At 42.0% G+C, this 72,089-nt stretch overlaps 1 protein-coding gene across 4 annotated transcripts; it reads left to right on the top strand.

Annotated features, from left to right (window-relative positions):
- Positions 1–418: 418 nt before the first annotated feature.
- BICRAL (BICRA like chromatin remodeling complex associated protein) lies at positions 419–25,553 on the top strand. Of its 4 annotated transcripts, none has more exons than XM_081000008.1 (12): positions 419–1,225; positions 9,929–9,977; positions 11,659–11,707; positions 11,796–11,864; positions 12,429–14,126; positions 15,698–15,788; positions 17,265–17,365; positions 18,056–18,117; positions 18,251–18,396; positions 18,564–18,658; positions 20,305–20,407; positions 21,512–25,553. In XM_081000008.1, exons 2-12 carry the CDS (start codon positions 9,934–9,936, stop codon positions 22,312–22,314), a joined length of 3,261 nt encoding a protein of 1,086 aa, XP_080856134.1. In that variant the 5' UTR covers positions 419–1,225; positions 9,929–9,933; the 3' UTR covers positions 22,315–25,553. The 4 variants fall into 4 exon arrangements, with proteins under 4 accessions (XP_080856134.1, XP_080856136.1, XP_080856135.1 ...); XM_081000010.1 differs by lacking the exon at positions 419–1,225 and adding an exon at positions 1,610–2,964; XM_081000009.1 differs by lacking the exon at positions 419–1,225 and adding an exon at positions 6,604–9,522.
- The last annotated feature ends 46,536 nt before the right edge of the window (positions 25,554–72,089 follow it).

Consider the following 72,089-nt stretch of genomic DNA (forward strand, 5'->3'; position numbering starts at 1 on the left):
AACATACATGAAGAACAAGATACTGTATATGAGTTTGCCCATTGTAATGTACTCTATCTATCTCCCAATAAGAAATAATCTGTAAGCCATTTTTTTCCTCACCAGGAAAGGTTTTGTGCATGTTTTCAAAGGCAGTTAACAAAAGGTTTTGTAATGTTAAAACAAGGTGGAATGGTTATGTTTCTCAACAGGAAATCAAGTATTTCTTAATTCTTTGAAAAGTTTTTAGCATGGTTGTTGTTTTTTTTAGAAGATGAAAGGTGGGTATTGCTGAACAATAGCATTTTTTTGCACAAATAGAACAGTGAATATGGACAGTGTTAAGAATTCTGGGCTACTTTAAACGAACTTTAAAATAATTTTCCCGCTCCCAGAACAGAAAACATGAAATATCATGGCCACTAATTTAATCTTTTATGAACTTATAATAGGCTCTTGTCAATAGCATATCAAAGTATGGTAACAACCATCACAAAGTGACAATACTCAGGTTAATCCCTAAGAAAGTTAGGTACTGTGTACGGACAGATATATATATTTTTAATAAAAATCTTATCATTCAGTTCCTTTGAAATATTTCAAACCTCAGTTTCCTTTGTGTGCGTCATTTTGGGTGTGCATGTAAAAAAGAATGAAAAATTAAAAGCGGCGTTTTGCTCTTTCCAAAACGCGCAACTGTGTCACACACTGAACTGGTTGGGGCGGACTGCAAAACGTTCTATTAAGACCGGGCGACTTAGTCACTCGCTGCACCATTAACTAAGAGCAAAACTTAAGTTTTGCAAAGGGTCAGCAGATGACAGCTCGGAAGCGATCAAGGGGGCTTGATTTTCTTTGCGACCAAGAAACAAACAAACAAGCGAGCGAGCTCTTTTAAAGGGGACCCTCCTTTCACGCCGCGCTTTGCAAAAGGCAAAAGGCAGCTCGCTCAAGTTCGCCGAAGCGCCGTTCCTTAATAATGCTCTGTGAATGCGGCTCGAGCTGCGGTGTTTCATTTTCTTCCCCCAGCCTGGTGCGCCGATCGCCTCTCCTTGTGGCTGGCTGGGTACTCCCGCACTGTGTGCTTGTTGTACTCTCTCTCTCTCTCTCTCTCTCTCTCTCTCTCTTCCTTTCTCTCTCTCTCTCTCTCCCCCCTCCCTTTCTCTCTCTCTCTCTCTCTTACACTGCCAGCCCCTGATGTGATGGCGAAGAAACCCCGTTGACAAGGCACTGCTTTTTCATGACGGTGAGTTTCCCTTTGAGTGTATTATAATTTTGTGATAAAAATTTCAAGGAAGAAAAAAAAAAACACACAACCTCCTTCCTCCCTTCCTTCGGGGAGGGAAAAGAGAGAGAGCGAGCGAGCGGGGGTGGTGGTGGTGGTGGTGGGGGGAAGAAGAAGAGAAAGAGAGAGAGAGAGAGAAATCTATCTCCAGACCAGACAGAAAAGAAAAAAAGAGGAGCAAATTAACAACCAGGAGTTGCCAAAACCAGGATATTAGGTTTCAGCCCAGAGAGCTATTGGCTCCGGGGCTATGTATATAAATATATATCTAGAGAGAGAGGAGAGCGTGAGGGGGGACGCGGGGAGGAAGATGAAGGAGGAGAAGGCGATTTGGCGCGGGTGGGCAGGCTGCTAATTCGCAGGGAAATGAAATATTTATTTCTTTTTTGCAGCTAGAGGCCGCGGCGGCGGCGGCGGCTACTGAGGGCACTTCCAAAAAATGTTGTTTCTTAAAGGGGGAGAGACAGGCAAGGAGGGAGAGAGAGAGAGAGAGAGAGAGGAAGAGGGAGAGGACAGATAAGGTTTCAGGTCTAGGCTGATAGCTGAGAGAGAGAGAGAGAGAGAGAGAGAGAGAGAGACGGGGGGGCTGGGAGAGAGAGAGAGAGAGAGGACTGGGGTGGGTTTTTCTCTCTCCCCCCCCTTCTCTCTCTCGCTGATGCCATGCAAATTTAGGAGAGGAGGGAGAGAGGGGAAGGCGAAAGAAGAAGGAGGAAAAAAAACAACCTCGTTTTAATGACTCATTGATTGAGCCGGTTTAAAATTAGTTGTTGTTGTGTTTGGGGTGGGTTTTGTGTGCTTTTTCCTGGCCGCCCCCTTGGTGGCCATCAAGAGGGAGGAAGAGGGGTGTGTGTGTCTCTCTCTCTCTCTCTGTCTCTCTCTCTCTCTCTCTGTGTGTGTGTGTGTGTGTGTGGTGTGTGTGTGTGTGTGTGTGTGTGAGGAAGAGGGGGATCGAGAGTGTGTGTGTGCGAGGGAGAAAGAAAAATAATCTTTTCAAATCTCCTCCCTCTTTTCTTCCCCCCTCGTTTCTTTGCTTTTCTCTAAAGCTCTCTGGTCTGTGAAGCACTTTTTCCCTTTCCTCCTCCTCGGGAAAATGGAGACGCTCCGTCTTCTCTCTCTCCTGGGCGTGAGGCTGCCAAGGATTTTTCTTTTTCTTTTGCGTTCCTCGTTGGATTTGCTCTCATCGACCACCTCTTATCATCTTGTCATAATTTTCCGCTATATCTTTTTAGCATGGGCTGTGCTTTTTTGGTTTTTTTACGGGGATTCCCAATTCGTTTCGTTTATATGGTTTCCCCCCCTTCTTTTGTTATTCGGTGCTTTTCTTTTTCTTGTCTCCTCCGGTATCGCGTTTAAAGGAATGGAAATGGTGATTGTTTCTGTGTATGTGATTCTACGTCGGTAGGATTAAAGAGGGTGGGGAGGGGGAAGAAAAAAGAAACCTTAATAGTAGGCTGTAATATACGTTTTTTAAAACGGCAAGAATAATAAATATTCTACATCTGTAATAACGCCTTCGTTTTTGTCTTTCGATGAACGTGAGCTTGTTAACTGCCGCCGGATTAGTCTTCCAACAAAGTACTTTTTTGTGGTTAATTGATTTTCAGTTATGGTTACATTATAATAGGGGGGGATGGGGGAAGAGAAAGCCTTAGTTAAAAGACTGGCTTGAAAAATCTCTGAAATGTTGGATCATTTTTGAGGTGGGTCGCCGATTTTCTTCCCTCCCTTTAAAACCGAAATGGGTTTCCCGAGGGTTGGGGTGTAAACGTCGGTAAGGTTAAAACAGCTTGTTATATGTATCTTGTTCTGAGAGTGGAAACAGGTTTAGCATTCGTAAAAATAAATAAATCGCCTATTGCTGGGCGAAGGAAGGACAATGAGGCCTTTACTTTCCCCGGGGTTAGGATGTTGTTGTTTTTTAAAACCCTTAAACATGCATGGCTTTTGAATATCTTAAGCACTGATCGTGCTTTTCCAAAGCTCAGTCGAGGAGGCTGTTTTTTTCCTCTCCGTATCTGCGTTTACATGGCGGGGTTCGGTCTGGTTTGTGCCCCGCTTCGGAGGGACCAGGAGGAGAGAAGATGGCGCTGCCTGGCTACCGGCCAGGATTTGTGGCGCAGTTTCTCTCCGTTCTCTCTCGTCCCCTTCAAGCCGCCATTTTGAGAGACTCCTGACATTTCTTCCCGGGCCGGGGCGTTGCCCTCCGTTGCTTCCCGCGGTCTGGTCTCGTTACCTCAGAACAGACTCCAAAATGCTCCCTCACGAGCAAAATAATAACTCCTTACCCCACGCACTGAGGAAATTTATTTTTTATTTTTTATTATTATTTCCTAGAGTAATTGCTTTCCTAACACCCCACCTCAAAATTTATGTGGAATGCGAATCGAAAGGTGTGTGTGTGAGAGAGTATATATATATTTTAAAAATGGCTACTCTTATTTTAAATTATCCAGTCCTAAGCACGCAGTTTACCCATTCAGTGCAATGGGTAGCTGTTAAAACGCTGCTGCTCGCTTTTGCCAGATTCTCCAACACTATAGTATAGTGGATATGGAAATCACTTAATCCCATGTTATGTCTGCCAAACAACAAAGGGGCTGCTGGAAAATAAGCGATGTGTAAAATTTAAAAATGGAGGAGCAGCACTTTCTGAATTGGCCTAGATTTCATTCGTCGCTGTAGGTGGGCATTTTTACACGGTGTACCAAGGAGGTCCTGTTTGCTAAAAATCGAATAAGTGAGCAAAATACGCCTTCTTGGGCACAGGCATCCCTGTTGCTAAAGTAATAAGGGAGTAAAGTATGTGGAAAGCAATAGTCTGTGTTGATTGGATTGAATTAACTAAAAATGCTTCCAAAGTTTAGAAATGGTTTGGCTTAGAAAGCCCAGTAATGTGGCTTTAAGGCAACACATCATAGCATTGTGCTTTCCTGTGAGATTTAAATCCTGGGCATTTAAATATCATTTTTTGCCAGTCATATCTTGCCAGCAACAGACTGTTATAAGACATACCTTTCTTTAAGCATTTTAGAATTAAGACCTTTTATGGTGTGGGGGGGGATTAGGTTTGAGATTCCCCACTCTCCCCTCCCCCAAATATACTCCCCTTGATCAGATACAAATTTATGTTTCACTGCTTACTGCAGTAATGTTTATCTCATGATTTTACAAAATGGCCTGGATGTTGTCTATTTTAGTTTCTAATGAGTAGATAAGATATGCAGGAAAAAAAGATGGAAGAATGTTGCTTTATAGTGGAATATCAAGTTCTCACATGAACTGTTATATGGACTTTCTGCAGTTTAAGCTGAACTGAACTCTTGCAGCCACTGGGGTTGCCTTATTTCAAAAAGTAAAAACCAGGACACCCCAAAAATTGTTAACCAAACCGGAAAGTTTTTTAGACAAACCCCCAAAGTTGTTGAGCCAAAAAAGCATGATTTTTCACTTGACTTGCCTAAGATCCAGAACAAAGGACCGCCTTTCGGACAGCCCCCCTCCCTGATGTCAATTCCGCATTTGAAATCCCGGTAATGTCTGGGAAAATCCGGACATATGGCAGCCCTACCATTAACACCAAGGCAACTGAGAAGTTCCTGATCACATAAGCAAAGTCATTTTCTTAATGTTTCTAGTGTACAGTACTCCAGGACCAAGGATGTAGCTTATAGAACAGTTTCTGACAAATAATACTCTTTGGTGAATGACAGTTAGAACTGACATACTACTGTATTAATTACTTAATAGGATTATAGTGTTCCTTTCAATAGATACGTAGGCAAAAATTAATTTAAAACAGTTACTTTATAGCATAGTGAATTAAATAAAATTGCTTTCTTCACCTTGTTATCATGAGAGAGAGAAAGCAGAAAGTTCACTGGGAACAGGATTGAGTGGATCCAAAACAAGTCAAGTTTCAAATTGAAGCCAAAAATAGTGTTCTCGTATGGGGAAGGGACTTTCCTGAAACAGAGGCATTTCTAGTTTCACATAACATTCCTATTCCTCTCCACCCACCCAAATTAAAATGCCAGGCTGCTGAATGTGTTCATTCCCACCCCCCCAGACAGGAATGGGTTCTGTGTAAATTTCTTCAGGCGCAGAGAGATAACCTAAAATACTAACTAGATTGTACCTCAGATACATGGAACAGGGCAGATGTTCCAGAAAACAGATTGCCCTGTGGTATATAATATATGTGAAATGAGGATAGAAATCTAGCTGGTAGATTAATGGGAGGAACACTCAAAAGATTTCTTGGCCAAAATAAATAAATAAAATTAGTAATTCTTTTCCAAGTTAAGAAGAAAACATGATAGGGTTTGCCTTTGTACTTAAGCTCTTCCTTCTGAGGGTACACATACAGGCCAAATTTTGCCAATCTGGGAGGTTCATCCTTGATTACAAGTATTGCTTGCACTTTCAACCATATGCTCTTAGCATGCTGTGATTCATATAAGCGCTGGTAGACTATAAAGTCAATTCCATATTTTTCTGCCATTTTTATAGAATTGAAACAAGGCAGAAGAAAGAGCCATTCATAGTGATTGAGACAGAGATTCTAATTTCAGGTTTATTCAGATCTTTGCTTTAACAGAGAGTATATATTACCTATTTTTGTTGAACTGAACATTTGCAATCAGGACCAGTTTATACATAGCTAACTTGTAGCAATGTGCTAACTGCCCCCAAATTAAACAAATTTGCAAATCAGATTTGCTAGGATTTTAAATAGGCCAAATTGCAAGCCTGTGTATAAACTGCTATGATGTCATGATTTCCTGCACACCCATTTTGAGTATTTAACTGGAATTGAAAGCATAATTCCTTTCTTAACTTGAACTGTGCGGCTCCGGACAGGCTTTCATTAGTTCCGTTACTGTGGCCTTTCAGATGAGTGCTAGAGTAAAGTGCTATGTAGTGGGCGGTTGCCAGTCTACACTGGTATGAAGATAATTAGGAAACATGAACTGACCTTAAAATCATAATTTGAGGCCCTTTGTGTGCCTCTTCCACAGGAGGTTTGGAGGGTGACAACACAAGATGGGACTACTTCTGTGGTGTCCCCTGGCTTGTGGAATGCTCTCCCCAGGAAGGGCTGCCTGGTGCCATCTTTTTAGGATTCAGGCGAAGACTTGCCTTTTTATCTAGGATTTTTGGTACTGAATCGAAGGGTGGCATCTAGCCAGGATGGGAACTTTTAAGTCCCGTCTTTTATCAATATGGCTGTATAACCTTTATCTGTATTTTTAGAATTTTAGAATTTTATTGAATATTCTTAAATGGTTTTAATATAAGCTGCTTTGGGTCACTGAGAAAAGTGACTAAGGAATATAATTAATAGCAATAATAACAAAAATAAATCAAAAGGATTTAAACAGCATTTTAAGTATATAAAGGGTGTGATCCTTTCCTACATGGGCAGAGTGTCAATGTATGGAGGCACCCTGCATTTGGTCAATGAATGTGAATTCAGAGCTCTGTTGGAGGGATCACATGGGGACATTGGAACTGTTCGCAGGCTTTCATTCCCCATAATGCGCTGACTGCATATGTATCTGTTTGCACGGACACTGTATACCCAGATTGTCATGGATGGGACATAAAGTGTTTTGTAATGCTTCTTCCTACAATACCACTGTGTAGTAGGTACTGACTTGCCCATAGCTACCTGGAGGTTCCAAGTATAATATGTTCTTGAATGGCTTTTAGTGTCATTCTGTAAAAATATTATATTTGAAACTGATCATTTTACTTTATATAAAATAATAACCTTGTGAAATGGTATCCATTATATGAAAGTATGACAGATACATTACATGGTACTGTACTGTGGCCTGTGCGGAAGAGTCACACAGAAAGAGAAGTTCACTTCTTGATATGTGCAGAAAATCTTCACATAGGCCTATGGACAATGCAATTTTATATTGAAAGGATTGCACACAGGGTGACAAACAAGTGCTGGAGTCCAGCAAAGGAATTTGACTGGAAGCCATATGGAATGAGGAAATCGGAGTAAAACAAGAATGTGAGGCATGGAGTTCAAGAAAGGGTGGGAGAATATACCTTCTTCCTGGGGCGAACTTCATGCAGAGATAGAGTTTCCATGTGTTTTTTTTCTTGACAGGGTTTTTTACTTTTAAAGGTTGCTTGATGAGAAAACAATATCAGCAATAAAAAACAGCAGATGCAGATTTCCCTAAAACTACATTTGGGGGAAAACTGTAACAGTTAAGTTCCTACCAGTCATGCAGCTTTTAAAGGCATAGAAGTGGTTCCTGAACAAGATGTCAGTCCTCTTAGTATCTTTATCTGACTATCCTCAATATGGCACACAAAAACTAGCAGGTCAAGTGTGGGAAAAGCTTCATCTGCTTGTATTCTTCATATTAAAAGCCGATTAATGCTGCTAGGAAAATGAGGTGCCAGATTTATAGATGAGATCTGTGGAAACTAGGATGTCAAGGGTGTGTAAGTCATACCCAAATCTCAGGGCTGTAGATCATTTGTAGAGCATCTGTTCAGCATGTAGACAGTCACAGATTCAATCACTGGCATCTCCAGGTTGGACCAAAAAAGACCCCTACCTGAAATCCTAGAGAGCTGCTGCCGTTAGTGTACATGATGCTAAGCTAGAAGGACCAGTTGTGTGACTTGGAAAAAGACAGCTTCCTTTGTTCCTAAGGCTTTTGTACTGTTAAGAAATGGATCTTTGGGTGAGCTCCCATCAGGTGTAGCTGTCGCCATTACTGCAACTCTTATGATGAGAAAAGTATTGCCTGGAGAAATTCTTGATTCTGTTCTAATCCAAATACAGGACACTATTATTGTTTAGAAATCTTAATGATGTGGGGCCCAAGAAGCAATACAAATAAAAATTTCATAAACTGATATGAATTAACTAGCCATTTGTACTGTACGAATTAAATAGCCATTTGCACTTGGGCCAGGCTAGGCCTGGGTATGTTTCTCAATCGGGGATAGATTTAGGGGCAGGTGATTTAAGCAACTACCCAGGGTGTCAGGTTTGGGGATGCCTCCCTTGGACGATCTTCTCAGCTATTAATGGTTGAAACAAATAGTATAATTCGTTCATCTTCACATGAAAAGCTGGCAATGGTGCCCTACATGGCTAAATCATGCAATACGAAGTTGTGAACTGGACTGGAAATGCAATTAAAAAAAAAGGATTCCAAAGCTGAACAAATGAAAGGGAGTGCCAAAAACTCTATGCCTGAGTGTTAATTGGTCTGGGGGTACATCTGCAGGGTGCTGGGCTGCAGCATGTTAGAGACCCACACTGTACTTTGGCTGCCTCCCTTTGTCCATTGCAGGAACTCAGAGACAGAAGTGTCACCCATTGCTGAGGGACATGGCAATGTGGGGCCCAGCCTGATCCCAGCCTTCCTTTACCCCCTTCCCCCTTCTAAGCTACAGTCTAGAGTGGGCCACTAGTTTTCTGTGGTAATGTATGCATATAGTTGTAGATCATTTATATATTTAACAGATTTCTATACCGCTTTCTGCAAAATGTATCAAAGCAGTGTGTAGCAATTTAAAACAATAAAACTACATAAGAAATATACAGCTGGCCAAGAATAAATAGCAAAACATAACTAAGGGGGTCTATAAACGCTTTGGCAAGAAATAATGTTTCCAGTTGCTTGTGGAAGCACATCACGGAAGGTGCCTACCAGATCTCTTAGGGGAGACTTCCCTAATGAGGGAAACAGACTTCAACTTGACAGCTGTGGCACTACCAAGAGGGCTCCTCTAAAGACACCAAACAAGCAGGTTCAGATGGGAAAATATATTTTCTCAGATATCCATTTTTCAAGTTGTTCAGGGTCTTGTAAGTAAATAGTAAAACCTTAAAACTGGGGTCCTTTAGGATAGGTGTTATATGCATGCAGTAGAGAGCAGCAGTGAGCAGCTTAGCTGCAGCATTCTGTACCTGTTACAGCTTTTGAACCCCACAAAGAGGGTGTTACTGTTATCTAATTTCAAGGTTACCAATGTGTGAGTCACTGTTGTCTATATGTGTATGGCTATAACTTGGTGGTATGCAGAATGTTACAGACTGAATGTTCCCTCTGAATCTGAGGGAAAATCCAACTGCAGAAAGACAATACTCAGCTGTCACTGGTTAGAACACTCAGCTGATCAAAAGTTACTGTAAATAGAGGGAAAACAGTGCTGAGTATGAAATGCTGATTTAGAAGACTTTTACAAACAATATTTGCATGGAAGCAATATTGGTAGGCATAATTTTTTACCCACTTATTTCAGTTATGCCACTGGATTTTCCAAATCACAGATCATCAAAGTCAAATCATATCATGTTCCCACTGTTTTCCAGGAACCTCATATATACTTTGCAGAATAAATGCAAAAATGAGCACAGATGTGTAATACAAGTATATACTATGCCTCAAAGTACCATTTTACTCCTATATTAAAAGCAGCATGCAATAATGTGTGCCCTGTTGTAAAAATATGCTGTTGCTAGTCTACATAATTTGCAGGTTAGTGAACAATGGGAACATTTTATAAATAAACAATATATGTTAGGAAGAAACATGTTGAAAAGCATCCTCTATTTTTAATTGTCTTGTTCTGGAAAGAAATAGGAAATCTTTATGATACAATATTATTTTTCCTTAGTTGTCATGGATGATGACGATGATGAATCCTGTCTCTTTGATCTTATTGGGTAAGATTTTTTTAAAAAAAAATTATGCAGAGAAATAATATAAAGTTCACTTTGCAAAAAGAAAATTTGCACAAATAGTCTATTTGTGTCTGTTAGAAAAGGGCATAACTGTCCTAATCCCCAGATCTGCTGGCTGGAGAAGGTTAGAATTTCATGAAGGTTCCTCCCTGCTGGTGGAGAAGACGTCCTACTCTGTGGGTGGGGCAGGCATCTCTGCAGTGAAGTCCCCCACTTTGCCCAAGGAAAGCGCTGCATGTTTAGTTCTACCACTGGTGTTGCTGCTGCTTACAGTAGCAAGTGTTAGGCCACAAAATGGGGTGGGATGGATACAAAGCACCTTCATTCTCAAAGAGGCTCCAGGTTTGGGCCTCCTATTTGTGCTAACATGAAGCTGGCATAAATAATTCACCTCCTTGAAACCAATGGGGAGATTTTGTTTTAAAAGTGCAGAATTTAAACACTGGGTAAGACCATCTCTCTATCTCCCTGCCTGGTTGGCAGAACCCAATCCCTATTAGGATATCACTCTAGGGCTGAAATCAGGTGCACACTTACTTAGGAGTAAATCCCATTAATCTCAGTGGAACAATTCTCAATGAAGTTTTATTGAGTTCTTTTTTTGACAAAAGGTGGTATAAGTTTTTTTAAACAAACAAATATGCTTTGGATGCATGTTATGATATGCTTGAGTAAATGAAAGAAATGTTTATCATTTATTTACAGTTATTTATTCACGAGTATATAAGGCACCTTTGTAAACCACTTCGAGGTTGTTGTTTTTAACAAGCAATGTATAATTTTTAATGAAATTAATAAATAATTCAATAAAAATTATCCCAAAGGGATACAAGATATTTAAAATTTACAGTAAAAGAAGTAATGACAAATATTACCTTAATATATATTAAGGGCCACTTGGACAAACTTGAATTTCCTCATAGGAGGAGTGTCCCTGAAAGTAGTGATTGAATGTAGTTATCTGATGCTCCATTTGGCACCTCCAGCACCAACCTTTTTACTTAAAAGGTCAGTACCAGAGAGTACCAGAGAGTGGCACTTTGCCTCCTTTCTTCCCATCAGCTTGATTGCTGCCTTCTTAGCCTTGGTCATTTTCCCCAGGTGGGATAGGGACTTAACAGTGGTGAGCAGCAGCAGAGGAGTGGGAAATGGCAGCAGGAAATGGCATGAACAATGGTGGCAGTGGTTTGGGAGCTAGTGACAAAGTATGTAGATAGCAAAAAGTGTGCCCACCGTAGATAGGTCTCTTGCCAAAGGCCCCAGCATTTGGAGCTGGTCCTTCACAAAACGATATACAATGATGTAGGGAATAAACAGAGTTATAGCCAGCTAAGTCAGTGGACTAGTCATTAATTTCAGTGGTTCACCTCTGAATATGTCTTATTTGGTTCAGTCCATAGCTGAGAGCTATTTTAAAAACAATGGAACAGTTAAATATATTGCTTTATAAATATATATTTACACTATTGATAGGGTTTGTTGCAAACAAGCCAGGGTTGTTGCTTTGAGATGCATGCTCTAAAATAGTTGGGGATCATAGCCTCAGTATTCAGATGGTGTGATTCAGAAAGATTCTTCCTGCTTGTGCCATTTTAGTATATTTTAAACAAATGCAAGATTCTCAGACTGATCCATCTTACTTTCCTTGTTTGTATTTTTAAAGAGATGCACAGGCACTGAATTATTTCCTCCATGGAGCAGGCAGTAAACCTGTAAGTATCATATATTCTGGTATGTTAAATATACATCTAATTTTGCAAATTGTGCTGCTCTTATTGTAATGCTTTTTCTGTATTACAGAACAGTGAAGACTTGACTAATGCAGGATATTCTGCAGCCAACTCAAATTCCATATTCGCCAATATCAGTGTAAGTTTATAGGAAAAAGTGTAATTTTAGTGCATGTTAGTGTGTGCCTAAGTTCTCCATTCTTATAATACTCCTATCTGGGTGAGGTAAAAGCCAAAAATAACATGCAGGCAATTGCTATTTAAACCAAAGGATTGAATATGGGTGAAGAAGGAGGAGAATTCTGAGCCTGTGCACTTGTGCACTTAGCTTTACACCTGGTTCAAACTTCTTGCTCAGTCTTAATTTGGGTTAATGCTGCATGCCACTCATGGTCATTAATCTAATGATACCTGACTTAGTAGTATTCTTGAGAGATGTTCTGAAAGGGGGGGGAGAGAAACCTATAATGAGCAACACTGTACTACTACTAATAATTTGTTTTAAAATAGTGTTTTATTGTTATTACATTTACATCCCACCTTTCCTCCAACGAACTATATGGTTCTCCCCCTCTCCATTTTATCCTCACAATGCTTTTGTGAGGTAGGTTAGGCTGAGAGACAATGACAGACTCATCCATTGAACTTCATGGTTGAGTGAGGATTTGAACCTTGATGGTGTGTATTACAATTTTTCTTTCAGAGTTCTGATCCTAAGTCATCAATCAAAGGTGTCGGTAGTCAGCTTGGAGAAGGGCCTAGTGATGGACTACAGTTGCCAAGTAGCCTTCAGTTTCTTGATGATGAACTTGAATCTTCTTCCTTGCCTGATCTTAGTGAAGATCAGCCTTTTGATATCCTCCAGAAATCTTTGCAAGAAGCTAATATTACCGAACAGACTTTGGCAGAAGAGGCTTATCTGGATGCCAACATAGGCCCTAACCAACAGTTTGCACAAGCTCAGCTTCATCCTTCCTCATCAGCATCTTTTACTCAGGCTTCTAATGTTTCTAATTACTCAGGTCAGACGCTGCAACCTATAGGAGTTACTCAAGTGGTACAGCAACCAGTTGGAGCATCTTTTGCAAGCAATACAGTTGGTGTGCAACATGGCTTTATGCAACATGTGGGGATCAGTGTTCCTAGCCAGCATTTGTCAAACAGTAGTCAAATTGGTGGCTCAGGACAGATACAATTAATTGGTTCATTTAGTAATCAACCTTCCATGATGACCATCAATAATCTTGAAGGGTCTCATATTATTTTGAAGGGTGGTGGGCAGCAAGCACCTGGAAACATGAGTGGTGGTCTCTTGGTTCATAGACAAACACCTAATGGTAACTCATTGTTTGGCAACTCAAATTCCAGTCCAGTAGCACAACCTGTAACTGTTCCATTTAATAGTACAAATTTTCAGACATCTTTGCCTGTGCATAACATCATTATACAGAGAGGTCTTGCTCCAAATTCTAACAAGGTTCCCATCAATATCCAGCCAAAGCCTATTCAGATGGGCCAGCAAACTACCTACAATGTGAATAGCTTGGGAATACAGCAGCATCATGTACAACAAGGGATTCCTTTTGCTTCGTCAAACTCCCCTCAGAATTCAGTAGTTGGCCCACATATGTCTGTTAATATTGTTAGTCATCAAAATGCAAGAAAAGCAGTTACCTCTCAAGCCGTAAGTAATGCCGGTGGTAGTATTGTGATCCATTCTCCTATGGGACAGCCTCATGCACCTCAGAATCAGTTTCTTATACCCACAAGTCTGTCAGTAAATCCTAATTCGGTTCACCATGTCCAGACCATAAATGGACAACTTCTTCAAAATCAGCCTTCCCAGCTTGTTTCTGGCCAAGTATCCACTGAGCATGTTATGCTAAACAGGAATTCTACGAACATGCTTAGAACTAACCAGTCATATTCAGGACAGATGCTGAATAATCAGAATGCTTCTGTACAGCTAGTTTCTGGTCAGACATTTGCAGCTCCTGGAAGCCAAGTTATAGTGAACCATGGGACTTCTCAAATTGTTAGTGGCCAAGTTCCACTACAACAGGGATCATCTGCTGTGTTGCATTTATCCCCCAGCCAAGGAAACATTTCCCAAGGTAGAACAGGCTTTACCACAATGTCTCCTGGACAGTCAACAGGTTCGAGTATCTCGTCAAGCAACCGGTTTACAGTTGTAAGTTCTTCTGCTACAGTGCATCCCAACATTGGTCCATCAGCCCAGACTGTTGCTTCCGGAGGAAATTTTGCTGGAGATCAACTTACACAGCAAAACAGAACACAATTGTCAGTCACTGTCTCACATCGTCTTCCAGTTTCTTCTTCCAAATCAGTCAACACCTTTAGCCACACATCGGCAACCCAGCCCCAGTTTTCCTTTGGCCAGGTATGGATTGATGCAAGTTCAAAATCTTTAGCAATTTAATTTTTTAAAAAATTGAAATCTCTTTATAATGCTGGGTTGTGAATAAGGCACCCAGCCTTTGCAGCTTCTAAATGTGTGCGTGTATCTATCTATCTATCTATCTATCTATCTATCTATGATTTTATTGTTTTACAGCCAACTATGCAAACAAATAACACCCTAAGAACCTTTAGAATCTGTGTCAATGGGTCAATACTTCTTGGTTGGAACTATTGGGTTGTATTCATTGTTGTGCATGGAGAAGATGGCTCTTTCGCTTCCCCTGTAGCCTCCTGTACCCTCTGAAAAGCTTCTTTAGAAGGTTGAAGGGGAGGCCATGGGCTGTGTCATACGGGGCAGCAGTGAGAGGTTGAAGGATTGCCGAAATTGGGCAGAGGAATCTTGTTTTAGTAGAGTGAAATTCTTGACATTAGAAGACCTGCCCCCTAACTGCACCACCATGTGACAGAACCCACACATAGGAAACTGCTTTATGCTGAATCCATCTAGCTCAGTATTGTGTACACTGACAGGCAGTGGCTCTCCAGGGTTTCAGACAGGCAACATTCCCAGTCCTAACTGGAGATACAAGGGATTAAAGCTGGGATCTTCTGCATGCAGAACAGGTGATCCGTTACTGAGCTACATCTTTTTTCTCCAGGAAGACACCTGGAGAAGCTTTTGGTGTACGGGGAAAACGGGAAGGGAAAGATCCAATGTTTGAACTTGCTTTCTACTCGTGCAGCGTTTTGTACAACCCGTTATTTCTGTTCTTTCAATAAGTCTTGTTTAGTTGCTAAAAATGAGGTTTTCAGAATTCTCAGTAGTGATTTAGATATTCATTTAAAAGTATTGAAGTCACATTGTAGCTGATTCCTGAATACTATTAATTGCAATTTGCACGTTGAGACTGCATGAGAGAGATGGGAAGGAGAGCTCTTGAGGTTGTCAGACCATTCTCAAGTGAGTGAGAAATAATTCCATTTAATATATATTTGTACTACTTGTTCTCTGTATCTTTAAAGATCTGGAACAATTTATAATTTGATGATGGAAGGTATTGATTGAAGGTCCAGCAATGGAAAACCATGGCTTAACAAATTTTAGTTACAATCCAACATGGCTCAAGAAATTCGGAAAGTCTTTAATTCTGGTGTGCAAGCAAAAGGTGTAGGGAAAGTAGAGTCTACTGGCATAGTGCTTCTTGGTCTAATAAACCAGAGATGTTCTATCTGAACTGGACAAGATGCCACAGATGTTTGTACTGATTGCTAAGATCATACGAGCCCTAAAAAAGCCATATCTAGCCTAGCATCCTGTTTTGCACAATGGCCAACCATTGAAAAAGGGCCATGATTTTGTGTGCCAACCTTTCAGATAAACAAATTCAATTTCTCTACCTATCGGAGCTCATTTTCTTTGTAGTACAAGGTAATAAAACTGGAACTACAGATAGAGTTTATATGTTTTCTTTTGTATATAGGATATTGGCTTTTCCTTATCTTTTACCTTTAATAATCTGCATAGTATTTATGTGTGGTGTCTTTTTTCAGAATCAAAAAAAAGTTACAAATTTGGTGTCTTCAGTTTCAACGTCAAAGTCACAGGATAATCTAAGACCACCTCAACTAACAAGTCTTTTAGGTAATAAATTGCTAAGTCAGATAAAGTTTTTGTTTTTTAAATACCTTTATTCAACTCCTTAGCTATGAAGTGGGTTCTTAACTACAGCAAAGGTTTGTCTTGAATATTACTTGAAAATTTGAACTTTCAGGCTGATGTTAAGCTGTGCTACTGAGAGTTAACACATGTGTCAGTTTCTGTTCGTTTATTTATATGCCACTTTTAAAACAGTTTTCTGAAGGCGGCTTCCAATTAATGCAATAAGAGCTTTTAAAATCAATCTCTAGAAAACATTTAGCTTAAAAGGGCAGCATAGAACAGTTTCCGGTCAGACTGGTAAAAAGCTATATTACACTTTTAAACAGAGAGAAAATCCAGTTAAAATATGTATAGATAGAAATTTGGTTTAAGTTCAGTAGGGTGGAAATTTAGGAAATGCACTTTACAAATTGCTAAAAGTCTTCTGCAAATTTAGTTGATTCCTCACATGGCTTTTACAAGTCATAAATGCTTTACAGAGAACCAACAATTTACCGAAATACATGAAAATGTAATGTTAGAAGGATGTTTTCATCGGTTGCAAAGTGAAGATGCATGAGCAACGGAGCTGTTTCCTGAAGTTAGCTTTGCACTAATTTCTCAATGCATGTATGGCCTTCCAGTATTGTCATTGTTCATCTCAGAACATGGGTGAACTTCTGGGACTGTGCCTATGGCCTAAGGCATTTAGGAGTATGTTAGTAGTAAACATAAACTTGGGAGCTGTGATTGGAGCACACATTTATTGTGGAACACACACGTGCCCTTCAGATGTTACAACAAATGTGTAGCTGACCTGTAATGGAAGTGTAGGAAGCTATTTTTTGTTTAACCTTGAAGTGACCCTAAGATTTGAGACAAGCTGCATTAAGCTTGCCTGAGTAATTGAGCACATTAGTTCTTCGGGAACCAAAAAGAGAAAACTCACGTACTCATTGGAACTTGCTCTTGAAAATGTGAACTTGGGAGCACAGCCTAAAGAAGTCTCTACAAATAACAGCAGAAGATATTTCAAACAGAATATATATGTCAATATAGTAAAAAAAGAACATGATGCTTTGATTAATTTGCCTGATTGAAACAAGAGACCGAAGTGTGGGGGTGGGGGGAGACTGGACAGTACTATAGAATGTGTGCTATTTACATTATGAAGACAGGGATTAGCTGGGCTCCTCATGCCTTTTTCATTGATACCTGTATACAGCTTTGGCATTCTGAAGTTCCATGAAATGGCAAGTGGTTAAATGCTGGCTTAAACCTCACAGGCTCATAAGATAGTTTTTATAAATATTTGTGTTTTGTATGGGCTTGCAGTAGTTTTGTGAAAGCATTGCTATTTAAATACGTTTGCCTATGTGCAAAATTAATTTTAAATCATTCAGTGACATAACTAGACAGAAGATTCCAAATATTGTATAGGGGATTGTTAACGGATCTTCATAATATATCTTCTTATAGGACAAGATACCGGGGGCAAAATCATACAGCAGCCTATAGGCACAGCACTGACACACCAGGAAAAAGCAGTAGGATCATCTTCTGCCCAAACAAATGTACAGGTAGGAGGCCCATTAATGTTCCTGAAAAGGCTAATAGTGCACCAGTCATTTCTTGTTTGTACTATTTTCTACATAGAATATAATAACCTTTCCATTGGTTATTTGTGAGAGGAAATCCATGATCGTATATACTAAACATCCCATCACCTTTAAATATTAAATGAATATGTGCTGGCTAAGCTTGACGGTAGCTTGAATCCAAATAAGCTGGAGGGCACAAGGTTGGAGAAGGCTGTGTTAGCATATCTGTTGGCACTGTAAGCTCTAGTCATGTGCTGTCTTTGGATCAGGCTGCAAAATGTGCAGTCCAATCCTGTTCTTATTTCCTTGGAGATAAATGCTTCTGAGTTTAATGGGGCTTATTCATGAAAGTGTGCATTGGATTATTGCCTTTGTATCTGTCAGATGCATATATTCAGGAGTATAGAGCCATGCTGTTGATTTATTTTCTTAGTATCTCAAAAGATTAAAAAATGCCTTTTTGAAAATCCAAAAATCTGGTCATATTGGTAATGCAGTCTATACAAAATGCATTTAAGAGATTTTTTTTAAAACCCCCCCCCATAATTTTATTATCTTAAAGAGATTTTGAGGCCATTTTTATTTCTGTTGGATGATATGCACAACTGTATAATTGATTTTTATAAAAGAAATTTAGCCCAGTGTATTTGATGCATGTTTTGAATCTAGGTCGATGGCCATACAATTGGACAAAAGAGGCCTGCTGCTAAACAGCTAACAAAAGGAGCCTTGTAAGTTGTTTCCTTTTATGCATCCTTTTACTTTAGACATTTCTTCCTCTCTTTCCCTCCCTCAAATTTTGTCAAGTTGTTACACACATGTGGTGCTATTGTAAACAACTGACAATAGCAATCTTCCCATTAGTATTCTACAGCAGCTACAGAAGGACCAGGCACATGCTGTGACTCCTGATAAAACTCAGTTCAGATCTTTAAATGATGCAGTCCAGAGACTCCTCTCATATCATGTGTGCCAGGGATCACTGCCAACAGAAGAGGATTTAAGAAAAGGTACTTTTTTGCTCTCCAAATGGTTGTGAAAATGTTATGCTTCTGGGGTTTTATACCAGTTAAATGTTATATATTGTACTAGGCAAAAAGTAAGAATGAAATGCTTTAAATGACTATTTTAGTTGTTAAGAGCTACTATTCTAAATGTATTTTCTTCACCTTTTCAGTGGATAATGAATTTGAATCTGTAGCTGCACAGCTCCTGAAAAGAACACAGGCAATGTTAAATAAATACAGATGTCTGCTCTTGGAAGATGCTATGGTAAGACTAATAAAAAAAATTCGTGTGCATGTGTGTATATTATGGATTTGTGCATCTTATCCCACATGGATTAATTTATTGTAACACAGCAATGTGCAGCTTTCATCTAATTCCATGGCCCGTATCTCTCAACCTGTGGTACTTAGGAATGTTTAGCACTAACAATAGATTTCACTAAACAGATAATGTTATCATCTTGTGTTGACAAGTTCACTGGGTGAGATCTTTTTGACTTCTACCATGTTCCCCCCTCCCCAGAAGTCTTAATGAATTTCAAAAAATGTGAGCGGGGGTTGGGGTTGGTCTCCCTTCATAAGGTATGCTTGCTCAGAAGAACTCTCCTAGCCCATCAAGCCCATCAGGGATAAATGTATAGGAACAGAAAGGTCTGAGCAAGCATATTTGCATGATAATTTAGTCCTTTCAACTATTTGTTGATAATAGCCTGGCCACAATGATTCATGCATTGGTAAACTCAATATTCTATTATTGCAATACGTTCCATGTGAGGTGGCCAGTGGGTTTGGTCCAGAAGCATCAGCTTCTGCAAAATGCTGCAGCTATAGACAGTTGGTAGGGACAAACTATTGCCATAACCTAAATGATGCTTAAAAGCTTCTATCGGGAGCTCATACACTACTGAGCCAAGTTCAAGGTTCCGGTATTAATTTACAAGGCCTGTAACAACTTGGATCTTGGGTACCTAAAGGACCACTTGATGCCTTTTATCGCTGCTTGATCACTGATGTCTTTGGGGGAGTCACTGTTACTGACACATACAGTGACCCGGAACGCAGCACCCATGCAAACAGAGAGTTGCTTGTAGCAATTACATACACGGACGCTGATGATGTTGCTATCTCATCACAACAGGGAACATTAATCAGTACCAGGAAAAATACACAGTTTGGCCACATCACACTCACTTGCATTTCACAGAAATTGCTTAGAAAGTACCTGCACATTTGCCCCATAACTTCAATTCTAGGAGGGGTAGAGAAGTGCTTCTTTTTTAAAATGAAAGTTATAAGTCTGGGGGACCTTTCCAGAGGCAGCAGTGAAAGCCTTCATGGGGCACCATGGTGCCCATGGATGCTGGGTTAGTAATCCCTGATTTAGTGTTACTTGTGTACCAGCCTACGGTCTTCATTTTTTATAGAGGCCTCTTTTAAAAAAACCACCTCATGGCTTTTGCATCCACCTGTTTTATAAAACATGCACACTCTTTCACATCTGGCATATTTAAGCAAAGTTATTACCTGCAAAGTTAGGGCTGCAATCCTGTGTGCACTTTGAAGTAAAGCCCCACTGAATTCAGAATGAAATCACTTCCAATTAAAAATACATAGAGCTGTGCTGCATAAACACTTTGATATGGAACAATAATATTATAAAAATAGTTTTTTTCCTATGTTCACTAACTTTTCCTAACAAACCAATTTTACAAAACAAATGTGTGTATTCATAATATACAAAAACACCAGTTTTTCTTTAAAAATAACCCCCATAATGAACTTGCAACCTCAGTTTGCCTGTTGAACTTAGCATTCTGTTTTATAGTATTGTTAGGAAACTTCATGCTGCTCCTTGCAAGTAAAAGCTAAAGTTGTTAATTATAGAAATTATTTTGTTTGTTTCTTTTCCAGAGGATAAATCCTTCTGCAGAAATGGTCATGATTGACAGGATGTTTAACCAGGAAGAAAGGCAAACTCTTTCCCGGGATAAACGCCTTGCAATAGTAGATCCTGGTAGGTAACGTAACCATTTTAAATGAAAGCCTCTTCGGCTGCAGTCCTATTAAAATAAACCTGGGCGTAAATTCTATTGAGCTCATTAGCTCTAGTAGACATGTATAGACTAGCACCGTACCATATAGAGAAATGATTTTAATATTTATAACAGTGGGTTTTTTGCCATAAGTAAAATTAGAACGCAGGAAGGATTTATATTTGTGAGTCAGACATAGAGATGCAACATCTGTGGAAACTTGGGTGCTGCAGGAAAAATATAGCTTTTTTTGGATGGGGGGAGGGGAAACCCAATCATTTTGACATCCTTGTCAAACCTAAATTGTATTTATTTATTTATTTATTGCTTTAAGAACTTTAAATACATTCTGTATGTTTAAAGCTGCAATGTTATACCAACCTATCTGAGAGGAAGCCCAATTAAACTCAATAGGACTTGCTTCTAAGTAGATATGGGTAGGACCGCACTGTTAGCAGTTAATATACAAAACAGTGTTAAATTTATAAAGTGAAAATGTATATATTAATTCATTTGCATTCAAATGAACAATTCTGTCCAGAGAGATGGAACTCCAGTCTGTTACACTTTAAGTTGACTACACATACTTTTTTGCGAGTTTGCAAACAGAAATAAATAAAGTTGAAAACAGAACTAATCAACAGTGGGTTGGTGCACATATAATCCTGGTTACCTGTAACCCCATGTGTCAGCGCATGCTTCCTCTCTCTGGAGCAAATTCCCTTTTTCTGGTTTTAATTGTAGTTAAGGGAAACAGTGGCCTAGACCTTAACCATGGTTAACACTAACCTGAATTCCCCTTAGCTTAGGACCTGAAACCCACTAAAACCATATTTTAGTACACATTCTTTAGTTCTTCTATTCAGTGGTCTTCAGCTTGTGGGCTGGGACCACAGCTGGGTCACAGCCAGACCTTGATAAGTGGGTCCCAACAGCAATACCATACAGCTATAGTAACAAAATTCAGAAGGGTCTGAAAATGTGTGGGTCCTAATTCTGAAAAGATTGAAAGCTACTCCATTCTTTGTTTTTCTGTCCATGATATGTCACAATTCTTTACTAAAACCCTTGCTTTCAAATTTCAGATGGTTTTCTAGCAGACTTCTGTTGTCCATCCACACAAATTGACAAGATCGCTGATGAAACACAGCCGACTGAAAGTGATCATCAATCTAACAAATCTTCAACGTCTCAAAACCAGACTGCTAATACCCAAATCAAAGACAGATCAAGTTCAAGCACAGCAGAGTCTTTAAATCACAGCAAACTTCAAGTAGTGCCTAACAATATTATGAGTTCACAAGGAAACAGTTCTGTTAAAAAATCAGAAAGCCTTGCAAAAGCTTTAAAATTTGAGAAAACAAGCTCCTCTCCTGAAAGCCAACATATGGCTGATTCAGAACAAAAAATCGCTGGCAAAAATCCAGGAAAGTCAAATGAAAACTCTTTAGGTTCTGAAGATCATTCGTCAAAAACCTTATCAAGTGTAGATCATGGTACGCATAATAAAACATGTCGGAACACAGTTGATTCTCACTCAGAGACAACATATAATCATTCCCTCCAGGACAAAACTCCTCGGAGTTCTCCAAAGAATGAGGATTTGCATCCAGACAATTTGAAAGGTTCTGGGGAACCCCAAAAGGATTTGCTGCTCAATAAGAGTTTAGAGACTACATTCAAAAACATATTGGAACTGAAAAAGACTGGGAGGCAGCCACAGAGCGAAGCAACCGGCAGTGGCTCCCTAGAATTAGAATATCCAAACTTTTCGCTTATTTCTTCACAAGAAAACTGCCTGGAGAAATTTATTCCAGACCACAGTGAAGGTGTTGTAGAAACAGACTCTCTTTTAGAAGCTGCTGTAAATAGTATCTTAGAGTGTTAATAGTTACAGTACCATGGACATATTTCTCTTAGAAGTAAATGTGAATGACACCACAAGAACAGCCTGACAAATGTCAAAGGTTACCCTTTCTAAAGTAGATTCTGTTTTGTGTTTGAAAGCAATACTCATTGTGGTTACAGTGAGGTGTCCAGTAATGTAAAACCTTGAGAGAAAGCTGTCTGGTAGGGCCTACACATTATGATACAGCTTTGCTGATCGTTTTAACATTGCAGTTTAATGAAACTGCAGTTCACTAGGCCCTAAGTTAACAAGGTAATATACTGACAATCACAGTCTAGTAACAGGTTTCTTAAATAAAATGTTAGGAATGTTGCATTTAATAGGAAAAGATCCATTGCCTCCGCCCACTATCACTTGATTTTGAGATTTAATATTTGGGGCTAAAAAAAATTCCCCAGTACCTCTGTTTAGAAATGCCTATCTCTTGAGGTTTGGAACAGAGAGAGAGGAATTGGAAGGAGAAAAATGGCATCAGTGTTTACAGGGCTTTATACTTTTAAAGTGCTTTTCTATGCTCAGTGAGCAGAAACAAGTATCTTACATAGGAATTTGCTGTATTGAATTACACTGTATAGTTTTTGTCACTTTCAGCACTGCGTAAAACGATACATGCTAGTCTAAGAAGCTAGTAGATGGAAAATTGTATACAAAGAGGCTATAATATAGCCATAAAATTCTGTATAGACGCACACAAATGTATATATATAAACACACACACACACACACACACACACACACACACACACAACACTAGTTTCATCAAGAAGAGCTTTTTCATTTTCTAATTGGATATAGTCAAACTTAATCTTTCTGATGTGGTATAATTTTTTCTAGACCAAGTGTCAAAAGCACTTTTATTTGGAAATCATTGTAGTAGTTTATACTTTAAGGAGATAATAGCCTTAATCTGAACAATTTAAAGGCCAGTGTTTGCTATTTGCTTATTTCTCCTTCTTGCTGTTCAAGAATGTCTGTCATCTGTAGCAGCAGTTATAGTTACCAAAATATGTACAAACCAAAGTTAATTTTCTAGCCCATTAAAAAATTATAGGTTGAATTTAGAATTTGCCATCCGCAAATTTGGACTTTGCCTTCTGTTCATGGAAGGCTTTTAATCCAGTGGAGGAGCCTGATGGCGGAGGAGGCTGCAACTTTTGCAGATTCTTCCTTCCTCCTACAATGCTCAGTACCATTTCCCAAATTGTTCCAAAGGGTTTCCCAACCCACATCTGGAGTGGATTTTCATAGGGCTGCAGGGGAAGGGATAATCAGGAAATGTCACTTCTTCCGCATCAACCAACGGGAGAGTCCCTGAATCCAAGCCTATCTCTAAAGACATTTAATACATAATCTAGAGCCAAAGGAACCCCTTGCATGTTTGCATTTGGCTAGTTGTCATCATGACAATATAATTATTTATTATTTTAACCCATGGCATTTCCCCATTCTTCCTGTGTTTTTTTAGAAATTATTCTACCACCATCACCAGTGCTGCTAGGTAAATTGCTTTTGTGCCATTAGTAAGAGGGATGTGGCATGTATGCCTACTAAAAAACAACAACTCCAAGAGGTGTGTTTTTTGTAAAGCAATCTCTGCAGCTTCCCTTTATAAACATATTCAAAAGCTTTCTTATGGATATCGTCATAGCCTTAGAGCCCTGAGGTGCAGCAGCCTCGACCCAATGATAACTGTGTGCATACAGAGGTTTGGAATTCAAGCATTCTCAGTACTGCTTTTGGGAGCTTCCTCTTCCATGCTTGTGTGGAGCTCCATGGAGCTGTGCGACACAGCAGGAGTAGCTAACTGTGGTTGTCAGTTGGATTGCCAGAGCGCCCAGATAAAGGGCGGAATTTTGCTTTCTTTGCTCCGATTTTATTGTAGCGTTAGAGCCATATTCTGCTCTTTAAGTAAACACAAAACACTACCACCGACCTTGTGTTGAAACAGAATAACTATAGAATAATAAAAGATAAACAAATTCAGCAAAATAGTAATGCAACTTAATGTTCTGTTGACTCTTAATAGGATTAGAAAGACGGGGGGCTTTAAAATTTTGTTTTTATTACCACTTTTTAAAAAAGTGCCAGTTTTAAAATTAAATATTTGTGAAACCCCACATTCCCCAAAGACAGCATTGCCACTTTGGTTCATTTTTGTAGGCATGGGTCCTGTACTTGCTTTCTTATCAATGATAGTGCAGCAGCTACTTTTCCATCAAGATGCTGCAAAGAATAAATTCATTGAACTGTAACCATAATGAGATGTCTAAGAAAGCAGGGTGTATGTTGCACCAGTCACAGAAATCAGTTGATCTAGAATCTGATTGGAAGAATGATAAATTTGACACATACTTGTAAATTTGTCTTCTTTTGGTTTTATCTCACAGAATAAAGTTTCTTATCAGCTGTACAGAATATTCTGAACCTAAATACCAAAACAAAGCTTACACATTTTGAATATTATGTGAGAGTTTACTTTTAGATAAAGGTTTAGTTGAGACATCTGAAATGCACTTCCATCATATGTGGATTAAATTCCACCTATATTGATTCCAACATTTATGCTGGGTACCCACTGAACAAAGTTCAGCTAAATTAACCTACGGTAGCTAATGTATTTTATTTATTGAACTTGGTTTTAGAGCTCTGAATATTTTAATTGGTAATGCAGTAAAAATATTTTTGTTGTAAAAAAAAAAGTGTGAATTTGTTACGCAGCACATGGTCCTGAATCCAGTGAAGACCATTTATTTGTGCACAACTGCTTTGTAGGATTGGTCTCTTTACTTCCTGGATGTCTTTCCATGTTGTCTAAGGTTAAAAGAAAATTTTAGTTGGCAACTATGAAAAAAAAAACCTGATTCAACAATGTCAGCATAATTGAGCTGTTAGATTTGGGAGGCCTTACAGACTGACTTTACTGAAAGAGGATGTGTCACTTGTTGTCAGTGTGGTATGGATTTTATTTGCTTAAATACTTTCATTTGTATAGTATGTCTCACTTGAAATTGCTTTGTATACATTTTGTAAAAATATTTATAAAATGTTTTGTAAAAAAAAGTATAACAAATTGCAGTTTATTTTGTTATGTTGGATAAATACTGTTAAAAGACAACACATTGGTAAAATATATTGTTAACCCATGGATAGGAAATGTTTAGCTGGAGACTACGAATTGAAACAACCATTGCAATACAGCCAAAGATTTGGGAAAAATGTGTTATCTGTGATTGTCTTGATTTACCCAAGATTAATAACTAGGTTTTGAAAAGGATTTCTTTTTTAGTTTCAAGTATCACAGTGGCAGTATATTTTTATTACGTTTATATCCTGGTTTTCTCCCAAAATGGTATTAAAAACAAATCTATACGGATTTCTAAGTGGATTCTCAGCTAGACACTGATCAGACCAAGACCTGCGTAACTTAATTCATAGGCTTTAGCTATTCTCCAACAGAGCTGGAACAAGTTCAGAAAGGGACAGCAAAATTGATCCAAGGGCTGGAGCAGCTCTCCTGTGAAGAAAGGTTACAACATTTTGTACTTCAGGAAAAAGAAGAGATTAGGTGGAGACAAGACAGGTCTATAAGATTATATACACGGTACAGAGAAAGAAAGGTTTTCTTTCTGTCTGTTAATTCAAGCCATCTGATGAAGCCAAATCTTGAAAAATTCAAGACAGAAAAAGTACCTTTTCACGCTGCATAATTTGTTGAATTTGTGGAAGATGCAGTGATGACCACCACGTTGGATGGCATTAAAAGAGGATTAGATAAATTCATAAAATAAGGATATGTTTTGCTTCTAACGTTGGAGGCAGCATATTGCAGTATAGCAGTGGGACTTGTAAGTAAGAACCTAAGAATGCAACCAAAGTTCTGTGTCAGGCTAAAGACCCATCTAGTCCAATGTCCTGCTTTCATGACGCCAACCCAAGGAGGGGAGAGTGCTGTTTCACTTGGTTCTTGCTTGTGGGCTTCTCATTGGCAAGTGGTTAGCCAATGTGATGACTAAGGAGCTCATTGGCAAGTGGTTAGCCAATGTGATGACAGGATGGTGGACTAGAAAGGCCTTTGGCCGCCAGATCCAGTAGGGCTCTTTAGTCTTAGCACTTCTCATAAGCGCTGGGGAAATACATAAGAGTGGCTGGGGAAACCCAGTCGGATGGATGGGATATAAATATGATGATGATGACCCATTCCTATTCTCATACAAAGGATTTCTGTCCACCTTGCAGCATTACATGCTGCTGATTAGACCTTCCTGATCTGCTATATGCTGTATTCATTTATTCTACAGCAGTCATCCCTTCACTGGTCTTAAAAGGTGAGATAATATAGTTCTTTAGGCCAAAGAACTACTTGTCTGACAACATTTCACCAACTGTTTAAAAATTAACCTCACCAGCTGGGGTATGTGGAACGGCAGCTTGTGCAGTGCTCAAGGCCTCATCATTCACCCACCATCACCCAGGTCTTCTTAATTTTAATATTATTAACTTCTTTCTTAGCCGTCCTTCACCAAGAAGCTGCAGGGCTGCAAAACATTGTGTACAAAAACACACCATTTAAAAACTGAAGCAAGCGGCAGTCACTGCGAAGGACCGGGAGGGGCAGAATGGGGGCAGAGTGCTGTTGCGATCAGATCCTCCTTGCAGGTGTGTGCATGTCTGTCTTAAGCATATCCGGCACTGTGGTGCAAAGCTCCCTCCTGTGCCCCTCCTGTTTCCCAGAGTTATTTAGGGAGGACGGCACTGCCGGCGGGGCTGGAGGAGGCAGGCAGCAGCTGGAGGGGGGCTCCTCTGGCGGGGAAGAGGCGGAGGCTGGATGTGTCGCCTCCTGGCTGAGCTGGCCACTTTGTGCCGCGGTGGCCACGGCAGACGGAGGCTCCGGGCGCGGTGCTGCTTCGGCGCGGCATGGCGGAGGCGGTGAGCTGATGCTGGGAGGCACTGCGTCCAGCCTTCCCCTCTTCCCTGGCGCCCTCCAGAACTTGGCACCCTGGCACCTCACACCACTAGCCTCTATGGGTAAGATGACCCTGGGTGTGTGATGGGTCACTGAGAACAGGACGCTGGACTGGACGGGCCATTGACTTGATCCGGCCGGCTCCTCTTATGTCAACAGGAGTTGTTGACAGACAAGACGGGCAGCTTCTCCCTGTGGAGCAGCTGGAGAAGGCAGATAATAAACAGCTGGGAAGAAGCTATTAGACTTGAAATTTCACAACTTATAATTCGGGAGGGAAGGAGGAGAGGGGTTGGCTGGCATACTGTTGGAGGAACAAGAAAGCAGGGGGAAAATGCCTGGGGGAGGTTGGAGCAGCCGGCTGGATGTGGGGAGAGGTGTCCTGCTGCAGGCTATGTGTCACTACTGGGAAGCCAATTGGAAGAAGGACAGAGGAGCTTGGGGGCCTAGTGAGCTACAGGCCAGGCCTCAGTAAGTTAGCCCTTCTCTCTCTTTCTTTTTAATATATATTTTTATTAATTTTTGAACATGTAAATTCCAACCATCATTTGATATAACTTCTTATCTTATACAATATTTTGGACTTCCATCAACAACCTCTGAAGATTTTCCGTTCTTTATCACTTGTTCTGCATTTCTTAATTTCTCTATTACTTTTAATTGTCCTTAACTAATAATTCTTTTCAAAGTCTTCCTTGCAATATTTCACAAAGTCCTCCTTACGGAACTTCTTGCAGTCCTACTAGCGTAATCTGGTTATCATAATTGCTTTTCAAACAGTTCAAATATTTACTCCAGTCCTCTAAGAATCTATGATCCCGCAGGTTTCGAATCCTTCCAGTTAATTTATCTAATTCTGCATAGTCCAGAAGTTAGCCCTTCTCAATCCACGAAGCAGGAAAGCTAGAGTTGCCATATGTCTGGAATTTCCCGTACATATCCAGAATATTGCAGTTGGAAGCAGTGTCCGGGCAAAAATCACTAAGATGTCCGGGAAAATCTGGACATATGGCAACCCATGTCGGCAATGTCGTTTGAGGCAATTTCCCTTAAAAATAGCTGGAAAACGTCTTTTTGAAGATGCCTGCCTAATATCAATAGGCAGGGAGTTCCAGAGAAAAAGTCCTGCCACACTAAAAGATTTATTGTAAGGCTGAATGAACCTCTTGTGGGGCATGCAACTGTTAAAGCTTCAGGGGCTGTCTCTTCTGTTGCAATCCCTGAATGGGGTAACTGTGCCCCTGAAGGACCAGGTGCGCAGCCTGGGAGTCATTTTGAACTCACAGCTGTCCATGGAGGCGCAGGTCAATTCTGTGTCCAGGGCAGCTGTTTACCAGCTCCGTCTGGTATGTAGGCTGAGACCCTATCTGCCTGCAGACTGTCTCGCCAGAGTAGTGCACGCTCTAGTTATCACTCGCTTGGACTACTGCAATGCGTTCTATGTGGGGCTACCTTTGAAGGTGACCTAGAAACTACAACTAATCCAGTTACATGGGTGTAAAGGAATCTTATTATGGGACTCTCTGCCAAGATTTGAACTGGTATCTAGCTCGCGTGCTACCGCATCTTTGGGAAGATCCACTGAACTGCATCTACTGACTGATCAGTATCCTACTTGCAGCAAATTAAGTACAATAATCAAGGAAACAGCCATTCATATGAGGAAGCCTCAGATAAATAAACTGCTTTATAGGGAGAGGTGGGGGAAGGAAATGCCGTACAGGACCTGCAGTTGATGAAGCATTTTCAATGAATTCAGCATCACTCTATTGCCATCTGCTGGCAAGTGGCAGGTTGAACATCGTTCATTCTCTTTAAGAACGTTAAGTCACGTTTCCAGACTGTCAATATTTTGCTGAAGGATTTCAGCACACTTTAATGTTTGCACAAGTCAAGCGGATCAAAGTGCCGTGTTGCCTGCAGCAACCAAGCCACATTAAAAAACAAAAAACCTGACTTTTGTGGGTTTGAAATGTGATGGGGAAATGAGGAAGTGTGGGATGAACGAAGGACTAATGGTAAGGTGTGTAAACAGCACACAGTCAAATCAGGATGAATGCTCCTTGTATAATAAGCAGAAAATCCTTGGAAATTTCACTTTCCCAATTTTTGCAATGCAGTTCTCTAGCCAAATAATGTGTGCAAGAATGTATATGCTAAGGTAAAATGTGCCTATAACTACGTATATTAGTGAAAATACCATAAAAAATGGATTGAATTAGGGGAAATTGCTTTGCAAAAAAAGCACATGTCAACAAAATTGCATACAAACTAATGTATAGTAGGAGAAATCTGACTAAAATTCTGATTAATTTTTAGCAGGAAGATTTTTTTAAAAAAACATTGCAAACCGATGTGGAAATGTGGAGAACTGAACTTAAATTTGGAAAAATGAGAAACGGAGAGAAAGCGAAAAGATAAATGCTACCGGTGGCCAGTTGGATTACTGGTAAATAGGTAAAGGTAAAGGGACCCCTGACCATTAGGTCCAGTCGTGACCGATTCTGGGGTTCCGACGCTCATCTCGCTTTACTGGCCGTGGCAGCTGGCATACAGCTTCCGGGTCATGTGGCCAGCATGACTAAGCCGCTTCTGGCGAACCAGAGCAACGTAGGGAAACACTGTTTACCTTCCCGCCAGAGCAGTACCTATTTATCTACTTGCACTTTGACGTGGTTTCAAACTGTTAGGTTGGCAGGAGCAGGGACCGAGCAACGGGAGCTCACCCTGTCACGGGGATTTGAACTGCTGACCTTCTGATCAGCAAGCCCTAGGCTCTGTGGTTTAACCCACAGCGCCTGGTTGTTTATTTGCACTCTCTGCTGCCTTTCTGAACTAAAAATCAGGAAACAATTTGCTGTGAACTCTATAAAAACTAGGTTAGCCTCGCTATTAGAAATAATGATACATAAGTTTTTTGTCTGTTGAAAAAAGAGAAAATTATCTATCCATCCACCATTGATGCAGGTTTATTTGAGTTTTCAATCCTGCCGCTAGAGGGAGAAACTATATTACCTTTTGACAAGCTGTATACTGTAGATATAAAAATGTTTATACCATAGAATCATAGAATCATAGAGTTGGAAGAGACCACAAGGGCCATCGAGTCCAACCCCCTGCCAAGCAGGAAACACCATCAGAGCACTCCTGACATATGGTTGTCAAGCCTCTGCTTAAAGACCTCCAAAGAAGGAGACTCCACCACACTCCTTGGCAGCAAATTCCACTGTCGAACAGCTCTTACTGTCAGGAAGTTCTTCCTAATGTTTAGGTGGAATCTTCTTTCTTGTAGTTTGGATCCATTGCTCCGTGTCCGCTTCTCTGGAGCAGCAGAAAACAACCTTTCTCCCTCCTCTATGTGACATCCTTTTATATATTTGAACATGGCTATCATATCACCCCTTAACCTCCTCTTCTCCAGGCTAAACATGCCCAGCTCCCTTAGCCATTCCTCATAAGGCATCGTTTCCAGGCCTTTGCCTGTTTTGAATCTTTAGAATCAGAGCCAGTTAATATGCATTATATGTATTTGTTGTTCACTACAAAAAATGTTGCATTCAATACCTAATTGAAATACATCAAAAGATTAAAGAATATATATTAACTGAACGTGCTCAGTCTGCAATAGCATAAAAAGGGCACACCCGACTTCACTCAACTAAAAGATGAACACCAGTTAAGAGCAAAAAAAGAGAATGTTTCCACTGGGCACTAAAGTGATGGTACAGGTGCATCTCTCTGAGAAGAGCATTTCACAGTTGGGGAGCCACCACTGAAAAGGCCCAATCTTGTGTTGCTCGCTTTGGCATCTCTCTCCAAGGGAGCACACAAAGAGGGGCCTCCGATGATGAATGCTGGGTCCAGGCATTGGAGTCCTGATATAAGGCTGTAAGGTTTTATAGGTCAAAACCAGCACTTTGAACTGAGTCACGTTACTAATCTAGACACTCTTGAGCCCTATTCAGGTGTTGGTTTCATGGGGCGCATAAATGCATAGACTTTGGAGCGAGGCGGAGCTTTTAGCCCTCCTTCCCCTGATCTCATATCTTCTTCCTGTGTCAAGTGCCTGTTGGGGATGGTAGCCAATAACGAAAGCTACATGGGTGATTGTGTAGGTTCATTTTTTTTAAAAAAAAATATATTATTAAAATAATTCAACATTAATACATACATATTACGAATATACAAACAAACATACATTTCATACAGTCCTTAAAAATATTCATACATACCCACACTCAATCCCACACATGCTTCATTTCCCACCACCATCCCTCACCCCTCACCCCACCCTTGTGTTAGACTTCCAATCTACACAATTGCAATTTCTTTCCACTTCTATTACTTTCTTTCACACACTTTTAAACGAACCTTTTGCTTCTTTTTCTGTTACACATTGTTATCTATCTTATTTAGTATTTCAGTATTTATAACAGAACTTATTTATTCTAATAGGAGTTCTGATTTTTCAATCTGATTTTGCAAATATCCTTTAAACACCTTCCAGTCCTTGTCTATCTTCTCTTTTGGTATCCTTCCGATTTCTCCCATTGTTTTGGATATATTGTCAGTGGCGTAGCGTTGGTTGTCAGCACCCGGGGCAAGGCAAGTAATTTGCGCCCCCTAACCTGTGGATTTGCGCCCCCTAACCCGTGGATTTGCGCCCCCTAACCCTAACCCCCAGATGTTGCGCCCGGTGCGGCTGGCCCCCCCCTGCACCCCCCACGCTACGCCACTGTATATTGTAATACTTCAGTAATTTGGCAAGCCACTCTATTTTTGTTGGTATTATACCACTTTTCCATTTTTTTGCAATCACTAGCCTTGCGGCTACTGTTGCGTATAAATATAATGTCTTGTCTTCTTCCTTTAGACTTCCTGGCACTATTCCCAATAGAAAACCTTCTGATGTTTTCCTAAATGAATATCGTGTAGGTTCAAACTGTGCTTGTAAATGGAGAACTTCAAAACCACCACCTATCACTGTGATCCCCACTTGCTGAGGAACAACTGGGATCATATAGTAAACTCCCATACAATGTGAGAATAAGTTTTAGCGGTTAGCTAAATACACCCTGGGATGTGGGTGGCATTGTGGGTTAAACCACAGAGCCTAGGACTTGCCGATCAGAAGGTCGGCGGTTCGAATCCCCGCAACAGGGTGAGCTCCCATTGTTCGGTCCCTGCTCCTGCCAACCTAGCAGTTCGAAAGCACGTCAAAGTGCAAGTGGATAAATAGGTACCATTCTGGCAGGAAGGTAAACGGCGTTTCCGTGCGCTGCTCTGGTTTGCCAGAAGCGGCTTAGTCATGCTGGCCACATGACCCGGAAGCTGTATGCCAGCTGCCACGGCCAGTAAAGCAAGATGAGCGCCGCAACCCCAGAGTCGGTCACGACTGGACCTAATGGTCAGGGATCCCTTTACCTTTAAATACACCCTGCCACACCTGGACATGCATTACTGGAGGCTGCATGTCTGAATCTTTTCCTGTAAATATGTTATAAAGGCATGCCACATTTCTATAAAGTCATTTTTCATTTGCTATCCATTCAGTGTTTCTATTGTCCTTACATTTAGTCTCCAAACAGATAACTGCAAATTATCCAAACCCTTCCAATTTTCAGCAATCATTTAACAAGCTGCAACCAGCAGCAATGCAATCTATTCTTTTTGTAGACGGTTCTTCGGCTCAGCCTTGACAATTGTTAACAAAGCGAACTGAGGGATACACTGAACAGTCTGTTTCCTTATCAAGGTTAAGGAAGAAGCACATGGTTCAGTTCAAATAGCCTTGTGAGCACTTTCCCCTGTGATTATCATTTCACTCCTATGTGTAAAAAACATGTTGTGTTTGGAACCCAATTCTTGGCACAGAACTTCTATCATGAGTTCTAATTTTGAATGAAATCAACAATTTTCACATGATTTCCTAGAATGGAATGTGGGACTTCGGTCATATATTTGGAAGCTAGTGCAGAAAGCAATGAATCCAAGTTGCATTTGGAGCGGCTTTGTGAACAAGCTAGGTCAGCCCATTCTTCCTTTCTGTCATAGGTACAGCAAAGTTTTCTTGCTCTTCAAAAACTGTTTGTCCATCCATGTTTTGAAAAATAATGATCAAGTGGCTGTTTTTTTTTTTTTTAAAAACTGGCACACATTGTTTCTAAATACCTCAACACCTATGATGGTTCCAAATGTAAATTTGCTAGCATCTCGCCACATTTCACACACTGAAGTATTTTTTCGGTGCAAGTGAAATTTTCCACGTATTTTTTTACATAATTTACGTTTTTATTAAGAATAACATGAAAGAATACAAACAACAATAAAAGGTGCAGTCATGGTGTCTATAAGGCATAAAATAATAGCAGCATGTTACATTAAATAACCAAGCCGAAAAGACGTATGAGTTACTCGGGGTTGAGGTTCCTCTGGGGGACAGTTAATAAAAGAAATAAACATAAACCAATCAGCAGTGAAAGTATCTTATTTTAATTTTCCATGCAACACTCTACAGTGTTGTGCAAGTTTATCAGCCAAACCCAAGTACCATAGCCTATCTTACAGTTGAATCTTAACTGAGCAGTGGTGGTGCCCACCACTGCAACCAGGGCCGTCTTACCCATAGGCGCTAGGGGTGTGGGGCACCCAGGCGCCAGGCTCTCAGGCCAAGAGTCCGGGGCCCGAGAGTTGAGTCCGGGGAAGAGCCCACCCATCGGTTGGAGCACTGCGATGAGCTTGTCTGCTGTGGGCTGCTCTGCGCCGCAAGTTCGGGGGCAACTGAGCCAGCAAGATGCTGAGGTGGCCAGCTAGCTCTGTCCTCCTGCACGCCTGGTACTGGGCAACCGGGGGGGGGGGGGCGCCAGGCGAATCTTTGCACCCCGGCACCGCATATGCTTAAATGTTTCAAAGGCTTAATTCAGCAAATTAACAAAAGGCAATTACTGATACAAGCTACTAGGGTTATTCTGGATTTATTCTAGAGTTATTTTGGAATGAAAATACATAGGGTCATATTGCATTTTTATGGTCACAAATGTAATTTTTCTGCTTTAATGCATACGTTGCTCAAAAGATTGCTTAGGAAAATCATAAACTAAATGGATAATCATGTAAATCCTGCAAAGTTACTATTTTCTTGTTCTTGTCTATCTAATTTTTTCACAAATACTATGTTGATCAACCAGGCCTTTGGCCAAGGCACAGTCTGACCCCCTCCTTTGGTAATCCTCATAGAACTCTAGCCCAATTTGATTCTGAATTGATTTTAGAATGAATTGATTTTAGAATGTATTTCAATTAATTGATTGTGATTTTATGTAAACTGTGTTACTTTTACTGTTGCTAGCCGCTCTGAGCCTGGCTTCGGATGGGGAGGGTGGGATAAAATAAAATATTATTATTATTATGATTAAGACAGCTCTGACTGCAACCGAGGGCAGCAGACCAGTTTTGGCGGGCGGACACAGGCCAAGTCACATGGCACACAGAATCATGTCCCCTAGCACTCCCAATACCTCTCCACTGCTCGCCAGCAGATGGCTCACTGTCTAATGGCTGGTCCAGCCCACCGTGCTGGGAGATTTGTGATTTTCCTCTCAACTTTGTTTGAAAGTTAAATGCAGCTCATGCTACAGAGAGAGGCCACTAATGTGACTGGGGGAGTTGGGGGTGGGGGGAATGGGAGCATTTAACCCTTTCCCCCTGCATGCTTCCCCAGTCTAAATTGCCCTGCTGAAGCAATTTGCTCCAGAGGGGAAAAAATATACAAGCATATATACTATGCCTGTATTTTCACCCTACAGAGAACATGGTTTGTGTGAGAGAGAGAGAGAGGGCAGGGAAGTTAAATCAGGAAAATGGTGTCCCTGTGACTGTATTTAGTAAACACCCCCCCCCCCTGGAAAATCATCCCTAGCTTTTCCATAATAAGATGTAGTTTGCTCTGAGTATGGAAGTAGGAGCCATGACTCAGTTTCATCTGCTTTCAGCGTGCTCATTTTCGCCCTACGTCTGTATCCAAGCGGCTCGTCAGTAACAGCAAATGTGCAAATAAACAGTAGACTTCAATTATCTGTTGCTAATTATCACTCAAATCTGATTTGCACACACTTCAAAAGAGCCCATATCGTTCCATTTAGTTATTTGCTTCAGTCTGATGGGTCTGTAATTCAAACCAAACCTGGGTCAACTGCCAGCCGGCAATGAAAGGAATGTGTTTATCCATAATCGTATCTTTTGAACATGTATCTGTGGTTCATGAAGTCACTGGGGAGGCAAATTTACGTCGTTTCTCAAATTGACATTGCTTGCTTGGGTCAGTTGTTAAAATGGTTTAAGCAACTTTGCAGAGTGGAAGCTTTTTTTCTTTTTTCTTTTGGACAGGCACCAGGAGAAGCAGTGGAAAGAAAAGCAAGAAAACCAGATCAGCCTTGGGCTTCCCCACAATAGGACTCAGAAGAGGACAAGGGCTAGAGATGGGTGTGTGTGGCAGGTTCCAGTTGGGATGTCGACAGTGATTTCTGGAATGATCAGAGGACTTTCTGCACAGATTTGGATCCCTTCCAGAAACAGCACATGAACTACACTTTGTTATGAAATTTAGGGGGAGGCAGACTCCTCATAATCCTAAATTTAGTAAAGGGTAGAACTTAGCTAACACAGTGGTACCTTGGTTTTTGAACATCTCCGTTGATGAACATTTTGGTTTTCGAACACTGTAAACCCAGAAGAAAATACTTCTGTTTTCAAACACGCCTCGGAAGTTGAACGTGTTTTGCGGCTTCTGCTGAATGTAAGATCCTGAGGCCTAGCTGTTGGCTATTGAGTTTTCGGTTTTCGAACGTTTCAGAACTTGAACGGTCTTCTGGAACGGATTATGTTCAAAAACCGAGGTACCACTGTATTTGGAGTATGGAGGGAAGATATTTTTGACGCTCTTAAAAAAGCAACAGTCTCTGAGTTGTATCTCCTCTGACCTTGGAGTAGAGAACTGCAGGCCACAAACTGCTTGTAGAAAATGCATTCTTCCCCAGTTCTCTGGGAAGGAAGAGATGGCAAACCGCTAAAATGTTGACGAACCTCAAGCAAATCATTTGCAAAATGCAGAATGTTCATTGCAACCTTGGTCTTTTAACATCAGAAAATTATCCAATAGCTGACATACCCTATAATTTGTGGCCATGAATACCATTCCTTAGGAATATTCCTCTCATTTTTGGGTCACTGCCTGATAGCCAAGTGGACTGTTTCTAAAGTCATAACTATTATTGTACACACACACTAACCAGCAATGTAGCTCATGCCTCCCCTTGAATTCTAGTCTGTTGTCAGCGGAATGAGTCGCAAGGGGACAGAAATAAGGATAGCAGGCAAATATGTCAGTTTTCTCAGTTTCTCATTTTTCCTGTGTTAAGTACAGTTCCCCACATTCCCACATCAGTCTGCATTTTTTTTAATTAAGTAAAAAATGCCTCATGAGGATTCATCAACATTTTAGTGTGAATTTCTCTTAATATATATAAATCTGTATGCGATTTTGCCTAATACTCATGTTTATACAAAGCAATTTCCCTTAATATTGTTGCATGCCAACCCAATCTCTGAGCAGTGTGAGATTCCAGGGATTCCAGGCACTTACCCAGAGTTTGGTTTCCTCAGAATGAGGAACAACAGAGGCTGTGGTGTCTTTATGATATATGGTTTATTTACACATATATCCAACTGGAGCCTACAATGGAGGGGCCTCCAGTATTAACACTCCAAGAAAGTCTTACTTAGTCACAACCTTGGATTCCAGAAGAAATCAGGCATGACTCTGCCTCTCCCAGCTGCCCAGCCTGCAGCTTCCAGCTTCCAGTTCACATAACTCAACTCTCAACCCTGGCCTTTGTCTTTCTGTCTTACCAGTGTTGAGGGAGGGAGGCCCACCCATTTTCTGTCTGGCACAGAGCCACTTTCTTTGTTACCTTAATGGCACATACTTAGAGAGCCATTATCTCACCAGGAAGCTAGCCTGGCTATTCCAGGAATCGAATCCATGTTGGATTCAGGAATTAGAAGGGGACTCAGGCATACAGCCTACCCCCTAACTCATAACAGTTAAATGCATTTTTTTGGTATACAGTCATACCTCATGTTACATTTGCTTCATGTTATGTTTTTTCAGGTTGCATCCCGCGGCAACCCGGAAGTACCAGAAAGGGTTACTTCTGGGTTTCGCCGCTCGTGCATGTGCAGAAGCACTAAATTGCGCTTCACGCTTGCGCAGAAGCGCCAAATTGCTCTGCGCACCTGCACAGATATGGTGCTTCACGTTGCAGGCTTTTCATGTTGCGAACGGGCCTCCGGAAAACTAGAGGTACCACTGTATTAGTCACATTAATATATGCATTTATATTCTTTCTTTATCCTAGTGTCTACATTTCTCTGCACATTATTTGGGTGAAGAAGTGTATCACAAATTTCAGAGAAAGGTGAATTTCCAAGGATGGCAATGCTTTAGTTTGCATAATGTAATGTGTGTAATTTATACCCCACCTATCTGACTGGGTTGCCCCAGCCACTCTGGGTGGCTTCCAACATTATCTATCATCTATCTATCTATCTATCTATCTATCTATCTATCTATCTATCTAATCATCTAAACATAATAAAACATTAAACACTAAAAAAAACCCTTCCCTATACAGGGCTGCCTTCAGATGTCTTCAAGGTTGTAATTTACTTATCTCCTTGGCTCAGGGCGGGTTTGATAACTCCATACCGTCCAACATTTCTCCGATGAAAATAGGGACGTCCTAAGCAAAAGTGGGACATTCCATGTTCACATCAGAAACCGGGACAGCTTCTGTAAATCCAGGACTGTTGCTGGGAAATAGGGACACTTGGAGGGTCTGGTACTATAGGTCATATGGCTACCCTAAGAGACACAAGGAGAAAGGGGAAAAGAGCCATGAGATTTACCTTCCTCTCTCCCATTCAAGTGAAATAGGTTCTTAATTATAAACAGTGAGGCCCCAAGCAAGGGACTGAAATGAAGGGCAACTGCAGTGACCTGCAGGCAGAACCAATCAATGTGGACAGATTTAACAGCATAAGCACCAAGGGCGACATGCCAGTCTTCTAGACAAAGAGCAGGGATGGTGGCGGGAGAAGCTGTTACGTACATCTTGGAACACACGATGCATTTAGAATGAAAACATTTGCTTATCAGTGGAGGCACTGTAATGTCAAACATACGGTGGCTGCTTGATATTTTAACCTTACCTCTGAGCGATGAGAAAATTAGATAGCTGGTTTTATTTAGGGCCTTCAGAGTCTGTGAACATGAAAGGTCGGGCTTAGTTAAAGCGGGACATAAGCTGCCTGACAAAGCTGAGGGAGCTGGAGAAACATGTCCGTGTTCTCTGGCTCTCCCGCTATTTATTTAGAGGAGCACCATTGGTGTAAGACGGTGTTTCCCAAATTTGGGTCTTGGACTACAGTTCCCATCATCCCTGATCATGGTGCATTGTGGACGATGGGAGTTGGAGACCCAAGTTTAGGAAACACTGGAACATTTTGTAGTGGTTTTTAAAATATCCAAGGTTAAACACAGAAGAAGGGGAAAGGAAGAACAATGATAATGCTTCTTGCTTGCCTGGACAGAGGGTAGAGAGGGATGTGTGAAGGTGAAGAAGTTGCCCAAATGTACAAAGGTAAAATTCACTTTAGCCTCACCCACCAGTGGAGCCTGGCCTTGGAAAGTTACCTAGAAGGGAATGTGGGCCTCAGGCTTGAAAAGGTTCCCTACCCCTGAGATAGAAGATTGATTCAGATGTAACACCAAAGCATGATTTGGCACCAAGCCAACAAGTCCTGTCCCTGTGCAGTCCCAATCCAATCTTGGATTCCAATCCTGGATTACAGAGTTTGGACAAACCATAGTTTACCACTTCTGGCCTATGGTGTATTGCAAACCAGGAAGCCTGAAAGCTGATTGCTGGAGAAAAGCTGACAGACATTGATGAGTGTCCAAGCTGGAATAAATTATTGCTCAGGGATGAAGGAGAAGATGTCCATGGTTATGTAAATGGGACAGGAGAAGGACTAAGGAACGCGGAAGTAAAGGGAGACATGATAAAATGCACAGAAGCCAAAGACAGCGGTGGAGGGATCCTGCGGCCTCCGTACAGAGCTTGAGCAGCACTGCGCATGTGCCGTCCATACGAGCATCGTATGAGTGGCGGCAGAGGGTGCAGCCGCGAGCCAAGGATCCTCTGCATGAGGTTGGGGCGGCGTGATGGTGGCGGGAAGCCCCCCATGGGGTGCCTTGTCACCCCCTCAAAGATGGCACCTGGGGTGCTCCGCCCCCTTCCTCCGCCACTGGCCAAAGAGTTGTAGGTAAAATGCGCATGCCAGAGACATTGAGACAGAGAAACCACGTAAAGGTGTTTGTGGCCAATGCTAGAAGCCTCCAGGCCAAGGTTGGAGTCCTAAAGGACAGCAAAGCTATCCTAGAGACACTGACTGGAAAATAGGAATTGTTCCCTGCAAAGGGGGGCAATTGGAGAATAGTCATAATATGATCCTAAACAAAGATGAAACTTAAAAGAGGTGCCCCACGACAAAGACCAAGTATATCAGTATAATTGTGTTAGGAGAAAGGCTTGAATGATGTTTAGGAATTTGTGCCTTTGCCATCCTCTTCTATAGAAAATGATCCAGGCTATGCATTACTCTAGCCATGGCACTAGTATCCATTGCTTAATACTCATAATAGAAAATTAATGCTGGAAAACTCCATGTAACAAGCTCTAGCGTTACTAAGCCCTTTCATAAGCTGAAATTCCTCCTGCCTAGGGATGAACTATTGAACTCTTCTAACATTTCTGGAAACCCAGATGTAGAAAAACTGGCTTTGTCCCAAGATGTTTATACCTGCATGCAGATAGGTACGTTAAGATGGTAAGTGATGCATATATTTGGAGGATAAATTCAGTGACAGGTGGTTTTTTTGCATTACGAAGAAGCAAGCAGTTCCCCAGCCGAAGCTTCATAGTATCAAAAAATATTTTTTCCTTGTTACCACTTCCACAGAGATCAAAGGAGAACCATGTTGCTTTGCAGGGATGAGGGATTTCTCCAGCAGGATCCCTTGCTGAAATAAAGCCTCTGGTCTGTTGGGTGCTATAAGCCGAGACTTGCTGGATTCTGTTCTCACAGTGGCCAACCAGATGCCAATGGGAAAACAAGAGAACTTGCTTCACTTGTGATTCCCAGCAACTGGTATTCAGAGGCTTATTAGGGCTGATGAAAATTCTAATTCCTATCAACCCCAGCCAGCATGGGATAATGGGCATTGTAGTCCAACAACAACGGGAGGACTACATCCCTGAGTGAAGATTTGATTTGATTGAATATATTTCTGTGCCGCTTTTCATTTGAACGAATCTCAAAGCAGCTTGCAAATAATAAATAAATATTCTTGGGCCTTCCACCAGTGGTAAGGTGAATATTGACTCTGGTAGCCTGCTCAGGCATTGTTGATGAGGAACTCGCCCACATCCCTCTCCTGATTGTCAAGGTCCATTCCTACTTGAAGAAGTCTGAGATGAGCTTTTCCTTGCAGAGTGGTGAGTCATGGCTACAGTCAGTGCAGAGGCTGACCAGAAGGTCCAGCAGTGTCTCAGGATGCTCTTGCTAAACCATGGCCTGTCCACCAGCAGCTGTTCTGCAGCTGCACCTTGGCTGACATGGTGGCAGAGAAGGCTGATGGGAGTGAGTGGGGAAGGAGAAGCCATGATAAAGATGCTGAGGGAACCTCAGCAGGGCCCCGGCGGCCTAGATGAGCTCGCAGCCAGTTGACTTGTCTCGGTGTCCAGGCTGCGGCCCGTGGAAGTCGTGAAGCAGAGGGCATTGGTCGGCGGGGGGTGGAGGATGAGATGCAAGAAGCAAAAACATACCTGTGTTCCTGGACAGCTCCCTATATTTTCAGAGATTTATCATACAAGAAAAGTTGTTAGTGGATTTCTGCCCCCAAATCTCTGATTTCCTCCCCGCAAAGGTGATGCCTTGTTAAAAGGCCAGGGCTTATTGATTTCAAAGCCAGAAGGTAGAGTTGAATGAATAATGAACAGCAGCTGCTGGAAACACTTTGTGGCAGCCTTGGGACTGTCTTTCCCTATGTTGCAATTACACTTTGACTGACCTCCAAGAATAACGAACAAGAGTACCCAACTGGATCATAAGCTCCGTGTCTGTGTTGTCCAGAGTAGGTGTAGCGTTTCACATCCACGGGGTCCTCTGTGTCAGTTGAACATTATACCACTGTACACCCGTCAGGCTTGCAAAGCTAACTCTCAATCCTTTATTTTTATGTTCTGATTCAGCATTACTTTGCAAGCTGTGCTGAAAGTGCAGATAAGATTTTCCATCTCCGAAGAAGAATGATCTCTCTTATTTTCTGAAGGCAACAGCGTGTGTGTTAGTTGTTTATGGCCTGACTAAGAGCAGGTGCTTTCTAGTTTACAGCAAGCGGGGAAATCACGTTACTTGGGGATTGCAAGGAGATTGTGGATGGTGGTGGATGGTCTCTGTTTTATAAATCATTGTCGTGGAGTGCCAAAGTAAGCTCAAGCACTCAGGATTTCATCCATAACTCCTGTCGATCTGAATGGCAATTTGATCTGTCTGCTTTTAATGGGGCATGAAATGCAATGTCTCCAGGTTTATATGTGGAGCTGAAGCAAACCTAGCAACTTAGACAACCGCTGCTTTGGTGTTTGCATTCCCTCTATCTCTCCCACTTATGTGTATTTGTGCATATCTGCCCATCTGATGAATGGGCTCCAATCTACCAAAGCTTTAAAAAAAAGAAAGGTAAAGGACTCCTGACAGTTAAGTCCAGTCACAGACAACTCTGGGGTTGTGGCACTCATCTCGCTTTACAGGCCAAGGGAGCTGACGTTTGTCTGCAGACAGTTTTTCCGGGTCATGTGGCCAGCATGACTAAGCCGCTTCTGGCGCAACTGAACACCAAAACCAGAGCAGCGCACGGAAATGCCATGCCACAAAGCTTACACCACAAAAAATCTATGAGTTCATGGTGATGCACAGCTCCTTTTTGTCTGGTGCCAGGAAGGCCCATGACTCGAGACCATGAAACTTCTCCAGGGGTCAATGGTAAGCTGGAGCCAGACCTCTTCTACACCTTCCTCTTTTAAAGGGAGGAACTACATAGGAATTAAATCCAGAATGCACCTGCCAGACTGGTGACTGGGAGCGGCTGCCGGGACCATATAACACTGGTTCCAAATGAACTACATAGGCTCCCAGTACGTTTCCAAGCACAATCCAAAGTGTTGGTGTTAAAGCCCTAAACGGCTGCAGCCCTGTATACCTGAAGGAGCGTCTCTACCCCTTTCGTTCAGCCCAGACACTGAGGTCCAACTCTGAGGGCCTTCTGGTGGTTCCCTCACTGTGAGAAGTTGCAGGCAACGAGACAGAGGTTCCCAAGTTTTCCTGAGGGAAGCCATGGCAGCTCAACTGGGATCAAATAGATAAAACTGTACGGCACAAAAACCTGCATGGTTTGAAAACGTTTCCAGATATTGACTCTGATCTTGGAGCTTGGACTCAACAAAGGCTTTGCAGTGAGTGACCGACTTGAGTGGTTTCAGGACTGGAGCGAGAGGGTCTTAAGCGCTGGTATCGGCAAAGGGGAATGAATGACACACTTCATTTCTGCCGTTGCAGCACTTTAAACAGCAAGAGGCAATTTCTCAAATAAGCAGATTTCAAGTCCTTCAGGGCCTTATAAGTTACAGCCAAGTAACAACACAGAGCATTCCATCCAGAAACCTACTGGCAGTCGCAGCAGATCCCCGGGTACTTTTGCAAAATATTCTTTGCACACAGGGTCATTTAATGAGCAGGAGGCTGCCTCTCTTTTTTGCACCAGATCCGATTTCTTCCAGGTTTCGGTTCCTAGCTTCTTGCACAGGCCATTTCATTAATCTAACCGCAAGGTGCCAAAGGCATGGTTAGCTGAAGCTACGCTTCTCCACTAGCAAAGGAAAGGCCTTAATTGCAGATGTCTGGAGCAGCCTGCCTTCCCTTTGAGGCCTTGGAGCTCATTCTCAAAGCCATTCCAGCCCATAGCAGTTGTTCTTCAGTTCATGCTAATATCCTGCTATTGCAAGGGTGGGAAACGTTTTTCGGCCCAAAGGCCACATTCCCACCCAGGCATCCTTCTAGGGACCATGTGCCAGGGTGGGCGGGGCCAGAGGCAAAAGTAGGCAGCGCAATGCATGCAAATTTTACCTTGTACAATAGGCCTACACAAACTCCCACACCCCTTTCCATAGGTGCCAAGTCCCTGGGGCCCTTGGTTCCCCGGGCACCCACAAAATTCTCCATGAAGGGGCTGGGCATCCACAAATTTTGGTGCTAGGGCTATGCACGCTGCATGGCACCCGCAGCCTCGGTCACCCACAGTTGCAGGGCCAAGCTGGCACTCCTGCCTCTTTCTGCGCTCCTTCCAGGGAAGCAGACAGTCATTCAAGGTCATTCAAGGTTACATCGCAGCAAGGCAACTAGGAGGGTACTTAGTATTGTATTTTCACAAACACATGCATTTTAAACACACCACTTTCCCATAACATACACATTTTGGGTTCGAGAACAGCATTACAAAAACCAAACAAGCATGAATTTTGGAGAAAAGCTGCATTTCAGTCCTCGCGCTTTTTCGAGAAGTGCTATCTGTCTTGGTTGTTGTCTGCCTATTTTAGCGTGAACCATGCTTATTTTATTTCAAACTACACCCAAAGCTGCGTTTAAAGAACCCACATTAATTTCCTCTGGAGCCTTATGAAAAAAAAATCAAAATCAAGGGTGAGGCAGAGTTGTGGTGACAGACCTTTTCAACATGTTGGGAGAAAAAACTTCTGGTCACACATGGCAGGCAGATCCTACGTGTACACACAGGGGTGTACAGAGCCGAGCTTGTTCATTAACTTTCCCTTTGCGAATGTGCCGGCCAGATAACGTTGCTGGTCACACTTAATGTACCATCACATGTCTGGTGGGGAGGGTGTGTGTGTCAAATATTAGCAATATCCAGCTGCAGTTCAGGCTGGATTTCAATAAGGCTTCAAACCTGACCATGAAATCCTAATATTTTGGGGTGTTATAAATCTCTGCTGTCTCGCATGCCGCATGAAGCACTCATAAAAAGGAAAGGCTGGTTCTGTTGGCTGGTATACGACGCAGCTAGGAGTTTTGGAGATCATTCCTAGCTTTTCAGTGTTAGCCTTAATAACGCAGTCCTAAAGCAACTGTTTGAGACAAAAACAAGCAAGCCATTTTATGTCAGGGCTAAGATAACATCACAGACAGCTCCTGCTCAGCAAGATCTAAGAAAACTCAGATAGCCAGGAAAAGTCTAGAAAACAGCTCTCAGCTTGAGATGATTATGTAAAGTAAAGGTTCCCTAGGTCAGCAGATGATTCAAGAATATCAGGTGCATGAAATGTTAGGAGCCTAGTTTCCCGAGATTAGTAGATGATTTGAGAATATTGGGTACAAGAAACTGATGAAAAATGAGTAGCATGCACTATGCTATCCCAGAAGGATGGTATTATAGGGCTCTCCCATGCTATGGGGGGGGGGGGGAGAAGGAGTAATAAACAAGAAAGCACCGAGCTCAGTCTATGAAGCTCTCATGCCTTTGTGTCCTCATATTCTATCAAAAACAGTAGCTGTTTTAAGACATTCTCATGAATACATGTCAAGAGAGCAGCTTGCGGGTATAGATAATAGGGCTGGTTCCAAGTTACTGTCTCCCCCTAAAGTGCTCTGTGGGAGATTCCTCCTATGTCAATGGGTTCCCCCATTCACACTAGGGCCACCTTTCATTCATTTGCTTACACATCTGCACTGGGACATTGTGATCACATAATATAGCGGACAGCTGACAGAGGCTGGGTCTGAGAAACCACCCACCATTTAAAGTGCCCATAATGCCCTGGTGCTATACTACATTGGTCACGTTGTGGGAAATTCAAAATGGCGGCAGGTTAGCTGCCACAGTGAGGGAACAAATCAAGTGGGTCTCCCAGGGTATGTGGACCCTGAAGGATGCTTTAAGATGCAAAATATTATTCCTGGCCCAGAATGTTGGTTGTTATTATTATTCTTACTTATTAAATTTGCATACCACCCTTCATCTGTAGCTCTCAGGGCAATTCACAACATTAAAATACAAGATAAAAACGTGAAGTATGTCATGAAAGCAACAAGCAAACAAAAAACCCACAAACCCACTCACTTCCACAAACACATTTAAAAGAGTATAGGATGTTATTCAGTCAAAGGCCTGATTGAAGAGGGACATTTTCACCTGGGGCCTAAAGGTGTATAATGAAGGTGCCAGCTGAACTTCCCTGGAGAGAGCATTCCACAAGCAAGGGGCCACTGCAGTAAAGGCCCATTCTCATGTTGTCACCCTCCAGACATCTTGTGGAGGAGGCACACAAAGGTGTGTGAAGAAAGCCTTCCTTGCACACAGTTGTACATACATAAGAACATAAGAAGAGCCACAGTGGATCAGAGCAATCACCCATGAAACCCATCATCCTGTTCTCCCATTGGCCAACTGGATGCCTATGGGAAGCCAACAAGCAGGAACCGAGCACAACAACACTGTCTTGAGATTCTCAGTAGCTGACATACAGCTTCTGGCTGTGGAAGCAGAACCAGGGGATCTCTTTACACACTAATAGTAAACACAGCTAGGTTGAGGGTAGAGACTAACTTCTGCAATGTTGTCCTGCATTGTTCATTATCCTCAGTGAATACCTGAATAGGGTTAGGGCAAAGCAAGAAGAGGAATGTTTGGGTTGATCCAGGGATGTGTGGGTTTTGTGTGACAAAATTCAAAAATCGCTCTCAGATTATTTAGCAGCTTTAAAACTAGGCGTGCTCAATCCACCCAATGTGTTAGTTAGCATAATGATCCTGTTCTCGGAAGCACTGAGGAATCATAACAGGCCAAACTCCACTGCTTTCTAAACATTTTAGAAGATTACATCTGGCTTTGCTGCCAGCTGAAAGACGGATTCGGTTTTCAGCCAATTAGAAGAATGGATCGGTTGACCAATTAAATCATTAATTTTATTTTGTAGTAATAATCATTGCCATTTGAGATCTCTGAAATGTGTAGAGGAAAATTGGATTAAAAGGTTCAAATGGCAAGCTGTCACCAGCCAGTTCTTTCCCCTTGGATGTGTAGATATTCCCAGCCTTGAATTTAGGACAAAACATGATTTCTTTTTATTACTTTCCTCTGCTTTACAGATAAAACTTCAAAACAGAAAACAACAAAAGAAAGCCGGAATCTCACATATTGATAAGTTATGCTTTTCTTCTTCTTCCTGTGACTGTAAGCAGCTGTCTTGACTCTACTCACACTGCTTTTGGCAACTGAAAGTCTTCTTACAAATTCATTAGCAGCAATAATAAATGAATAAACTGTATATTGCTGTGCTTTTAAAGTTTTCTGCAGGTTATATGCCACTGAGAGGTGCTAATAAATCAAACTGGGAGGGAAGGAACAAAAGCAGTTACGTGCAAGTGTACGTGCAAGGAACCAGCAAAACAACATCAAACCTAGCGTTATGTAAAATACATTCAGCAAACACACAAAACGTAACTGGCTGTGTACTCACAATCGAAACCGTGGTTGTTTTACTCTCCTCTGACAATCTTGCTGCTGTAGGAACCAGAGCAAAGCCATGGTTTGTCTTAGTGTCACATCTGAACTTGGGTTGTCCATTCCCCCCCCCCCCGAACAAACTGCCACAAATGGTTAATCAAGAACAAAACTCGGCTGCAATTCATGGTTTGTTTGGAGGGATGCAAACCATGAGCTTGGGTTTGGACATAATGAGCCTAACCATGGCTTACTCCTGGGTTGAGTGGAAGCATCTGGACCTGGGGAGCAGTGAAGTAACTGCTGCACTCATCCACATTCATGCTTGGCCATCTTTTGGTTTAGCGTTATATGTGAACTGGGTATGTGTGGAGGAAATTTGCAAATACCCATCGCTGGCCAACAAATGAAAGCCCATTCTCTTTGCCTAACATGGAGGAGTGCACTGGAGCTGGTTCATTTCGGTGAATGGAACAATGGCCACCAACCTCAGTCTGCCCTCGTTAAAGTTATAAGTTTAATGTACATAAAATCTTAAGATTTCTCAGTACATTCAAATATATTTCAAAAAGCTGGTATTGCCTGGTCTCCTGACTCAGCTTGTGAGTTTGAAACATGAGAAGGTGTTTATGTATAATCAAGGGAAATTATAGCAGCTAGTTATGCCTGCCTGCTAAAACTGCAGGTTTTTACAATAATCCTGCCAATGTCTCGATCTGTTTACAGTTTGTTTGTAAATACTCAATAAACCATTTCCATTACTTTCTAAAAAGTTTGTTGTCTTGATTTCTTATTCTTCCAGCACATAAGTTTTGCCATTTCTGCATACTCCATTAGTTTCTGTATCCATTATTCTTTTGTCAGGACCTCTTCATCCTTCCACTTTGGGACAAATAACATTATTGCATCTGTAGTCGCATACATAAATAAATTTCTATACTGCTTAGGTAGTTCTAATCCATAATTCCTAAGAGAAAAGCTTCTGGTTTTTTTATGAATGTTATTTTAAACGTCTTTTTCAATTCATTATATATCATTTCCCAGTAAGCTTTAACCTTATTACAAGTCCACCACATGTGAAAAAGGTGCCTTTTTTCTCTTTACATTTCCAACACTCATTTGACTTTGATTTATACATTTTTGCCGATCTACTAAGTGTTTAGGTACCATCTATATATCATTTTCATATAATTTTCTCTTAAACCATAACTTGCTGTAAATTTTATATCCGTATTCCATAATTGTTCCCATGCTTCCATTTCTATATTATGACCAGTATCAATTGCCCATTGTATCCTTGAAGATTTCACTTGTTCATCTTTTGACTCCCATTCCAATAACATCTTGTACATCTTATATCAGGGGTCAGCAACCTTTTTCAGCCATGGGCCGGTACACTGTCCCTCAGACCATGTGGTGGGCTGGACTATATTTTGAAAAAAAATAAATGAACAGATTTCTATGCCCCACGTTAAAAGTGTCCCTGGATTCATTGAATAAAAAATCTGGTAACCTTATTCTAAGAGCCCAAGGGAGATGTTCATGGTGAGTTCTGGCACCTCTTTTTCTAGAAAATTTTCCCCTTCTTCCTTGGCAGAATTCAAGAGTGATTTACATATGGTTTCTGGACAAGTCTGCAAGCTGCTTACAAAACAGAACTATCAGCTGGACAGAACAACAGAAGTTCATCTAAAAACTCCCACCCCCAGTGTTTATAGAATAAAGATATTACCAGAGTTTTAAAAATGTTGCTTCAAAACTCCTAAACAATTATTTGCCTGCTATAACCATATTTTATGACAAAATGGTCACTAGATGGCACTGTCAGTACACAGAAATACAATTCTCCAGGCCTGGAGGGTCAAAGCAGGATTAAATGAGCAATTTCATTTAAGGTGATTCATTTTTCTCTTCTATGGGCCCAACTAGGTAACCTGATGTTCAGTGCCCTCATGATTTAATGTGCAGATAGAAATAGCCATTGAGGGATAGTGGAGCAGGATCTAGACAGTGTCAGGCGTGGAAAGGGGAGTATAACTGCCGGTCCTCTGACAATCCTGATGAAAATCACGCCTCACTGATGTTGAGAGGAAGGCTTCCATCTGGGCCAGGATGGTGAGGTTTAGCCAGAAGGCCAGGGAAAATATGCCCCAACCATATGAGGCAAAAGAGGGAATTCCTGGATTATGGTAAAGATCAACAACTGGAGTCGGCTCCACCGTTAGGCAGAGTGAGGCTGCTGCCTCAGGCAACAGATGCTGAGAGGCAGACAGCGGAAAGTGTTGTGTGAGCCATGCAGCCTACCTGGAGGGCTCTGTCCATTGCTAGTGTTGAAGCAAGAGTCAGCTGCCAGTTTGGCTGGTTTTTGCACATGGAATGGGGGAAGTGCCATTGGGGAAGAGAGCCGGTGTGGTGTAGTGGCTAAGAGCGGTAGTCTCATAATCTGGTGAACCGGGTTCGCTTCCCCGCTCCTCCACATGCAGCTGCTGGGTGACCTTGGGTTAGTCACACTTCTTTGAAGTCTCTCAGCCCCACTCACCTCACAGGGTGTATAAGACGACCCGTAATTTATGCCAATTATTTCTAAGGAAAAAATATTGTCTTATACACGGAAAAATACGGCACTTGTTCTCTAGGAACAAGTTGCTAAAGAAGGAATGCTTGCCAAAAGGGAGGATGTCATTCGCAGGGTTTTCTTTTTTAATTGCAGGCCACCACTAGGGATAAAGGAGAAATGTTATAATAATAAAATTATTATTCTCCTTGTGGAACGCCCTTGGAAGTTGAGGAGATAAATAACTATACAGCTTTTAGAAGACATCCGAAGGCAGCTCTGTATTGGAAAGTTTTCAATGTTTGATCTTTATTATGTTTTTATATGTGTTGTAAGTTGCCCAGAGTGGGTGGGGCAACCCAGTCAGATGGGCGGGGTACAAATAAAATATTATTAATAATAATACAGTTTGCATTTAAAGGCAAATTTACCTGATTCTTTCCAAAACAGTGCATGGGCTGAAACATAAACTTGCACTTCTCCAAATTTAGCCATGCACAAATATATAGATGCATATATTTGTGAAAGAACATGCAAAAATGTATTTTCTTAGAGGAAATTGCTTTGCAGAAGAGGTGTACATTAGGAAAGAAATGCAGTAAAATGCTGGTGGGTTTTATTGAAGACTTAAAAAAAAAAATCAAACTGATGTGGAAATTTGAAGAAATAATTGAAACAGACAGATTTGCCCATCCTTAGAGATGCCCCTTGCAAAATAATAAAGAAAAGTGGTTGTAAAGAAAAGTGCCCCTCTGAAATCTGAGTGCTTCCACTTTTTAGGATACAACACAGAAATGGCTTTTCCGTAGGATGCTTCAGATTGCATGGAGCAACCCTGTTTAACCTTGATCTCCTTACAGACCATATTGACTGATTTCCATAACGTTTATATATCACACTTTCCTCCCTGCAGAAGGCACAGGATTCCTCAGCAGCCGTCCGTCTAAGCACTGACCAGGCACAGCCCTCTTTCCTCAAATTTCTACACACACTTAGCTATATTTATTTGGAAGGTTTTTATCCTGCCTTTCCTCAAACAGAGTTCAAGGCAGCTGGCAAACTGATAACAAAAGCCTCTCTAATATTAGAATAAAAGAGCAAAGCAACAAAACTAGAGCAGAAGACATAAAGATGACACGAAAAGAAATCCCTTTAAAATAAAAGCCAGCAGAGCTTAAAACGCACAAGACCCAAAACCGTTTTTTAAAAGGGAAGGTTTTCACCGTGTGCTGAAATATCAGTACTTGGGGGGAGGGTACAAGATGGGCCTCAAGACATAAAATTATCTAATTGGGAGAGGTAGAGAACCCATCACTTCCCTGAGATGTCTATTCTACCACCAAACAGGTCTAAACATCAGGTACTTTATATCTGAATGCTTTTCTAGCAAGCTACAGCAAAGTTTTAGCAACGTGTACTCCCCAGACCATGGGCTCTTCCAGACGGCTGTTTACTTTGGATGCGGTACTGATCACACGTGCAATTTTTGCACAGTATCCATACAGCACCATCCGTATCGAAATGCCACCCCATAAGAAGAGCCCTGCTGGATCAGGCCCAAGGCTTCTCTTGTCCTGTAGAAATGGTAAAACTGGATTAAATTGGTACTGGGGTGGGGGTATGTGAACGCATTTTGTCGAGGATGACATCACGTGGATGCTGAGAAAGACTTGCATGTGTGAGTAGTACCCAATCCACAACAAACAGCTGTATAGAAGTTGAAACTGGTGTGCAAAAAAAAGCCCAAACCCTTTTCAAAGCCTAGTTGCAGGTAGGTAGCCGTGTTGGTCTGCCGTAGTCGAAACAAACAAAACAAAACAAAACAAAACAAAACAAAACAAAACAAAACAAATTCCTTCCAGTAGTACTTTAGAGACCAACTAAGTTAGTTATTGGTATGAGCTTTCGTGTGCATGCATACTTCTTCTAAGTTAGCTCATACCAATAACTAACTTAATTAGTCTCTAAGGTGCTACTGGAAGGAATTTATTTATTTATTTTGTTTCGGCTATGGCAGACCAACACGGCTACCTACCTGTAACTAGAACTATGGAAGGCACCACATTGAACCGCGTGAAATTGAAGTCCATCAACCTCACCAAGAAACTTGCACAGGTACAGACTGACATCTTCTTTCTGACTAAATGCAAGAACCTGGACATTATACCTAAGGGTCTTAAAATTAAAGAACCTTTTAATGAGGGTGAAAGAGGAGAGTGCAAAATATGGTCTGAAGCTCAACATCAAAAAACCCAAGATCATGGCCACTGGCCCCATCACTTCCTGGCAAATAGAAGGGGAAGAAATGGAGGCAGTGAGAGATTTTACTTTCTTGGGCTCCATGATCACTGCAGATTGTGACAGCAGGCACGAAATTAAAAGATGCCTGCTTCTTGGGAGGAAAGCAATGACAAACCTAGACAGCATCTTAAAAAGCAGAGACATCACCTTGCCAACAAAGGTCCGTATAGTTAAAGCTATGGTTTTCCCAGTAGCGATGTATGGAAGTGAGAGCTGGACCATAAAGAAGGCTGATCGCCGAAGAATTGATGCTTTTGAATTATGGTGCTGCAGGAGACTCTTGAGAGTCCCATGGACTGCAAGAAGAACAAACCTCTCCATTCTTAAGGAAATCAGCCCTGAGTGCTCACTGGAAGGACAGATCGTGAAGCTGAGGCTCCAATACTTTGGCCACCTCATGAAAAGAGAAGACTCCCTGGAAAAGATCCTGATGTTGGGAAAGATTGAGGGCACAAGGAGAAGGGGACGACAGAGGACGAGATGGCTGGACAGTGTTCTCGAAGCTACCAGCATGAGTTTGACCAAACTGTGGGAGGCAGTGGAAGACAGGAGTGCTTGGCGTGCTCTGGTCCATGGGGTCACGAAGAGTCGGACACAACTAAATGACTAAACAACAACAACACAATCCACTTATCCTAGGTAACTGAAGAAGTGTGCATGCACACGAAAGCTCATACCAATAACTAACTTAGTTGGTCTCTAAGGTGCTACTGGAAGGATTTTTAAAAATTTAATTTAATTTAATTTGTTCCTTTTCAAAGCCAGCATTTCAGATGGAGCAGAAGCTGAATAGTGGAATGACCTTTTTTGGTTCAATTAATGAAGAAACATTTGGTTTCTTTCTTTTTGTAGCCTGTCAAACCCATAGAGGATCATGTTCACCGGGCTGTTGTTTTGTTGTTGACACATTTGGCTCATTGCTTGGTGCTGCAGCACTAGTAACAGGGTGGAAATTTGGTTCTCACTGAAAGGCAAATCTACCTAATCTGCAATTTCTGAAACGATACGTGAACCTTCGAAAGCCACCATTCTCTGAATTTTGCAATGCGATTCTCCGGTCAAGTAATGTGTCCAAAAATGCATATAACCTGGTCAAGCGTGCATAGAAATGCTTATGATAGTGAAAATAATATATCAAAGTGCATTATAGTAGGGGAACATTACCTGTTAAAAAAGGTGTACATTATACAAGGATGCGTATATTAGGAGAAATTTACAAAACGATTTGGAAATGTCACAAACTGAACTTAATACTGGAAAAAGGAGAAACTGAGTAAAACCAAAACTGACAAATTTGTCCTTCCTGACACAACACTCATGCTTTTCAAAGGCAATGAGGAATATTTAAGCCATGTTTTCTGTTGGAAAGTAAATTTTATGTTGAGGGTAGGTGGGTGGGAAAGAGAGAGCACATTGATTCCTGGGAAAAAGCATAGCAGGTTAAAGAAAGGGACAGTTGTTTCTTTATAAGGTAAACTCAGGGGCTGCCTCACCCCAGCACGTTAACATATGATCAAAATCTAATGCTGACAGTTTTAAACACCTGCAATTGGCCTATGGTTGACCTCCCCCACCACTTGTTTAATCATTTGCCTTGTCTCCAGGACAGCCTGTCGAAATGGAAGATTGGGACTTTTCACTGAAAGGCTCCTGTCATGAGCTGCTAAGACTTACGCATGACAGTCTGCCCATCACATAATATGCAGACAGATGACAGCCACTTAGCTCTTTTATGTCATGATAGAAGCCCAAAATTGCCCATAAATGAGGAAGAAAGCCATTATTTAATCAATCAAAATTGTGTCAATTGGCTGAAATTTGTCTCCAGTATAAACAAATGGAATGTTTCTTTTTTTTCCTTCTTCTTTTTTCTTTCTTTCTTTCCCCTTTTACTTTTTGGCACTCTGAGAAAACACAGCTAAATTACTTGCAGATCGAGCTGTCCGAAAACAACGTAGGAAGTGAACCGGGAGTCCGAGCCATTAAAAATAATTGCGGAGATTATGCTGAATCACTCCTTTGTACAGTGTGCATGCACCCTTCTCTCTCCATAAAGGGAGAAATATCAATAGCTACTCTTCTTAAATTTGGCACTTGCTGAGTATGAACATGTGTTGACTGGGGACAGGGGTGCGCCATGATGCCTGACCATGGGTCAAGACAAAGGCCTGTGGAGGACAGCAGCCTTATGATCCACGCTGGTGAACCAGATGTCAGTGGGAAGCCCACACTAACTGGAAATGAACACAACAGTCCTTACCTGCTTAAGCAACAACACTTATAGCCTGAACATGGGAAATAGAAGGAGGCAGTGCTGTTTTTCTAGAAAAAGGGTTGCTGGATCTCACCAGGAACATCTCCCTTGTTCTCTTTGTAGTCAAAGGGCTAAATCGGATGGGCCCTTGGTCAAATCCAGCTATGCTACCGTACAGCTTCCGACCAACCTGACTGGACAAGATTCTCCAAGCTCATGCAAAGACATTTCAAAGAGGAGAAGGCAGAAATTCTGCTGGCCTGGGGTAGCCCAATGTCAGCAGGATGTTCTCTTATAATACAGGTGAAACTCGAAAAATTAGAATATCGTGGAAAAGTTCATTTATTTCAGTAATTCAACTTAAAAGGTGAAACTAATATATGAGATAGACTCATGACGTGCAAAGTGAGATATGTCAAGCCTTTATTTATTATAATTATGATGATCATGGTGTACAGCTGATGAAAACCCCAAATTAATCTCAGAAAATTAGAATATTGTGAAAAGGTGCAGTAGCTATTCAATCCATAACACCTGCAATGGGTTCCTGAGCCTTTAAATGGTCTCTCAGTCTGGTTCAGTAGGAAGCACAATCATGGGGAAGGCTGCTGACCTACAGTTTCACCTGTATATTCAATAAACACACAAGCATGGCAATGGAACCCACCTGAGAGGTGCCGGAATTGAGGTCCGGAGCGAGTTCCGGCTGAAAAAAAGCCCTGGAAGGAAGGGTATGTGAAGAGTCGGCTGAGTGCTAAAGAAGTTAACCATTAAGAGTGATAATTTTTTTGTTACTCCAGAATGGATAGAACCAAAAGCGGCAGTGTTGGGTCTTCTTGAAGGACTTGCTTGATTACACAGCTTTACGGGGCTCCCAGATAATTGCAGCATTCATTTCATTATTGCCAAATTCAGTTATAGCAGCTGAACTCTTTTCAGTTTGCTCTGCACCAGAACAGTGTGTTTAGTCCCCAGAGTAAGTTTTCTGGAATATTTTAATATACATATTTTGGCCGGCCCTGCTAGACTGTCTGTAAACACAGTTGGGATTACAGCTGAACTGAAGCTTTGGCTAGGAAATATGATAAATTTCAGCTGATGATTCAGTAAGGAATTGCTCATGAAAACAATCCTCGGCCGTGTATATTGCTTCAAGGAAGAAAGCTAGCTCATCAAAGCCTCTCTTGGTGCTTTGATAGGTTCGAATATCATACCGGAGTGAAAAATTGATCATTCCAGAGTGAAAAATTGATCACTGGAGATGCAGGGGAGAGATTCAGCAGAGATTAAGGTTGGGTTCAGCCAATGTAATGAATGAATCTCAGGAATAAAGTCTCTCATCAATCACAGGAAGCTAGGATTTATTCGTAGAAGCACAGTTCCTAATATTTCCAATGGCTTGGGAATCTTTCTCAGTGGGAACCTGTTTGCCGACAAACTTTGACAAATAAACTGAGTGAAATGCACAAGAGGGAGAGCCAACTCTGTTTGTGTAGCTTGTAGCTTCCCCCCTCCCTGTCGACGATGTTGCTATGCTGGGGGAGAAAAGTGAAACGAAACAGTAGACTTGTCATTTAAGGATTTGGCTAGAACTGTTGACAAGCTCCTCTCCTTGAAGACAATGTGTCCCTGTGCCTGAGTCACATGCTATAAAAGCTTCCCACTGAGGTCCTAATATGCTAAATGCATTGCCTGTCAATCATGTCAGAGTTTTTGCTTTTTGCACCCTCCATTTTGGGGTGGGGGTGGGAACCACAGCACAAAGAAAAGCAGGTGAACGAAGTCCTTCTTGAACTGGGCTATTTCAGAAATCAGCCAGGCAGTGGGGCCTGGTGCCCATTGGGATTGGCAGGACCGAATGCAGGGAACCCAAACAGAGAGTGGAACCAGAGCCAATGACAGGCAGAGCCACTTAACTCTGGTCCCCATCCCCCGCGTCCTTCTCCTTGCTAAGTGTGTTGTTGTTTAGTCATTTAGTCATGTCTGACTCTTCGGGACCCCATGGACCAGAGCACGCCAGGCACTCCTGTCTTCTGCCTCTTGCAGTTTGGTCAAAGTCATGCTGGTAGCTTCAAGAACACTGGCTTTGAAAAGGAACAAATTAAATTAAATTAAATTAAATTTTTTAATATCCTTCCAGTAGCACCTTAGAGACCAACTAAGTTAGTTATTGGTATGAGCTTTCGTGTGCATGCACACTTCTTCAGTTACCTAGGATAAGTGGATTGTGTTGTTGTTGTTTAGTCATTTAGTTGTGTCTGACTCTTCGTGATCCCATGGACCAGAGCACGCCAAGCACTCTTGTCTTCCACTGCCTCCCGCAGTTTGGTCAAAGTCATGCTGGTAGCTTCGAGAACACTGTCCAGCCATCTCGTCCTCTGTCGTCCCCTTCTCCTTGTGCCCTCAATCTTTCCCAACATCAGGGTCTTTTCCAGGGAGTCTCCTCTTCTCATGAGGTGGCCAAAGTACTGGAGCCTCAGCTTCACAATCTGATTTCCTTAAGTCCATGGGACTCTCAAGAGTCTAAGTGTAGGAGAGGATATATTGTTTAGTTATTATCCTCCTTTGTTCACATTTGTGAGGCCAGCAGAGTACCATCCTTTGCAGCTTAAGCTTGGGCGCTAAGAGAAGATTGATTTAACCTTCTGCAAACAACAATCCAGGAAGCTTTAAGGCAAACTGGGTTTTCCTGGTGTTACCCCTTTTCTACCCCTTAAAAACAATAATTACATACATTTTTAAATGAAGAAATAAACATAGCATTTACTTATGTAATCCAGGTGTTGAAGCATTAGTTACAGCAGCAAAAGGGAGGCAAATTTAAAACTATTATTTAAGTTACAAAAGTACAAAACGTTAAGTTCAAAAACGGTCAGACATGCCTGTGTGGTCAGCTTGGTAGCATGATGAAGAACAGAAAGGCTGCCCAAGCAGGGAAGAAGTCTGAAGTATTACAGCTTCTGGCCAAGGCAGGCAAAGGAAGTGATCTCACAGAGCTCTCTCTAGCAAATTAACAGGAAAGCTCTGTGAGTCTCAGACCCTTCATGTGCCTATCTGGCAAAACATGAATTGTTGGGTTGACTGCAATAATGTCCCACACTAAGTTCTACAAGGGAAACATGGAGACCAAAGAGGCAACACGGAGACTGCTGACAGAGTGAGAAGGCAGGCAGGTGAGGGCTGGCTGAGGTTGGTGGGGAAGTGCCCCATTTGCCCTAGCCAACCAGCCTCCACTGCTTTGCACACTTAAATTTCCCACCATGTAGAAATGACCACAAACAATTCGCTAGTCACAGACAAAACCAAGATGCTAGAGGAGAGAAGACTAGTCTACATCCTTTTCTTGGGCATTCTAGCTTTCCACAGGTAGGAAATACTTCTGCCAGTGGGGGTATTCAACCATGCAATCTGTCACCTACGTTCCACAGTGGTCCAGCCCAAGGTGAGCTGTGCCCATTTAGTCTTCTGGATGTGTAGATGGGCTCCTAGACTGGCCTTCTCGTTTTCAGAGCTCTGGCAATTGAAGAAAAGAGCGCATACCCTTCTAACACTTCATGTGCTTCCAGTTCTTAAAACGCTTGCATTTCAAAACTTCCGTGCGGTTTGAAAAACACACACAAGTGGGCTGTGAAATGAATGCAACAAAAGGGTGGCAAGATGAACAAAGTCACTGACAGGCAAGACAAGAGATTTTCAGTTTTCACTTTTGGAAGAACACCTGCAAATTTAATTAATATCCCCTCTTTAAAAATTAATATCCCCTTTTTAAAAAGATCTGGGAATGAGAAACGTGCAAATCTGCCTGGTGAAAAGTTCACAAGGGAGGGTGTAGTTGGCAGCTGCAAGGGAATGTTAATGCATTCTCCCCCCTCCCAGGGGGAAGTAAGGAGGAGATCTGCCAAATCCATGATGGATCCTTTAGATCTCTCCACACAGCAAGGTTTTCCCCAATTTAAGGCAGCCCACCCTTGAGGCCTCACGTCAGAGTCAGCATATTTCTGGGTATAAAAAACTGGACAGGACTCCCTTCCGAGCCTGTCAGCACCTCTCCTGCATTCGCTCTACAGGGATGCAGTTGAATGACACGAAGCACTCTGCTCGCCTCCAAAGGTTTGGTCCATTGACTTTCTGTCTCATTCATCCCTTGTCCGACATGAGGCGTTTGAAGCCACAATTTCAGATGTTCTCACAGCTCCAAGAGAGCGGTTCTTCCTAAGCTGTTCCTTTTTATATTTCTACCCTTTGGATTATACGATACTGGTTTTTTATTATTACTGTTTTTATTGTTTTGACGTTGTGTTTCTCCACTTTTTCTTTAAAATATAAGTAGCTTAGAATTGCTTCTAAAAATAAATAAATGAATTTACTTCTTAATCAAATTCTGATGTTATAATGAGCTTCCTGTTGGACAGCAACCTAGGACAGCCTGATGCCCTCCAGATCTTGTTGGACTGCAACTTCTGTCCCTCTAGACCAGCCTTTCTCAACCTGTGGGTCCCCAGATGTTGTTGAACTACAACTCCCATCACCCCTAGCCAGCAAGGCTAGAGCTCAGGGATGATGGGAGTTGTAGTCCAACAACATCTGGGGACCCACAGGTTGAGAAAGGCTGCTCTAGACCACTCTAGATGATGGGAGTTGGAGTCCCAACAATGTCTGAAGGGTACCAGGTTGAAGAAGGCTGGTTTAAGATATCTCAAGGGTTGCTACTTCATCTTTGAGCCTGCCTGGGTGCTTCTGCCTTGGGCACCCACAGCTCTGACAGAATCAGGGTTGGCAGTCCAGTCCCAGAGGGACCAGGAGGAAAACGAAGAAGCAGCGGGTGTGGGGACGGGGGGTTGGAAGGCTGGAACCCAGTGTTGGAGGACAGAGGTCCTCCCCTTGTGCCGATGATGTCAAAGAGGGAGAAGCAGCAGAGGCAGATTTAGGGGAGTGCGACTGGCTCAGGGGGCGCTGTAATTGTGATGTAGAATGGAAGGTGAGAGGTGGGGGCACGCCAGATTTTGGTGTTGCGCAGGGTCTGTCAACGGAAGCAGATCTGCTGTTTCTCTCCTCCACCCCTTTGGTGGAACCTCATGAAGGGCAGGGGGCAGACTGCCACCAGCTGTAGGGAGGGACTGAGCAGGAGATGGCGGCAGCAGAACTGGAATCAGAGAGACAAAGCCTTGCTACTGCGAACCAGGAGCTTCCTTTGCAGGTGGGATCAGACACATCAGTCCCAACAATGTGTATGTGTGTGTAGCAGATTCGTAGGGCAAGAGACTCCTGTGAGTTACCTCATCTTGTTCCATCTTTAAAAGCTTGGCGGGAGGGACGTGTCAACTGTTGGTACATCTTCGTAGCTTCTATTCAGTTATAAGTCTCTTGCCTTGCTCTTGTACCATGGAATCTTGACTTATGGACCCTGTGCTTGCTGCTTAGCCTGGAACATTATTAGCCTGAATAAAGATATCTTCCTTACTTAGAAATGAGTCAGTGTCGTGGTGTTTGGGGACAGGAGCCTGACAGCTCCACTCAACAACTCAAGCCATCTGAAGCGAGGTGGCTGGGGTTGTAGGGCAGGGCTTTTCCAGCAAAGGCCCCTACCCTGCACACCTCACAGTTTGCCTTTAGATGAATAGTTAAAACATTTTTGCTTGCTGTAGTTGTTGCTGCTCACTAGTTCCCGACTGTTTCATGTTTTCCCCTACCTCTTTTTATTTTTGTTTTACGTTGCAGGTTTTAACACAAGTTACCTCAAGCATTTCTCAACAGAAAGGAGGTGCAATATATATTGTTTTTCAACCCCCAAATCTCTCTCTCTCTCTCCCTCCCTCCCTCTCACACACGTCCTATAGCTATAGCTGTAAATCTATATATTATGGGTGTCTGGCCCTGCTATTTTGAACATTAGATTATGCTCTAATGTGCTGTCACATGAGATGAATTTATTAAGCTGCAGTGCTGTGGGCCAGTTGTTTACAAATTGCACATGTTTTTGGTATTGTTTAGATTAGGCACCGGCAATGAAGTCAGCTAACAGGGTCTTGATCAAGATTTTCCATGGTTTTCTCCAAGCAAATGTCAATTGGAGGAGTGAAAAATTAGTTTCACTCTGCTGAGATTTATTGAACCATAGAATTTCAAGAATATGAGCGGATAAGCCAAATATCTGACATCCATAAGTAGCACCAGAGGGAGCAGTGAGGTTGGGACACGCACCCCCTCTGAACGAGTATTTTGCCTTTCTACTCTCTCTGCAATCTTTTTTCTTTATTTCAGAAATCTAATTTGTGAAGCAAAGCTCACTCTGCCTGAAATGCGCTTTGCCCCCCTGTGCACCCCTCAACATCCTCTCCCCAGCCATTGCCGCAAGCACCGAATGTTAGTTGTGTAACTCGGAATGTTACAATGGGGGGGGGGGGAGTAGGTATACCATTCACCACATGAAAAATGGCAGGTGCTGTACCACTTTTAGGATTGCTCTCACCTTTAAGATTCATCTCATGCAAGAGTCCAGGCTCAGTCCTTGGTTTCTCCAGGTAGGTCTGGGAAGGACTCCTCTCTGAAATTCTGGGGGGCATTTGCCAGTTCATTTAGACAACACTTGATTGACTGATGGTCTCATGCCAGGCTCTGGTAAATCGAAGCACCAGGAGAATGAAAAGATATTTGCCTGTCACCAGAAAGACATCATTATCAGGCAAGCTCCCCTGAGGGAGAATGCTCCAAAGTCAGGACATTGCCGTATGTTTTCCTTAAGAGTGCACACAACAACTGGGAAAAGGCCAATTCAGATGAGGAAAATGGCATGGGAAAAAATGGATAGACCTTTCCCTCCCTTAGCATCACAATCACAATCACAATTTGTGTTTTTCTCCCTAGCTCCTTTGGAAAGACATTAAAAAAAATGGGATACCTCATCACAGGGTCTTCAAAGTCTTGCGTAGTCTGGCCCTCACTGTGGTTTTCAAACTATGAGGGTAAGTGAAGGGGAAAAGTGATGAAAGTGACTAAGAGTCAGTGTGGGGGTTGGACTAGACTGGGTTCTAATCCTCACTCAGTCATGAAGCTCACTAGGTTACCTTAGGCCTATCACTGCCTCCTAGCCTAACCTACCTCACAGGGCTGTTGTGAGGATAAAAATGGGGAGAAGAGCCATCTACACCACCTTGAGCTCCTTTTAGGGTAGGTGAAATATAAATCTAGTAGTAGTAACTCACAATTCAAAGTGGTGGTGCTGACCTTTAAAGCCCTAAACGGCCTCAGCCCAGTATACCTGAAGGAGCGTCTCCACCTGCATTCCTCAGCCCTCTGAGGTCCTCCTCCAAGGGTCTTCTGCTGGTTCCCTCACTGCGAGAAGTGAAGTTACAGGGAACCAAGCAGAGGGCCTTCTTGGTAGTGGCGCCCTCCCTGTGGAACGCCCTCCCTTCAGATGTCAAGGAAATAAACAACTATCTGACTTTTAGAAGACATCTGAAGGCAGCCCTGTTTAGGGAAGTTTTTAAGGACTGATGTTTTTGTTATGTTTTTTAGATAATTTGTAAGCTGCCCAGAGTGGCTAGGGAATAATAATAATAATAATAATAATAATAATAATAATAATAGAGAAGGACCACGCAGGGAGGGAAGGGGCTAAGTTAAGGAATTTTGTTCAACACCCACCCACAAGTTGGAACTGGCATTAACACTGGTATACTGTTGAAAATTTGATCCAGATTGTGTGGATTGGCAAACTTGACATATGTTCATTTGATTGTTGCAATTCTCCCCACTCCAACAGGACAGAACTGGATTATACCAATCTGTAACCACTAAAGCGTTTTGAAACTAGACCAGTTACGAAAGTGAGCTGCTCAAAATGTGGGTCTGAGAATTCCACAGAGATGAAAAATGAGATAAACGAGAAGCCAGACAGATACAGTCATCTTTACTTAGTGGAAAAGGGTGTGAAGGTTGCTTCCAGTTTTCCCTTGATCCATAGCCATAGCACAGAACCAGTTAAAGCTAGAAGTCACTGTTGGCACCTACGTTTGGAGCAGTGCACTTTAAGTAGCGCACGTACATTTTTCTGAAAAAACTTACAATGTCTTTGTGAGATAAGTCTAGGATTATGATACCCACATAGCAGAGGGAGAACCGAGGCTGAGATATTAGCCTCGGGGAACCTAGCGAAGTGAAGGATTTGTCCTGGGGCTTCCTGCCTGGGTTTGAGAACTTGGGACAAGACATTTCTGTTTGAGGGGAAACGTTAGTTGTGTTCATTACAAATCTACATAGCAGGATTTCCACAGCACCACCCCTTGTGGTGAGAGCCTCTAGCATTCATTGGTTCAGCTACTTGCCTGGGCTACTGCTGATTGCCATTGGCTGAATTCCATTAATCCAAAGGGTCTGTGCCTGCTATTGGCTGAACTACCTTGGCCCTAGAATAGGCTGGGCAAAAAGATGCTAGGGCAGAATGGGCAGAGCAAAACGAGCACCTCAGGAAAGCAAGGTTGTAGTGGCCAAGAATCTACCCCATACATTAAAATCATATGGCTCTCCCCCCCACCAGGAAGAACACTGGGAACTGTAGTTTATCCCCCACAGAGCTACAGTTTCCAGCACCCGGGAAGAAACCTGGTGCTTTAAATGCACATTGAATGTGCTTTAAATGTATGGTGTAGATGTGACCTCAGAGTGGAGCCAGGCACTTGAAAGGGGAAAGAAATGGAGACCAGATGGCTAGGTCTCTGCCAGGTGCTGCAGAGGTCAGGAAGGCCAACCAATCGCCGACTCAACTGGCTAAATCAGGTCAGAATAACCAGCTTCAGGTCTTAAGTGAATAATGAACGCACTGTCAATGAACTAAACCATTTTGTGCAGAAAGAGTTTAAGGCTCCACACACGGAACAGGAGTAGGTTCCACTGGACTCACTGTGAGTTACTTCTAAGTAGCTGGGCCTAAGACTGGGCTGCCACTGTCCTGAATTCAGTGCTAAAATGTCTTTTGTATCTCCCTTCTGCTTCCAGTTTTCAACTTTGGAGCAGAACGACCGACAGTTTGCACAGGGCTTTTCTATCCTGGGTTGAAGTTTGCAGAAAGGCCTCTAGAGATTTTTTTTCTTGGGAATCTGATTATTTTTGTTGGTGGAACTGGCTATCAAATGTTACTGAAATTAATTTGAAAAGGGGGAGAAGCGCTGCCCTGTATGTAAGAAGCCAATATTAACAAAAAAGGAAGGGTGGGAGCCGGGGGAAGAAAAGCATAATAAACTTAGAGAGGAAAAGGAGCTTAGGATGACCTCTCTTGACCTTTACCATCAGGACAAGGGGAATGAGCTTCTTAAAGTCCGAGTTTTGTTAAATTTAATCCGTGCAATGTCTGCTTTATTCTCTCGTGGGGATTTGAGGTCTGACTTGCATGTTATGTTCTCACATTTAAAATGTTCCGTCAGCATCACTGGGGGCTATGGGGAATATTAGGTCAGCGGGTTCTGCAGCCTTTCGAGCTTAATGAAGGGGCCAAAGTTCATCAGCTTCATTAATTTATTTGGGAAGAAAGTAAAGTAAAAGTAAACCACGTATTTGCTTTCATTGAATAACTGGGTTGCCCTTGGTTGGCCCCCCCCCCCCAGTTCCTGCACCCCACCTCTGAGTCTTTTCCCACTCCTAGAAACAAAAGGACAAAATTTGTGGTGACCACAATTCATTAAGTAGAGGGCTGCCACACCCCAAGTCTATAAAACATTTAGATTTACCAGCATGGTGATCAGAATAAAGTGTGTAATGAAAAAAGTCACTTCTGGTGGATTTCTTCTAAAACTAAGATTTTTCAGGATCTTTACTCCATTTCAAACTTTTGCAAATAAAGACAATTGGTAAAACTCCAGTGCTCTTTTTTGCTCATGGAATGGCTTTTGATCCAGCAAAGGCATTCTTGCAACAAACACAGGGCGTCTTGTAAAATCTGAGCACGTAGGTACATACTGACTTCTATGAGTTGGCTACCATAATAAAATATGGACAATTGGAAACATTCCGAGCATGATGAAACTGGTTAACACAGAAGCTTTACATCTGAAGAATGCTTTGAAAGCAACAACTTATCTATGCTGGTATCACCATGAACGTATTTTCTTAGCCTTGATTCCAGCCCAGCTCTTTTCAAACTTTCTTCAGGCTATTTTTTGCATATCATCTTATCTGCCTGAAGGTGGCAAGAGTGCTATTACAGTCATACCTCGGGTTGAAGTTGCTTCAGGTTGAGTGCTTTCGGGTTGCGCTCCGCGGCGACCCGGAAGTAATGGAATGTGTTACTTCCGGGTTTTGCTGCTCGCGCATGAGCAGACGCTCAAAATGACATCACGCGCATGCGCAGAAATGGTGAATCGAGACCCGTGCACGCGCAGACGCGTGGGTTGCGTTCGCTTCAGGATATGAACAGGGCTCCGGGATGGTTCCCGTTCGTATCCAGAGGTACCACTGTATTGCTGTCAGGTTCTGCTTGCATGCAGGTCATGTAGAGAACAGGATGCTGGACTAGATGGGCCTTTGGCCTGATTCAGAAGAACTCTTCTTATGTTCAAACAAACATTTTAGAAGCAGTTTAGCTGCTGCAGCTTGATGGACGGCCATAAGGCAGCAAAGATTATTATTTGAAACTACGTTTTTCGTTTGCTTTGCTTGTTTGCACGAATAAGCCTTTTCGGTTATCACTCAGTTGGGTTCCTTCTATTTCGTGCCATGTGAAGGAGTTGGGACACAGAGGTCAGAAGCTGCATCCAAAAACAAAACAAAGCCATTGTGATGGATGAGCCAACAATTTCCCCCCCTAAGCCATTTGATTTATTGAAAACCTGAAACCTTCTCATGTCCCCTGCCGCTTGGCCTGGAACCCATGTCAAAGTTTCCAAGGAAACTGGTCATATCAAGTTTACCAGAAGATGGCTCCCCCACAAGCATTGCGTGGGAGGAGAATATCCTCTCACTTGTTTTAGTAGGCATTTCCCATGCATGTGTCTGCTCATGTGACCCATCAATGTTCTCATTCCAGCTGATGAGAATTTCCCTTCTTTCTCTTTTACACTCTCGGCCAGGATTATATTGCAACAAATGGTAGGGAATTTCAATCTCCTCAGTGGGGCCTTCAGGGCAGAACTTTGGGATGAGAAGCTCAGGATCCCACTTAGCAGAATGAGCAGCCCCCACCCTTCCGCCTCAAACACAACAAGGCTGGCTTCCCACATTTTTATGTAAGGGAATCAATGCACCAGGGATGAGGAATCTGGGCTCTCCAGATCTGGTTGGACTTCAACCCTCATCAACTTTAGTCAATGGTCAGGGAAGGATGGGAACTGCAGTTCAGCAACATCTAGAGTACTTTGGCCACCTCATTAGAAGAGAAGACTCCCTGGAGAAGACCCTGATGTGGGGAAAGATTGAGGGCACAAGGAGAAGGGGACGACAGAGGACAAGATGGTTGGACATGGTTCGTGAAGCTATTAACATGGGTTTGACCAAACTGCGGGAGGCAGTGGAACAAAGGAGTGCCTGGTGTGCTCTGGTACATGGGGTCACGAAGAGCCGGGCACGACTAAATGTCTAAACAACAACATCTAGAGGTCTGCAGGTACCACACCTCTGCAGCACACATTGACATCTAAAACAGCAGTTTGGCCCATGGGACTACTTTGGCCACCTGCCCTACCCCTGATTTCATATCTGATGTCAAGTGTAGGGCAGGTGAAGATGTGGCTCCCATAGGGGGGCTCCCACTTTGTGGCTCCCACTTTGCATGCACCATCAATGAGCTGATCACCAGCATTTGCTGGTGCCACCCCATTGCAAGTGCCACCTTGACTGCATGCTTTTTATAAAAGAATGGAAATGGTTTCCTGAATATTTACAGATAAATTGCAAACAGATAAAGACATTAGCAGGATTCTTGTAATAGCCTGCAATTTCATAAGAGTATATATTTAAACTAGATAATTAAATGAGCAAATTAAATGAATTTGTTTTTTTTATTTATTTTTATTAATTTTCTAAGCCAAACAACAACAGAAAAAAGAAAAACAAAAACAAACCGAACACACCAATGAGAAGAAAAAAGAAAGACATCAACCAAAACAGAAAATATAAACAAACCAGAAGACAAACATCAGTTAACACAAATAAAAGTTGACTTCCCTCCACCTTGATTTTGGATTATGTAAAGTAGTAATTCTGTTTTGCAGTTTTCATTTTATATCATCTAAACATCGCAAGGATTATTTTAAACCTACTGTGATTTTTATATCTCTAGAATTTGATTCCATGTACATTATAAATTTATTCCAGTCATCAATAAACTTTGTACCTTTTTGCTGTCTGATATTCTGTGTCATTCTTGCCAAATCCATATATTCAAATAATTTAATTTGCCAATCTTTAACAGTCGGGATATTTGGGGTTTTCCAATTTTTTGCTAACAAGATCCTGGCAGCTACGGTTGCGTATTGAAACATTATATGAATATATTATATGAATTTGGATATGCAGAAGATATTAAAAAATAAAGGGGGAAGGAAGTCAAACTTTGAAATGTTAAATTGATTGCAAAACGAATGAAATGTATAAACTTGAAAAGTATAAATAAAAACTTTAAAAAAAAAGATTTGCAAGTGCCATTCTGATTGTCATCGCTTGCCAAAGCACAACACTTTGTGTGGCTTTCAATCGACAGATTGGTAGTGCTTGCAAAGTACTGTGCGATTAGATTTAGATTAGATTAATCCAGATTAGATTAGATTAGCTTGTCCGATTAGACTTCAAGATGCGTGGGCAAAAGAAAACAGGTCACCTGACCTCATCATGACATCAGGTGACTGACAGATCACAATGGCAGGTCAGGTCAAAATTGACCCATGGGGTGGGTGTTGAGAATTCCATCCCTCCTGTGCTGCAGATGTGTGTGGAATTGTTACATGTCACGTGTCTGTTTACATTCTAGCACTGATTGTTGGAGTCTTGTGAGAGGAAATTAAGATACGCTGTTTCTGCTCTGTATAGCTATTGCTTTTGCAGCTCTCTCTCTGAGGAAGAAAGACAGAGAGGGGAGCCATGTTTTCTTTGCTCTGTTACATTTGATTTAATTTGCAATAAATTAGGCTTAGATGTTACTCCTCAAGGCTGAGCTTCTGTTTCGAACTCTGCTTGTCGTGTGCTCATGTCCCTAGATATGGACCATATCAGCGTGATTGGAGACTGGAGGAATGAATCCCGGTTGATGCTGTGTTGAGGGGAGGCACCAGGCCTCGGTGTTATCACCCAACAGTGGGAGGTGGTTGAAGGAAGATAAGGCAAGAATCCACTGATCTGAATCTTCTTCTGCTTGACCCCAAGTCACCAGCCTTAACAAATCCATCCTTTCTCACACATTTGTTACCCATTCCCCTTGATGCTCAACATAGATTGGTGTCATTTTGCCTCTAATCTATTGAGCGATCAAGCAAGGGCGGAGGGCAGAGGCCACAACCCTGTGCCACAGCGAGGTCCCTAAATCTTCCTGTTGATGTCTAGCAGTGCCACACAACTCCTCGCTGCTGCTTATGGCATAAATCCCGCAGGATGGCCACCTCTGTTTCTACTTCATCTAATAAACACGCTATGTCAGTGGAATCCCAGGGAGTGACTTGCCATTGCTTGGCCGTGAGTCAGATGGAGTCTTTGAAAGTTTCCTTCAGGCAATCATGTACTCTGAAGTTGTGTGTTCCAATTCTTGGTTCTAAAAATGCTTTCCAATATGTCACGACAGGAATTACCACTGGTTTTTTTTTTTAAATGCCCTGGAGCTTGGCCGCATAAATATTCCTCATTGTGCTTCTGCAGGCATATTCATGGTGTTACAACAACTGTCAGAAAATGGTCACACATATGTGGCCTCAATGGAATCTAATAAAGGCACAATACTTGGTTTAAAGGGATACAGCTGACGTAATGTCAGGATCTTAGAGTGTCAAGTATTTGGCCTGGTTCAGCCAAAGGACTTAAATTCTTGACTTCTTTTTTTTAAAAAAAGATTTCTTCTCCAACTCAGCCAAAGATCAATTTACACTAAAGCTGTGTCAAAAACTGCTTTTACAGTTTGGGTTTAGGGCTTTTCCAGACTGTTAAAGCCTGTGCATTTAACCGTGCGGCCTTCACATAGAGAGCTTCTCCTAGCACTAATCCCGTGCCAACGATAGGATATGCTGTCATATAAGAAATAACCATTCCATGGCCAAGCGTCCTGCTTTACAGAGGGCAGTCCTCTGTTTCAAAGACTGTCAGTCTTCTTTTCAAAGGCACCCGCTGTTTGGAGACTGACTAGCCAAATCCTGCGCAAAGAGAAAATAACGTTAAGAAGAGAGAGCAGACAGGGGTCTTGAATTGTACTCTTGGATGAAACAGACTATCTCGACCCATTCAAACCGAGTTCAAGCCTGGTAATGGGATGGAATTGATCTTGGTCACCCTGATGGATACGATACGATATCTTTATTGTCATTGTCCCATACAGAACAATGAAATTGAAAAATCTACATAAGACATTCAAAAACCCCTAAAAACCCTGAAGAAGGATGGGGAATGCAACCTTGTTATTTTTTTCTTGTTATTTTTTAAATGAAATACCAAAAATAGAAAAATGCAGAGTAGGCATGGCTATGGAAGGATGGCTTAACCTTGCTGGTGTCTACCATTTTAAAAAGACAGATGTAAAGATTTTTATATTCTAAACCTCACTGTGATCCTTGGATGAAGGGTGGCATAGGAATTTAATGAATAAATAAAAATAAATGAACAAGATCTGCAGTAAATCATGTTCAATTTTTTAGGCAATCTCCCCCTTCAAAACTGGGCCCTATAGGAACTAGGAATATTAAGGCAAATTCATTATTTGGACTGAGCTGCGCAGTAAGCCTAAAATATGCCACTTCTATCTCTCTTTCTCAAATATCGCAAGAGGGGGAAGAACAGAACTGGATGATAACTCTAGCATGCAGAAAACTCTGAGGCCCAGAGCAGCTCAAAACATGAGAACAGGGATATGAAATCAAGGCTCTTGATTCTTCACAGTTTTAGAAGGCTGGGTAAGCATTTTCTTCTTCTTCCAGAACCTCACATTTAGGTTCACTTTACAATCCTAAGATATCCATGTATGCTTCTGAGTGGAAAGTTTGCACCAGGCTACCATAGCCAAATGGAAGGAGCCGTCGGCCTGCCTTGAAACAAATTAAAAATGTTTGTGAAGAGCAATGAAAGTGTGAGTGCTCCCCCTCCCCGCCTCAAAAAGAAAAGTGTAAGGTTTTTCAGCTTTGCGGGGAGGGCAGTGTTGGTTCGTTGTGGTGACCTACATGCATTCTTAAAAGTAGTTTGTTTTCATTACTCAGTATAATTCCTTTTGACTTGTACTTGGCCTGAGCGCTGCATTTTAGAAGTCCTCAGGATATGGCAACTGCCATCCAGTTATTTTCCAGTAGTTGTCATTCAATTACATCTTGGCTTTTGTGCTGTTACTTAGAGGCCAGCTGTGGTTTTCCTCAGTCTGAGCCTATGATGGGATGTTTTATAACGATTTGTTGGCAACTTTCTTTCTTACACATTCAAGTAGCTTCAGCATCACTTTGTATCAGGGATCCTAAAGCCTGAACCTGCAGCTAGGCCCGAGAGTGACCGTGTGACATGGACTAAGGCTGCATTCATGCCACATGTTTAGAGCACTAATATAGCATTTTAAAAGTTGTGGCTTCCCACAGAGAATCCTGAGAACAAATATTCATTTCTTTTTTGCTGTGCTTTATAGTCGTTGAACATTGCCACATGGCCTACAATATACTCTCTTAGGAGAGAACTAAATTTGATACGAATGAGATTGAAGGCCCTTTCACTTGCTCTCTCCTCACTTGTGCAATGAACATCTCAGAGGAATTAAGCGTTGTGTTCTTCTAATCCTTCTATCAGTGTAAGGATTTTAGCTTGCCATAGGAAACAATCCCCCCTCCTCCCCTGTGTGCTGATCCAGGGGTTCTCCTGACCCCCTGAGTCAATTTTGTTGTGTGTGTGGGGGGGGACAGGACATGGGGTGAAGAAAGTGGGGACCCCCATGGCACAACCAGAAGACTTTTGGCAGGGTTTCTGCTGGTGGGATTCATTAGTTCAATCCCATCCCCCGTTTCCATGGCCCCAAGAGACTGTGTTGTCCAGTTGTTGAGGCTGAAGGTCTGAAGCAGGGAGCCTTCTGAGCCTAAATCTGCTCCCTGCATGATTTAGAACCCGTGTTTTGCAAGGTGGTCAGACATTATGTTCAAAGAAGCCACTGATGTAGGGGGCACAGGGTCATGCATGACACCCAGCCCAAGCATCCCTGGGAACATCAGCCCCACCTGCTCTATTCCAGACCTTCCCATGCTGATCAAGGAAGGTCTGGAGGTAATCTTCTACCCACATTCATGTGGATGTTAGCAAAAGCCTTTAGGGAACCCTGTGTTTCAGAGAGCTTCCTTCACACCTTCCATACTCAAACATGGGAAGGTATGCGACTGGGTGAACGTGGACATGGATGGTGTGTGTGTGTGTGTGTGTGTGTGTGTGTGTGTGGCTTTGTGCCCTACTACACACTGATAGTTCCTTCTCAGGTATAATGCTTGAACAGAGCTCTTTTTGAATGAGGAACCTACACGACTTCTGGCTGCCCCAGACAGGTGACTTAGCACTTCGGATCTTCCCAACCAACACATGGAACATAAGATGCTTGCTGGATCAGGCCAAAGGCCCATCTAGTCCAGCATCCTGTTCTCATAATAGCTAGCCTGATGCCCATCAGCAGAACCTGAGGTGAGGGCAACAGAGTTCTTCCTATGAACAATCCCAGCATTTTAAGAGGCGTACAGAGGTAGAGCATACCAACTGGGCTACACAGTGGATTGAGTTGACAGGACACAGCGGATGGTATTTGTATGAGCTGCTAATGCTCAAATGGGGCTTTATTCTTGCAATTTAAGGCTACAATTACATGGCTGAAAATTAACTTTGCCAGACACATAGGAATATAATTTAATAGTATTGTACTGCTGTATTTTAGAGCAGACAAGAGACAGACAGACAGATGGAGAAAAACATCTTAAGGGGTAAAAAATAGTAGGTGCAGAAATCTTATTAAAGAATGCATCTGTTTCTTATTCATTTTAGGGGGGAATTCTCCATGTGTTTTTATTTTAAATTTGTATGTGTGTTGTTATCCTTGTGTCAAGTATTAGGTAAATAGAAGCACTCAGAATCCATTTTCCAGTGAAGTTTGGTTAGGAATATTTGTATACATTGTGTGGGAGATAATTTGACAGCTAATTGGATCTTTGAAAAGAGTCAACTCCCTGCAGAACTTCTAATTCAAAATACCTGCTTCTTGTGTACAGCTCTTTACCATACACCAGTATTTGTTTTGGATATGAAGTTACATTACCCTTCAAAGTGCATTTCTGACATGCTTCGCCACAGCTTTGTATAACGCAAAACAGTGTCGTATAATGGGCTCCAGGATAACAAACACGACTAGAACAAGGACTTAACGTTAAACCAAAACCAAATGTGTTTTCTCTTATCTTCTATATCCTATTTCCGAATTGTGTGTGGACATGATGTTAAGGCATCTACTGTGGGGTTCCACAGACTTGGCTTGGGGCTTAAATGAAATTCACACTGCAGATCCGCAAGGAAATCAGTGTTGTGTCAAAACCTGGCATCACCATTCTCTGCTATGAGCACAGAAGCCTAACCTTACAGTGACTTACTCAGCCGTATCTGCTCTGGCCAACTCCTTTAAACTGCATAAACACTGTCCTGAGTGAGGATGGTCTATATTTGCCACTTAATGTCCTATGGTAGGCCTCATGAGGAGTTTCTGGCAACGGTGTCCTATTATAGGAGATGTTCCTCCAGCTCCCAACAACATTATTAGCAGTTTGTGAAGGTTTCATCTTGTTCAAACATATATGCAGCCATGACC

Source organism: Podarcis pityusensis (assembly GCF_964106645.2).
Source record: "Podarcis pityusensis genome assembly, chromosome: 3".
Classification (NCBI taxonomy): Eukaryota; Metazoa; Chordata; class Lepidosauria; order Squamata; family Lacertidae; genus Podarcis; species Podarcis pityusensis.

Excerpts from the sequence above, each read along its gene's own strand:
- BICRAL (XM_081000007.1), top strand. The coding sequence starts at position 9,904 with ATGATACAATATTATTTTTCCTTAGTTGTCATGGATGATGACGATGAT. Across the intron at positions 11,708-11,795 it reads ATGGAGCAGGCAGTAAACCT|AACAGTGAAGACTTGACTAA; the intron begins GTAAGTATCATA and ends TCTGTATTACAG. Across the intron at positions 14,127-15,697 it reads CCCAGTTTTCCTTTGGCCAG|AATCAAAAAAAAGTTACAAA; the intron begins GTATGGATTGAT and ends GTCTTTTTTCAG.